Below are 72,089 nucleotides of genomic sequence, written 5' to 3'. Positions count from 1 at the left end.
CTTGTTCTTCCAAAATTTCAAGCCGCGCCTTGTTATGCCAAAAATTCAAGCGAGCGTATCTATCTATCGTGCTGCGAAACTCCCGCCTCTTCAACCCGCGCCTTGTTAGCCCGAAATATTTAAGATATATCTTTGTCTCGTTGTGCTCCGACTACTCCCTCCATGTCAACCCGCGCCTTGCTATTCTGAAATTACAACGCGCGCGAAAACTCCCACCTCCTGTGAAATCCAGACACGCGAAATGCCTGTGGTACCCCTGAACCGAAAGAACTGCCTCAAATCGGTGGGGGTACTTTCGCAACTTACCCCACATTTCGGACAAGCGCGTCTCTAAGCCATGGTTCCCCACTGCCATCCCATACGCCCACCCATTCGTACACCGAGGCCACGAAAACCCGCGATGAAACCCCACACCCTGCTCCGTCTGCCACCCAGCCGGAGCCTCTTCCCCGATGACGTCGTCCACAGCAACACCTCGACGGCCCTCATCCACCGTACTAGATGAGGATCCATCGTCGATCTCATCGTCCCGCTGGTTCAGCCACCCCATCCTCCACCTCCAAGGAGTTGCCCCGACGTTCCCCTCGTCTTTCGCGCCACCTCCATTCCCACACCGCCGTCTTCACCTGCACCACAGGAAGAGCATCATCATCACCATTTCCTCGGATGAAGCTGCGGCCCAATCGGTGCCACCAAAGAGGTTGTACACTAATCGCCGCATTTTCTTCTTGATTCGATCTCACGGTGCTGCCAGCGCTCGGTCCCGAGCCGACATTGCGCGGCTCCATCCACGGCGGCATCGCCAGCCACTTCCTCCACGGTGTCGCTCCCTCGGCGGCGACGTCCACATTAGTAGGACCTGCTGCTGCTTTAGCTCTCGCTCGCGTTGCTGCTCTGCTCTTGCTCTCGGTCCCCTGCCTGGTCTGCTCTTGCTATTGCTCTTGCTCGCGCTGCTGCTCTCGCTCTTGCTCTTGCTTGCGATGCTGCTCTGATTTAGCTACACTTCAGTCGACTGAATCGACTTTTGGGTCAGTCGATTTTCAGGTGGTGGGGGGGCTCGCCGGGGTGAAGGAAGAACCAGCCGCAGCAGGGAGGGGGGTCGCCGGAGAGATACCCCACTATCTATCTTAGGGTTCAGGATGGGGGCGGTGGTCATCGGCGGTGGCGGGGCGTTGGCGGGGCGGTGGTGTGGGGATCGCCGGAGAAAAAGCTCGGCACGGGGTGGCCTAGAGGGATGGCCGGGGCGGCGGCGGACCGGCGGTGGGGAGTGTTTTCGGGGCAGGCGGGGCGGCGGGGGGCTGTTGTTTGGTCGGCTCAGGGGGGTGAAGGTTGAAGATGAATCTTAGGCCCTTGATTTTGTATCCAACGGCTGCAAAATCGACTGACTAGAGATGAAAAAGTCAGTCGACCGACGTGTAGCCTCACCTTGCTAGTGCGTTCAGTTTTGACAGCAAAATTCAGTTTTGACAGCAAAATTCAGTTTCGACAGTTAAGTTCAGTTTCGATAGTTAAGTTCAGAGATGAGCGGCTGATGTATTTTACATCTAGCACTTTGTGGTTATGTATTTTACGTCATGTATTGGAGATTCTATTAGAATTCCACTCAGGTTAACGTTGTTCGTTGTCTCTCTTGTCCTGCTTCAGCCTCGGCGTCGTACAACTCACCGAAGCTGCTCCAACGACGAAACCCTCCATCACAGCGGAGCAGTACCTCAGGCTCCATCTCCAGACGCCTAAGATCTTCTTCCCCTCCTCCGACAGCCAAGTCAGCCGGAGCATCCTCACCGGCCAACCCAGTCACGCTGAGATCGACATGGCTTCGCCAAAGAGGTTCTACAGTTGTTGCATCTCTTTTTTACTCTACATGTTATATATATTGTCCACTGAGCACTCGTAGTAACGGGAAATACGATTATTTTATCCTACTATATGACAAGCAGTGAGGTACTAGGTAACTTAGCTATCCGTGATGGACTCTCTTGAATGCCATCATTATTTATCTCTGCGCGTTTCAGCTGTGCATTTGTCGATGGGCCTGGGAGTTGAGCTAGTATGGCAGTGGCTTGGGTCCAAAGTAATAGAAGTAGCATAAAAACATTTTTTTAGTGTAGGATTTTCCTTGCTCAAGCCTGCCTACTAGAATTGCCAGTGCATGAAAGGAAAAGTGAATGAAAAACATCGGAATTGGAAAGTTTCCTATGGCACTACTTTTCATGAATTTGGTGCAAAGGAATGGAGCAAAGCTAAACTGTAGGATTTGTTCCTTTAGTGTCTCCTTGAAAGAAAAACCATAGGAATTCTAATTTCCACTTCTCCTCCTTTTCATATTCCTATTCATCAAGCACAAGACTAAGAGATAGTAGCATAATAGCATTATAATCGTACATTTTCTTGTGGTTTGACTTAATCTCACCATGCTTTTTTTTGCATCCTGTGATCTTCCAATTGTTGTGAATCAAACACCTAGATTGGCAGAAATCCTATCTTTTTAAATTCTCTGTTTTGCACGTGCATTCCTATCCTATTCCTGTCTATTTCCTATCCCTACATTGTTAGAATCCTCAAATTCAAACAAGCCCTTACTCAATTACTTCTGTTACAGATATGTGTCAAAGAAAACCTTGTGTGGTTTGTCCTGCTCCTGCGGCGCTGTGTTCCACCCTAGCTCAGCTGCTCCAACGATGGAAGGGTTCACTACAACAGGGATCCGCTCTCCAGATTGTCTTTCGCCGCCTCAGATCTTCTTCCCTGCCGCCGGCAGCCACGGCAACTGCATTACCATCATCAACTGAGCAGATGACCTTGAGGACTACACGGGTCCGCAAGAGAGGTCGCACTCTTCTGTGTCTGCTTACGTTATGCGTTGCTTAATATGATGACATGCTACATTATCGTCGTGTTCACCTATTAGACTCCGAGTCAGTTCCAAACTAATGTTGAAACTTGAGTTTTTAAATGGTTGTGGGGTACATGTTGGGGCAGCAATCAGTACTATCTGTCTACTATCTGGTTAATCTCCGGTGTCTACTATGAGTTTCATGTTGGGTGCAAACAAACATTAAAGGAGCCATTATCTGTATTTTTTAACTAAAGCTATTATCTGCCTGCTATCATTGGTTTTGGGTCTATCCACAGTTTGCTACCATCACTCTGGATTTGTGCATGCACTCCTTACATAATCTCACTATGTTTTATTCCTATGCATGCCAGTTATTGTACACAATGGAACTGATCATGTAGAGCAAAAGAGACGAGCCTTGCGTGGCAATAAAATTTCATGCAGACATCGTTCCATGGTGGGCGCAAAGGCAGCCCCCCCTCCACCCATTTCGGATCGTAATCAAGAGGAAGATAACTGTTATGAGGGGGATTCAGAAGGAGAAGATCACTCCTATTTACCCCATGAGGTCTTCACTCTAACTTGGCATGCAGATGTTGGTAATATCATGCATATGGTGCCTTGCATTGCTTACTGTATACATTAAAGATGTCATCTACTTAGTTTACATATGCTTTGTGTCAATGCCATCTGTTTAGTTTCTTTATCGTATATGTAAATCATGCAATGCCATCTTGTCTAGCCAGGCATCATATATGTGAATTTTGCAATGCCACCCTGGTTAGCCAGTCATCTTATATGTGAATTATATCATGCCATCATTTTTTTATTACATGTTAAATTTGTCAACAATTTTGGTACATTCAATTACTATTCCTGTGCATCAGCCATTTGGCACGGTCATGGGAAAATCTGGAGTGGAAACAAGGTCTTCAGAGCAGACAATGCTATCTGACGAAGCGCATGTCTTGCTGGTTACCAATAGCTCCTCAGAGGAGGATTCAGAGACAGATGACCAGTCATATTCCCCCCCCCCCCCGAGGTGCATGCCCTAACTTGGAAGGGTTATGTTGCTCATATCGTGCGTATGGCATCTTGCATTGCTATGTCATTTGCTTAGTTTAGACATGCTTTGTGTGAATGCCACCTGTTTAGTGTCTAATTACCATATATGTGAATTATGCAATGCCATCTTGTTGCAAGACATTATATATGTGAATTATGCAATGTTATCTTTTTGCAAGGCATTATGTATGTGAATTATGCAATGCCATGCTGTTTAGGCAAGCGTCATATATGTGAATTATATCATGCCGTCCTTTTTTTGTATTTCTCATTGCTTTTGTCGACAATGTTTGTATATTCAACTGCTCTTCCTGTGCATCAACCATTTGAATTGGTGATGGAGAAATATGGAGTGAAAACAAGGTCTTCAGAGCAGACAATGCTACTTGCTAAAGAAGATATCTTGCTGGTTACAGATAGCTCTTCAGAGGAGCATTCAGAGGCAGATGACCAGTCCTATTATCCCCCTGAGGTGTATGCTCAAACTTGGTAGGGTTATATTACTCATATAATGCATATGTTGTATTGCAATGCTTAGTATTTACATCATATACACAATATTGAATGTCATCTCCTTAGTTGACACATCATATATGCTATTGCCCTCTGCTCACTTCCTTAGTATATAAATCATATATTTGAATTATGTCATGCTATGATGTTTACATAGACAGCATGTATCTGAATTATGGCATGCCAACCCATTTTCTAAAGACATAATATAGTTATATCATCTCATCCTGTTTACATAGTCATCATATTTAAATTATGTCATTCTATCTGTGAATTATATCGTGCCATCATGTTTCCATCGACGGCATGTTTGTGATTTATGGCATGCCATCCACTTTAATAGACACATCGTATAGTTATATCATGTCATCCTGTTTACATAGTCATCATATTTTGAAGTATGTCATTCTATCCTGTTTAGTTAGCCATCATACATGTGAAATTGTGTCATGCTATCCTGTTTAATTAGCCATCATATATGTGAAATTATGTCCTGCTATTCTGTTTGCTTAGACAACATAAATGTGAATTATTTCATGCCCTGTTTTCTTCCCTACTATCCATTGCACCTGTCTATCTTACAATGTCTGTACATTCAATTACTTTTCTTGTTTATCAGCCATTTCAATTGGAGGGAGTGATGGCAATATCTGTGGGAGTAAAAACACGGTCTTCAGAAAAGATCGTGCTACCTGTCGATGCAGGTAGAACCACGGTTGTACTTGCCCAAGAACCAGCCCCACCACACATAACCCACACTCATGCAGATTGTACCCCTACCCAGTTGGACAGAGAACCAGCTACACCCCTTCTAACCCCAACCCCAGCAGATAGACACCCAGTTCCCGTTGACACAGCACCATCTCCACCACAGAGCACCCAAACACGAGCAGTTAGTAAGGCAACTGCAGTGCCCAAATCACGACGACCACCACTCCGAACCCGAAGTCAACGTTTAAAGCAGAAGAAGAATTGTTCTCAGGTCAGGTTCCGTAGCTATGGTTCATAATACTTTGCTCTTGCATCACTGTATTTACTGATACCAACTAATTTCAAATTTGAAGGATGCAATTGAAACTACAATGGCGCAACAGGTATGTTTTAAACCTGTTTCTTCAACGTGTTTGGTTGTTTGCTGTTGTAACTTGCTCTATGTTGATTTCAGTTTCAATTGAATAAATAGTTATGTTCTCATGCCATGCACATTACAAGTGTTGTTATTGCTGTGTAGTTTCCCACACTTATATTCTGTCTATGCTGCTTTGTCTTAAATAGATATGATTCGAACTGTATCTATCTTGATTTGGCAACATAAACTAGAATGATATAGACCATAAAGTGACCATACTACATAGATATATGTTTGTTTCATGTTGTTATCCTGTCCACCTTACTACTGAACTGGTAAACCTGAGATGTGTTTGTTTGTTTCTCTTTTAGAACGTGGATAAAATATTGGAGAAGAGTACCCTGTTATGCAATGGTAAAGGATGTAATGCAGATAAGGTTCAAGATAGTGAGACATCCCTGTTGGTCTCCAAGAAAGCTGATAAAAACTATATTGAAGACACTGAGACAACCCGAAAGTCATGTCTTGATGTAGTGTTCGAGTTACTGGCTACCACTGCTGGCACCAGCTCTTCGAACTTGTTGCCTGAATCAGTTCGTCTTCTTGAGTTTCAACTTCAAGTTGAAAGACATCGATCAGATGTTATGCGACAGGAAGCCGAAGGACTGAGGAAGTCCCTACAGAATTCAGATGCATACTTTCTAGTGCAATAGCAAGCGCTGGAGGACTTAAGCGCCAAACAAGAGAAAGTTAATAAGCTTGCTAAGCATCTTGCCAGCATTATGGGTACCCAGGATATTGTTTCTTGAGCTCTTCTCAAGTGGTTTTAGTTCTGGACTTGTTTTGCTGCGGCGTTTATATGCTGTTGTGTTCCCTATATTTGCACTGGTGGCGAACTTTGATGCCCAGTGGATGTAATATGTGTAATAGCCGTGATAGCCTAGTGTAAGTTGCTTGCTTATTTATTTCCTTGTTGTCTTGTTTATTTATTTGCTTGTAGTCAGTGCAGTTCTTTTTCTGCGGTTTGCTAGTGGCTGCAATAACCTATTTTTTAAAACTAGGCCACAATAACCATGGGCTAATATTTACTGTAGTGACACTGGGCCTCCTACGGGCCGTAGAAACTGTGGGCCTTCTATGGGCCGTATAAACAGTGGGCCTTCTACGGGGCCGTAGAAACAATGGGCCTTCTACGGGTCGTATCATCAATGGGCCTTCTACAGGCCGTATCATCAATGGGCCTTATACGGGCCATATGATCGATTGGCCAAACATGGGCCGAACAGACCGCATTCTGGCCGTAAATGGGCTAGAGTTGGAATCGTCCGTTCATGGGCCGACCATAATGGACCATCGTTAATAGGCCGTATTTGATGACGCTATGAAAACGGCCCAACGTATTAACGGACCACAAACGGGCCGACTGTAACCACGGGCTGAATTTGGCCCACAAGCAGAAAATGACAGTAACGGGCCGTAAGTAAACGAATGTTGGAAATGAGCCCAAGAATAAATGGGCTCTGAAGAAGGCCGGAAGATAACATGGGCTGGAAACGGCCCAACGGTATAACGGGCCGTTAATGGGTATAAAGTGATACACTGTTCATCACGGGCCAGTTTCACCACGGGCCGTTAACGGGTGTAAAGTGATACATTGTTCATTACGGGCCAGTTTCACCACGGGCCGTTAATAGGCCAAGAGTTACATAGGGCCTCATATGGGCCGAAAGACGTCATGGGCCATACATGGGCCAGAAGTGAAAACAGGCTGGAATCATATTGGATGGCCCAGATGACGCTACTGTGCCTAATTCGGATAGGGCGTAACGGGCCTTGGGTTAGCGGGCTGTAAATGGGCTATATTCGAGCAGGCCGTTAACAGGCTTTCCATGGGCCGGCCCGCCAGCTTTTGACCAAGTCAAACGTGCCGGCCTTTACACAGGAATGGGCCTCTGTTGGGCCGTGCCACGTGTCGATGTATCATAGGCGCCTATCTGACCCACTGACGAGCTGACACGTGTTTTGCCCGGCCAATAAGAATTTTACACGTGGAAATTTCCCATTGGTCGGGGCTGTTAACGGGTTATCGGATCCAAAACCCGACCCGATAGCTTAACGGCGTTCCGTTACGGTGGATGCCACGTGTCGGTCACCCTTGACGAAAGCACTTCTATGACGCGCGATTTATCGTCATGGAAGTGGACACTTCCGTGATGATAATTTTGGTAATGTCATGGAACACTTCTACGACAACACAGGTATGACTATCTTGATTCTGTCATAAATTTGTCATGGATGTACATGCATGACAAAAAAACGACCTACTGTGACAAACACGTATCATCACGGAAGTGTATTTTTTTTTGTAGTGTCACATGTGGCTCGACTGACCACTATTCGAGTTCTACTTTCACTAGCTGCCTCACATGGTCTTTTCGTTCATCAAATGGATGTTAAGACTGCTTTCCTAAATGGAGAGTTGGACGAGGAAATTTATATGGAACAACCAGATGGGTTTGTACTAGATGGTCAGGAAGGAAAAGTGTGCAAGTTGCTGAAGTCTTTGTATGGACTCAAGCAAGCACCCAAACAGTGGCATGAGAAGTTTGAAAGAACTTTAACAGCTACATGCTTTGTTGTAAACGAAGCTGACAAATGTGTGTACTATCGCCATGGTGGGGGCGAGGGAGTTATCCTTTGCTTGTATGTTGATGACATACTGATTTTTGGAACAAATCTGAATGTTGTTAAGGAGGTCAAGGATTTCCTATCTCGTTGTTTTGAGATGAAGGATTTAGGAGTGGCTGATGTCATTCTGAACATCAAGTTGTTGAGAGACGATGATGGTGGGATTACATTGCTTCAATCTCACTGTGTGGACAAGATCTTGAGTCGCTTTGGCTATAGTGACTGCAAGCCCTCTCCAACACCATATGATGTGAGTGTGTTACTTCGAAAGAATTGAAGAATTGCTAGAGATCAATTGAAATATTCTCATATTATTGGCTCGCTTATGTACTTAGCAAGTGCTACAAGACCTGACATCTCTTTTGCTGTTAGCAAACTGAGTCGGTTTGTCTCAAAACCAGGAGATGTGCATTGGAAAGCTCTAGAGAGAGTTTTGCGTTATTTGAAAGGCACTGCAAATTATGGAATTCACTACACCGGGCACCCAAATGTGCTTGAAGGGTATAGTGACTCAAACTGGATCTCAGATGCTGATGAGATAAAGGCCACGACCGGTTATGTATTACCTCATGGAGGTGGCGCTGTTTCTTGGAAGTCTTGCAAGCAGACCATCTTAACGAGGTCAACAATGGAAGCAGAACTCACAGCACTAGATACAGCTACGGTTGAAGCAGATTGGCTTCGCCGGCTCTTGAATGACTTGCTGGTCGTTGAGAAACTTGTACCGGGTGTCCTTATGAACTGCGACAATCAAACTGTGATCACGAAAGTGAGCATCTCAAAGGATAACATGAAGTCATCAAGACATGTTCAGAGAAGGTTAAAGTCTGTCAGGAAAATGAAAAACTCCGAAGTTATTGCATTGGATTATATCCAAACGTCTAAAAATCTGGCAGATCCTTTTACTAAGGGTCTATCACGTAATGTGATAGATAATGCATCGAGGGAGATGGGTATGAGACCCACAATATGAGTTGTTCACAGTGGTAACCTATTCTTTGTGATCGGAGATCCCATGAATTAGATGTGGAAGACAATCTGTTGGTCAACTAAGAGGAGAGTATCCTTACTATTCACAATACCACTCCATGAAGATGCAATACTCTCCTAATCTGCATGGCAGGTTGATATATATCTTAATGTGTTCTAAGTGGCTCATTAAAGCAGAGATGTTATCCTGCAGAACATCTTTTGAAGAACACACCTATATGAGTCTCATTGTCAAACGTCGCAATCTATGAGAGTAGGGTTCTCTCTAGTAAACTCATGAAAGGTCACGGAGTATGACGCATAAGCTCCACCCATGGGGAAGACCCACGGTAGCCACGTATCGGTCAAGGCTTTATGTGAAGCTAGATTCGCAGAAAACTTGCAGTTCAAGGCCCAGTCCACTGTTCAAGTTGCTTACTAGTGTAGCATAGAGTTCTAGGTGGAAGTTCAACTTAACAGTTTCCACTACAGTACCGGTATATAAAACAGTGTTTTGGAACCAAAGGCAAATTTCTGTGTGCCTCTGGGATCTGGTGGGGGATTGCTAGAATTTAGTCTATTTTGGGCGGCCTAATAACTATTTCAGAAATTTCTAATAAATCCTAGAGGCCCACTTAGCCCATTTGTGCAAGGCAAGGGATACTACAAAAGTTTAGTTCCACATTGCTAGTTTAGTGGGAGTTGGACCTCCTTATAAGGGAGGTTCTTTCCCCACTTGTATGAGCATGAGAACAAGAGGGATATCCACACGCGCTCCTCCTCCGCCGCCTGCCTCGCCACGCCACGCCACGCCTTGTCACGACGCGTCGCGGGTTGCGGGAATGAGCCGAGCCGATATCTAAATTTTTGCCACGCACTACGGGTATACGAAAGGTCACACGGAAGCTGAAAAGATTTTTGCGAAAGTGGAGTTCGAATGCGAACGGTGCAGCCCTTCAGCTGCTGGATGTTCGCTTCGCCTCTGTCTCTTCGTTTCGCCTCCCGTCGCTGCCCTCTCGCCTCCTTCTCTTTCGCCTATAAAAGGGAGGTCGCTCCTCCCAGAGAGATGCACCAGAACCTCTTCCTCCTCTCCCCACAAGTTCCTGAGCACTGCGCTGCTGCTACGATCTTCCCCATCCCGGCTTGCGGCGTGCACCGCAGGTCGGGACAGTAGGCCACTGAAGCCACACCTTTTGAGTCCTGTATGGGAGAAGGGTGATAAGGTTTTTGGGGAGCGCTCAGCGCGACTACTGGCTACTTCATCACGGACGATTCGGTCGCCGACGACTACTTCCCCGACAACGACTTCTTCCCCGACGTCCACGACCTCCTCGACGACATGGCAGGCGAGGACACCGACCCCAAGTCCAGCACTTCTAATGCTGCTGTCCCGTACGTGTTCTTTCTCTTTCTGTTAGATGTCATGACACAGTTCTTTGCTCTACTTTCCGTCCTACATGTGTTAGGTTCTACTTCATATATGCAACTTCATCTAGTGTATGTTCTAGATGTGTTTAGTTCAAGTTCATATATGCAGATGCTCTTTACCTTCTCTCTGTCCGAACGCATGACTTGTTTTACCTCTACTATATTAGTCATGCTTTATCTAGTATTTCTGTTAATAAAATCATTCGGTAAATTGCTCATATTTCCAACAATCCAAAAACCTTATTATAGGCAATTTACACCAAGTGGTTTTGCTGCTTCCATGAGACCTCTTATGTTTGAGGGTATCCACTATAAGAGGTGGCGCATGAGAGCAGTCTTATGGTTTCAAACCATGAGTTGCTATGACGCCACTCTTGGCAAACCTGAAGGGGAGCTTGATGCTCAACAGGCACAAGCCTTTCAGAAAATGGATACTATGTTTAAAGCTACTCCCTTGAGTGTTCTTGGTGAGAACATAGTTGATGCTTATGCGTCAATTGATAATGGAAAAGATATGTGGGATGCACTCGAGGCCATGTTTGGGGTCTCGGATGCTGGCACTGAGCTGTACATCATGGAGCAATTCTATGATTATAGGATGACTGAAGAGCGCTCCGTGGTTGAGCAAGCTCATAAGATACAGTCATTTGCTAGAGAACTTGAGCACTTCAGTTGTATGCTACCGGACAAGTTTGTCGCCGGAGGTATCATCACTAAGCTTCCTCCTTCGTGGAGGAACTTTGCTACCTTGCTGAAGCATAAGAGGCAGGAGTTTTCCGTTCCGGAACTCATTGGCACTCTTGATGTGGAAGAAAAGGCGAGAGCAAAGGACACACGTGCTCGAGGTATTGAGGGAGGATCTAGTGCCAATCTGGTACAGAAGAAGAACTTCCAGCCCCACAAGTTCAAGAACAAGGGCAAGTTTGATGGGAAGAACAAGGCTGTGCAACACACGAACTTCAAGAAGAAGAATGATAAGAAGAAAGGTGCTTGTCATGTGTGTGGGGATCCTGATCATTGGGCTCCTAGTTTCCCTAATCACTATGACAAGCGTCATCCTGGGAAAGGCGGCAAGACCGCTAATGTTGTCATTGGAGACACTGACATGAAGGATGCTGGGTATGGTATATTTCCCACTATTCTTTCAGTATGTCATTCTCCTGACTGGTTGATTGACACGGGTGCTAATGTGCATGTATGCGGTGATATTTCTATGTTTTCGTCTTATCAGACCGTAGGGACTTCAACCGTGCTGATGGGCAACAGTTCAAGTGCTTCTGTTCGTGGTGTTGGCACGGTCGATCTGAAGTTTACTTCGGGGAAGATCGTGCGGCTGAAGAACGTGCATTATGTCCCCTCCGTCAATAAAAATCTTATTAGCGGATCTCTTCTGTGTAGAGATGGCTACAAGTTTGTCTTTGAGTCGAATAAATTTGTAATATCCAAGTATGGAACCTTTGTTGGTAAAGGCTATGAGTCAGGAGGTCTGTTTCGTTTATCCTTATCAGACGTTTGCAATAAAGTTGTTAATCATATTTGCAACAATAGTGAATCCAATGTGTGGCATTCACGTCTTTGTCATGTTAATTTTGGTTGCATGTCACGACTAGCAAAGTTGAACTTAATCCCTAGCTTCACCACTGTCAAGGGATCTAAGTGTCAGGTGTGTGTGCAAGCTAAGAAACCTCGTAAGTCTCACACGACTGCGGAAATGAGAAATCTTGCACCACTAGAGCTCATACATTCAGATCTATGTGAAATAAATGGTGTGTTGACAAAAGGTGGAAAGAAATATTTCATGATGTTAATTGATGATTCCACTAGATATTGCCGTGTGTATCTTCTGAAATCTAAGGATGAGGCTTTGAACTTTTTCAAGATCTATAAAGTTGAAGTGGAAAACAAACTTGATCGAAAAATCAAGAGGCTTAGGTCCGACCGTGGTGGAGAGTATATTTCCAATGAATTTGATGCTTTTTGTGCGGAACATGGTATAATCCATGAGAGGACGCCTCGCTATTTGTTGGGGAACGTCGCAGGATTTTAAAATTTTCTACGCATCACCAAGATCAATCTATGGAGTCATCTAGCAACGAGGGAGAGGGGAGTGCATCTACATACCCTTGTAGATCACGAGCGGAAGCGTTCAAGAGAACGGGGTTGATGGAGTCGTACTCGTCGTGATCCAAATCACCGATGATCTAGCGCCGAACGGACGACACCTCCGCGTTCAACACACGTACGGTTGGGAAGATGTCTCCTCCTTCTTGATCCAGCAAGGGGAAGGAGAGGTTGATGGAGATCCAGCAGCATCTCGGCAGGGCTTCGCCAAGCTCCAACGAGAGAGAGAGAGAGAGAGAGGTGTTACGTGGGGAGAGGGAGGCGCCAGAGACTTGGTGCAGCTACCCTCCCTCCCCCCCACTATATATAGGGCCCCTAGGGGGGCGCCGGCCCTAGGAGATGGGATCTCCAAGGGGGGCGGCGGCCAAGGGGGGGACTTGCCCCCCAAGCCAAGTGGGGCGCCCCCCACCCCTAGGGTTTCCAACCCTAGGCGTAGGGGAAGGCCCATGGGGGGTGCACCAGCCCACCAGGGGCTGGTTCCCCTACCACTTCAGCCCATGGGGCCCTCCGGGATATGTGGCCCCACCCGGTGGACCCCTGGGACCCTTCCGGTGGTCCCGGTACAATACGGATTACCCCCGAAACTTTCCCGATGGCCGAAACTGGACTTCCTATATATAAATCTTCACCTCCGGATCATTCCGGACCTCCTCGTGACGTCCGGGATCTCATCCGGGACTCCGAACAACTTTCGGGTTACCGCATACTAATATCTCTACAACCCTAGCGTCACCGAACCTTAAGTGTGTAGACCCTACGGGTTCGGGAGACACGTAGACATGACCGAGACGACTCTCCGGTCAATAATCAACAGCGGGATCTAGATACCCATGTTGGCTCCCACATGTTCCACGATGATCTCATCGGATGAACCACGATGTCGAGGATTCAATCAATCCCGTATACAATTCCCTTTGTCAATCGGTACGTTACTTGCCCGAGATTCGATCGTCGGTATCCCAATACCTCGTTCAATCTCGTTACCGGCAAGTCACTTTACTCGTACTGTAATGCATGATCCCGTGAACAAACACTTGGTCACATTGAGCTCATTATGATGATGCATTACCGAGTGGGCCCAGAGATACCTCTCCGTCATACGGAGTGACAAATTCCAGTCTCGATCCATGTCAACCCAACAGATACTTTCGAAGATACCTGTAGTATACCTTTATAGTCACCCAGTTACGTTGTGACGTTTGGTACACCCAAAGCACTCCTACGGCATCCGGGAGTTACACGATCTCATGGTCTAAGGAAATGATACTTGACACTGGAAAAGCTCTAGCAAACGAACTACACGATCTTGTGCTACGCTTAGGATTGGGTCTTGTCCATCACATCATTCTCCTAATGATGTGATCCTGTTATCAATGACATCCAATGTCCATAGTCAGGAAACCATGACTATCTATTGATCAACGAGCTAGTTAACTAGAGGCTTAATAGGGACATGTTATGGTCTATGTATTCACACATGTATTATGATTTCCGGATAACACAATTATAGCATGAACAATAGACAATTATCATGAACAAGGAAATATAATAATAATCATTTTATTATTGCCTCTAGGGCATATTTCCAACAGTCTCCCACTTGCACTAGAGTCAATAATCTAGTTACATTGTGATGAATCCAACACCCATAGAGTTCTGGTGTTGATCATGTTTTGCTCGAGGAAGAGGTTTAGTCAACGGATCTGCGACATTCAGGTCCGTATGCACTTTGCAAATATCTATGTCTCCATTTTGAACATTTTCACGAATGGAGTTGAAGCGACGCTTGATATGCCTGGTCTTCCTGTGAAACCTGGGCTCCTTGTCAAGGGCAATAGCTCCAGTGTTGTCACAGAAGAGAGTCATCGGGCCCGACACATTGGGAATAACTCCTAGGTCGGTAATGAACTCCTTCACCCAGATTGCTTCTTGTGCTGCCTCTGAGGCTGCCATGTACTCTGCTTCACATGTAGATCCCGCCACGACGCTTTGCTTGCAACTGCACCAGCTGATTGTCCACCATTCAAAATATACACGTATCCGGTTTGTGACTTAGAGTCATCCAGATCTGTGTCGAAGCTAGCATCGACGTAACCCTTTACGACGAGCTCTTTGTCACCTCCATACACGAGAAACATATCCTTAGTCCTTTTTCAAGTACTTCAGGATATTCTTGACCGATGTCCAGTGTTCCATGCCGGGATTACTTTGGTACCTTCCTACCAAACTTACGGCAAGGTTTACATCAGGTCTGGTACACAGCATGGCATACATGATAGACCCTATGGCCGAGGCATAGGGGACGACACTCATCTTTTCTCTATCTTCTGCCGTGGTCAGGCATTGAGCTGTGCTCAATCTCACACCTTGCAATACAGGAAAGAACCCCTTCTTGGACTGATCCATATTGAACTTCTTCAATATCTTGTCAAGGTATGTACTTTGTGAAAGACCAATGAGGCGTCTCGATCTATCTCTATAGATCTTGATGCCTAATATATAGGCAGCTTCTGCAAGGTCCTTCATTGAAAAACACTTGTTCAAGTAGGCCTTTATGCTTTCCAAGAATTATATATCATTTCCCATCAATAGTATGTCATCCACATACAATATGAGAAATGCTACGGAGCTCCCACTCACTTTCTTGTAAACGCAGGCTTCTCCATAAGTCTGTGTAAACCCAAACGCTTTGATCATCTCATCAAAACGAATGTTCCAACTCTGAGATGCTTGCACCAGCCCATAGATTGAGCGTTGGAGCTTGCACACCTTGTTAGCATTCTTAGGATCGACAAAACCTTCCGGCTGCATCATATACAACTCTTCCTTAAGGAAACCATTAAGGAATGCCGTTTTGATGTCCATTTGCCATATCTCATAATCATAGAATGCGGCAATTGCTAACATGATTTGGACGGGCTTCAGCTTCGCTACGGGTGAGAAAGTCTCATCGTAGTCAACCCCTTGAACTTGTCGATAACCCTTAGCGACAAGCCGAGCTTTATAGATGGTCACATTACCATCCGCGTCTGTCTTCTTCTTAAAGATCCATTTATTTTCTATGGCTCGCCGATCAACGGGCAAGTCAGTCAAAGTCCATACTTCGTTTTCATACATGGATCCTATCTCGGATTTCATGGCTTCCAGCCATTTGTCGGAATCTGGGCCCGCCATCGCTTCTTCATAGTTCGAAGGTTCACCATTGTCCAACAACATGATTTCCAGGACAGGGTTGCCGTACCACTCTGGTGCGGAACTTGTCCTTGTGGACCTTCGAAGTTCAGTAGCAACTTGATCTGAAGTTTCATGATCATCATCATTAACTTCCTCCCTAGTCGGTGCAGACACCTCAGGAACAATTTCTTGAGCTGCGCCACTCTCCGGTTCAAGAGGCAATACTTCATCAAGTTCTACTTTCCTCCCACTTACTTCTTTCGAGAGAAACTCTTTCCCTAGAAAGGATCCATTCTTGGCAACAAATGTCTTGCCTTCAGATCTAAGATATAAGGTATACCCAATAGTTTCTTTAGGGTATCCTATGAAGACGCATTTTTCCGATTTGGGTTCGAGCTTTTCAGGTTGAAGTTTCTTGACATAAGCATCGCATCCCCAAACTTTCAGAAACGACAGCTTAGGTTTCTTGCCAAACCACAATTCATACGGTGTCGTCTCAACGGATTTCGACGGAGCCCTATTTAAAGTGAATGTGGCAGTCTCTATAGCATAACCCCAAAAAGATAGCGGTAGATCGGTAAGAGACATCATAGATCGTACCATATCCAATAGGGTGCGATTACGATGTTCGGACACACCATTACGCTGTGGTGTTCTAGGCGGCGTGAGTTGTGAAACTATTCCACATTTCCTTAAGTGCGTGCCAAATTCGTGACTCAAATATTCTCCCCCACGATCTGATCGTAAGAACTTGATTTTCATGTCACGTTGATTCTCAACCTCACTCTGAAATTCCTTGAACTCTTCAAAGGTCTCAGACTTGTGTTTCATTAAGTAGACATACCCATATCTACTTAAGTCATTAGTGAGGGTGAGGACATAACGATAGCCACCATGAGCCTCAACGCTCATTGGACCGCACACATCAGTATGTATGATTTCCAATAAGTTGGCTGCTCGCTCCATTGTTCCGGAGAATGGAGTCTTGGTCATTTTACCCATGAGGCATGGTTCGCACGTGTCAAATGATTCATAATCAAGAGACTCCAAAAGTCCATCTACATGGAGTTTCTTCATGCATTTGACACCAATGTGACCAAGCGGCGGTGCCACAAGTATGTGGGACTATCATTATCAACCTTACATCTTTTGGCATTCACACTATGAATGTGTGTAACATCACGTTCGAGATTAAATAAGAATAAACCATTGACCAGCGGGGCATGACCATAAAACATGTCTCTCATATAAATAGAACAACCATTATTCTCAGATTTAAATCAGTAGCCATCTCGCATTAAATGAGATCCAAATACAATTTTCATGCTCAAAGCTGGTACTAAATAACAATTATTGAGGTTTAAAACTAATCCCGTAGGTAAATGCAGAGGTAGCGTGCCGTCGGCGATCACATCGACCTTGGAACCATTCTTGACGCGCATCGTCACCTCGTCCTTCGCCAGTCTCCGTTTATTCCGCAGTTCCTGTTTTGAGTTACAAATATGAGCAACTGCACCGGTATCAAATACCCAGGAGCTACTACGAGCGCTGGTAAGGTACACATCAATAACATGTATATCACATATACCTTTGGTATTGCCGGCCTTCTTTTCCGCTAAGTACTTGGGGCAATTCCGCTTCCAGTGACCATTTCCCTTGCAATAAAAGCACTCAGTCTCAGGCTTGGGTCCATTCTTTGACTTCTTCCCGGCAGCTTGCTTACCGGGCGCGACAACTCCCTTGTCGTCCTTCTTGAAGTTCTTTTTACCCTTGCCTTTCTTGAACTTAGTGGTTTTATTCACCATCAACACTTGATGCTCCTTTTTGATTTCCACCTCCGCTGATTTCAGCATTGAATATACCTCGGGAATGGTCTTTTCCATCCCCTGCATATTGAAGTTCATTGCAAAGCTCTTGTAGCTAGGTGGGAGTGACTGAAGGATTCTGTCAACGACTGCATCATCCGGAAGATTAACTCCTAGCTGAGACAAGCGGTTATGCAGCCCAGACATTTTGAGTATGTGCTCGCTGACAGAACTTTTCTCCTCCATCTTACAACTGTAGAACTTGTCGGAGACTTCATATCTCTCGACCCGGGAGTGAGCTTGGAAAACCATTTTCAGCTCTTGGAACATCTCATATGCTCCGTGTTGCTCAAAACGCTTTTGGAGCCCCGGTTCTAAGCTGTAAAGCATGCCGCACTGAACCAGGGAGTAATCATCACTGCGTGTCTGCCAAGCGTTCATAACGTCTTGTTCTGCAGGGAAAACAGGTGCTTCACCTAGCGGTGCATCAAGAACATATGCTTTCCTGGCAGCTATGAGGATAATCCTCAGGTTACGGACCCAGTCCGTGTAGTTGTTGCCATCGTCTTTCAGCTTGGTTTTCTCTAGGAACGCGTTGAAGTTGAGGGCAACATTAGCGTGGGCCATTTGATCTACAAGACATATTGCAAAGATTTTAGACTAAGTTCATGATAATTAAGTTCATATAATCAAATTATTTAATGAACTCTCACTCAGATAGACATCCCTCTAGTCATCTAAGTGATACATGATCCGATTCAACTAGGCCATGTCCGATCATCACGTGAGACGGACTAGTCATCATCGGTGAACATCTTCATGTTGATCGTATCTTCTATACGACTCATGTTCGACCTTTCGGTCTTCCGTGTTCCGAGGCCATGTATGTACATGCTAGGCTCGTCAAGTCAACCTAAGTGTATTGCGTGTGTAAATCTGGCTTACACCCGTTGTATGCGAACGTTAGAGCCTATCACACCCGATCATCACGTGGTGCTTCGGAACAACGAACCTTAGCAACGGTGCACAGTTAGGGGGAACACTTTCTTGAAATTATTGTGAGGGATCATCTTATTTACTACCGTCATTCTAAGCAAATAAGAAGCAAAAACATGATAAACATCACATGCAATCAAATAGTGACATGATATGGCCAATATCATTTGCTCCTTTTGATCTCCATCTTCGGGGCGCCATGATCATCATCGTCACCGGCATGACACCATGATCTCCATCATCGTGTCTTCATGAAGTTATCTCGTCATCTATTACTTCTACTACTATGGCTAACGGTTTAGCAATAAAGTAAAGTAATTACATGACGTTTATGTTGACACGCAGGTCATAAATAAATTAAGACAACTCCTATGGCTCCTGCCAGTTGTCATACTCATCGACATGCAAGTCGTGATTCCTATTACAAGAACATGATCAATCTCATACATCACATATATCATTCATCACATCCTTTTGGCCATATCACATCACATGGCACATGCTGCAAAAACAAGTTAGACGTCCTCTAATTGTTGTTACAAGTTTTTACGTGGCTGCTATAGGTTTCTAGCAATAATGTTTCTTACCTACGCCAAAACCACAACGTGATATGCCAATTTCTATTTACCCTTCATAAGGACCCTTTTCATCGAATCCGATCCGACTAAAGTGGGAGAGACAGACACCCGCTAGCCACCTTATGCAACTAGTGCATGTCAGTCGGTGGAACCAGTCTCACGTAAGCGTACGTGTAAGGTCGGTCCGGGCCACTTCATCCCACGATGCCTCCGAATCAAGATAAGACTAGTAACGGCAAGTAAATTGACAAAATCAACGCCCACAACAACTTGTGTTCTACTCGTGCAAAGAAACTACGCATAGACCTAGCTCAGGATGCCACTGTTGGGGAATGTAGCAGAATTTTAAAATTTTCTACGCATCACCAAGATCAATCTATGGAGTCATCTAGCAACGACGGAGAGGGGAGTGCATCTACATACCCTTGTAGATCGTGAGCGGAAGCGTTCAAGAGAACGGGGTTGATGGAGTCGTACTCCTCGTGATCCAAATCACCGATGATCTAGCGCCGAACGGACGGCACCTCCGCGTTCAACACACGTACGGTTGGGAAGACGTCTCCTCCTTCTTGATCCAGCAAGGGGAAGGAGAGGTTGATGGAGATCCAGCAGCACGATGGCGTGGTGTTGGAAGCAACGGTGATCTCGGCAGGGCTTCGCCAAGCTCCAACGAGAGAGAGAGAGAGGTGTTACATGGGGAGAGGGAGGCGCCAGAGACTTGGTGCGGCTGCCCTCCCTCCCCCCCACTATATATAGGGCCCCTAGGGGGGCTCCGGCCCTAGGAGATGGGATCTCCAAGGGGGGCGGCGGCCAAGGGGGGGACTTGCCCCCCAAGCCAAGTGGGGCGCCCCCCCCCCCCCACCCCTAGAGTTTCCAACCCTAGGCGCGGGGGGAGGCCCATGGGGGTGCACCAGCCCACCAGGGGCTGGTTCCCCTCCCACTTCAGCCCATGGGGCCCTCCGGGATAGGTGGCCCCACCCGGTGGACCCCCGGGACCCTTCCGGTGGTCCCGGTACAATACCAATTACCCCCGAAACTTTCCCGATGGCCGAAACTGGACTTCCTATATATAAATCTTCACCTCGGACCATTTCGGAACTCCTCGTGACATCCGGGATCTCATCCGGGACTCCGAATAACTTTCGGGTTACCGCATACTAATATCTCTACAACCCTAGCGTCACCAAACCTTAAGTGTGTAGACCCTACGGGTTCGGGAGACACGTAGACATGACCGAGATGACTCTCCGGTCAATAACCAACAGCGGGATCTGGATACCCATGTTGGCTCCCACATGTTCCATGATGATCTCATCAGATGAACCACGATGTCGAGGATTCAATCAATCCTGTATACAATTCCCTTTGTCAATCGGTACGTTACTTGCCCGAGATTCGATCGTCGGTATCCCAATACCTCATTCAATCTCGTTACCGGCAAGTCACTTTACTCATACCGTAATGCATGATCCCGTGAACAAACACTTGGTCACATTGAGCTCATTATGATGATGCATTACTGAGTGGGCCCAGAGATACCTCTCCGTCATACGGAGTGACAAATTCCAGTCTCGATCCGTGTCAACCCAATAGATACTTCTGGGGATACCTGTAGTATACCTTTATAGTCACCCAGTTATGTTGTGACGTTTGGTACACCCAAAGCACTCCTACGGCATCCGGGAGTTACACGATCTCATGGTCTAAGGAAATGATACTTGACACTGGAAAAGCTCTAGCAAACGAACTACACGATCTTGTGCTATGCTTAGGATTGGGTCTTGTCCATCACATCATTCTCCTAATGATGTGATCCCGTTATCAATGACATCCAATGTCCATAGTCAGGAAACCATGACTATCTATTGATCAACGAGCTAGTTAACTAGAGGCTTACTAGGGACATGTTATGGTCTATGTATTCACACATGTATTATGATTTCTGGATAACACAATTATAGCATGAACAATAGACAATTATCATGAACAAGGAAATATAATAATAATCATTTTATTATTGCCTCTAGGGCATATTTCCAACACTATTCGCCTCAGTCAAATGGGGTGGCCGAAAGAAAGAACCGTACTCTAACTGATTTGGTTAACGCCATGTTAGACACATCGGGTCTCTCCAAGGCATGGTGGGGGGAGGCGATATTGACGGCATGTCATGTCCTAAACCGAGTTCCCACAAAGAACAAAGAGATAACTCCATTCGAGGAATGGGAGAAGAAAAGGTTAAAACTCTCTTATCTACGAACATGGGGTTGTTTGGCGAAAATCAATGTTCCAATTCCAAAGAAGAGGAAGCTTGGACCAAAGACTGTGGATTGTGTCTTCCTGGGATATGCTTTTCATAGCATTGGCTATAGCCTATAGATTCTTGGTTGTAAAATCTAAGGTACCTGACATGCATGTCAGTACGATCATGGAGTCGAATGATGCGACTTTCTTTGAAGATATCTTTCCCATGAAGGATATGGCTACCTCATCTAATCAGGAGATGCCTAATTCATCGAATCAGGAACCAGTTACAATTACCAAACCTGCCATTTCGATGGAAAACTTTGAAAGTCCTGTGGAGGAAAACAATGAAGTTCCTACTGGGAGCAAGAGACAGAGGACTGCAAAGTCCTTTGGTGATGATTTTCTTGTGTATCTCATAGATGACACTCCCAGTTCTATTTCAGAGGCTTATGCATCTGAAGATGCTGACTACTGGAAGGAAGCAGTTCGTAGCGAGATGGATTCCGTCTTAGCGAATGAAACTTGGGAGATAACTGATCATCCTTATATGTGCAAACCTATAGGATGTAAATGGGTATTCAAGAAGAAGCTTAGGTCTGATGGTACTATTGAAAAGTACAAGGCTCGGCTCGTGGCTAAGGGTTATACCCAAAAGGAAGGTGAAGACTTCTTTGATACTTACTCACATGTGGCTCGGCTGACCACTATTCGAGTTCTACTTTCACTAGCTGCCTTGCATGGTCTTTTCGTTCATCAAATGGATGTTAAGACTGCTTTCCTAAATGGAGAGTTGGACGAGGAAATTTATATGGAACAACCAGATGGGTTTGTACTAGATGGTCAACTGAGAGGAGAGTATCCTTACTATTCACAATACCACTCCATGAAGATGCAATACTTTCCTAATCTGCATGGCAGGTTGATATATATCTTAATGTGTTCTAAGTGGCTCATTAAAGCAGAGATGTTATCCTGCAGAACATCTTTTGAAGAACACACCTATATGAGTCTCATTGTCAAACGTCGCAATCTATGAGAGTAGGGTTCTCTCTAGTAAACTCATGAAAGGTCACGGAGTATGACGCATAAGCTCCACCCACGGGGAAGACCCACGGTAGCCATGTATCGGTCAAGGATTTATGTGAAGCTAGATTCGCAGAAAACTTGCAGTTCAAGGCCCAGTCCACTGTTCAAGTTGCTTACTAGTGTAGCATAGAGTTCTAGGTGGAAGTTCAACTTAACAGTCTCCACTGCAGTACCGGTATATAAAACAGTGTTTTGGAACCAAAGGCAAATTTTTGTGTGCCTCTGGGATCTGGTGGGGGATTGCTGGAATTTAGTCTATTTTGGGCAGCCCAATAACTATTTCAGAAATTCCTAATAAATCCTAGAGGCCCACTTAGCCCATTTGTGCAAGGCAAGGGATACTACTAAAGTTTAGTCTCACATTGCTAGTTTAGTGGGAGTTGGACCTCCTTATAAGGGAGGTTCTTTCCCCACTTGTATGAGCATGAGAACAAGAGGGATATCCACGCGCGCTCCTCCTCCGCCGCCCGCCTCGCCACGCCACGCCTCGTCACGACGCGCCGCGCCGCGGGTTACGGGAATGAGCTGAGCCGATATCTAAATTTTTGCCACGCACTACGGGTATACGAAAGGTCACACGGAAGCTGAAAAGATTTTTTGCGAAAGTGGAGTTCGAATGCGAACGGTGCAGCCCTTCGGCTGCTGGCTGTTCGCTTCGCCTCCGTCTCTTCATTTCGCCTCCCGTCGCTGCCCTCTCACCTCCTTCTCTTTCGCCTATAAAAGGGAGGTCGCTCCTGCCAGAGAGATGCACCAGAACCTCTTCCTCCTCTCGCCACAAGTTCCTGAGCACTGCATTGCTGCTACGATCTTCCCCATCCCGGCTTGCGGCGTGCACCGCAGGTCGGGACAGTAGGCCTCCGAAGCCGCACCTTTTGAGTCCTGTACGGGAGAAGGGTGATAAGGTTTTTGGGGAGCGCTCAGCGCGACTACTGGCTGCTTCATCACGGACGATCCGGTCGCCGATGACTACTTCCCCGACGACGACTTCTTCCCCGACATCCACGACCTCCTCGACGACATGGCAGACGAGGACACTGACCCCAAGTCCAGCACTTCTACTGCTACTGTCCCGTACGTGTTCTTCCTCTTTCTGTTAGATGTCATGACACAGTTCTTTTCTCTCCTTTCCGTCCTACATGTGTTAGGTTCTACTTCATATATGCAACTTCATCTAGTGTCTGTTCTAAATGTGTTTAGTTCAAGTTCATATATGCAGATACTCTTTACCTTCTCTCTGTCCGAATGCATGACTTGTTTTACCTTTACTATATTAGTCATGCTTTATCTAGTATTTCTGTTAATAAAATCATTCGGTAAATTGCTCATATTTCCAACAGAACTATGCTCCAACCCAGAGGTACCACGGCACCTAAGCTCTGGAGCAATTCCTCTCGCTTTGGAGTACACTTCAAACCTTCCACTTCACCCCTCTGACCCAGGCTTCATATTATGGAAAGTAATATCATCTACTATGGTAGCTCAACTCCCTCTTACAAATTGTAGGTTTATTTCACCGCACATTCCTAGAGATTAGTAGGAGATTAAAAATCCTCCGACATGCCAATTCTTTCCATGGCTTGTTATCTAGGAGAAATGCTTGGCAATACAGCTAAGCAAGGCTTGGCGTCGTAATCCATCTGCCCCTATTGCCACGTTTATCAAGAGTCTTCTTGCCACCTCATGGTTAACTGGTCCTACTCCATTGATATGTATTGTCCAATCATCACAACCTCTCACATGTCAGCCTCTCCTTTAACCTATTCCTACTAATCATATTTTCCTCTCCTTGTGGATTCATGGTACTGCGCTACTCTCCAACTCCATGAAAGAGAAGTGGTGTGTCTTGGTTATGATAATCTCTAATTGAAAGAGCACAACTCTTGAATCTTCCAACTCTAAAGCGGCTTCAGTGGCTATGACTTTCGAGGCCATCTCCGCTAAACTCATTTCATGGCGTTATGCCGGATGAAGGTAACTATATGCTTCCACCGCCACCCACCCCACCATTATTCATAGCTCTGTGGCCGCAACTTAGTCTTAGTTGTTGCATCTTTGTATAGATTTTCTGTTAGCTTAATTAGTAGGTATTTTTTCCACTCGACTCGGTCATCGTAAAAAAAGCATTTTAATGAATGAGTGCATTGTTGTCTTTCATAATTAAAAAAAAAGGTGCAAAAACTACCATTGTTTAGCCGCAGAAGTACAATGAAACAAATTTGATTCACCCATAAAAAGAAAAAGAAAAACTTCCGTTTCTTACCTCTTTGTGGTTGGATGCATCACTTGCAGGTTCCTTTTAAGAAATGACAGCATTGGGAGAACGTCCTTTTGGAGCTCGGCCTCCATGGAGGCCGGATTTTTTGAAAAAAAAATCAAAATCCATACTTTTTGGCTTTAAAAAATTGAAAACAATTATACAAGTATACAAGGATGTGATTTGTATGTATGTAAAATTTTAGAATGAAATATCTTGAGATGTGATTTATGCAAAAAGAACACACTCATGGACTTTTGGGATGAATAATATCATGTGTTGAAAAGCCACCGATTTTTCTTTTTTGCACAGTTCTCGTTTCAAGGTATTTCGTAAAAATTTACACACATGTGTGTTATGCCTTCATGTATATCTGTATTTATTTTCAGATTTTTTAAATGTAAAATTATAAATTTTAATGAATTGTGAAAATTTTAAAAACCAGCCCCCGTGGAGGCCGAGCTCCAAAAGGAATTTTCGCAAGATTGATTCTTGTAAGAAGAAAACAATTTAACAGCCCTCTCTGTATCCAAACTTATGAAGCCCGGCGGAATGTGCAGCCACCTTTGGAGAAATGGAGCCCGCCGGAGCTAGGCTGGACCCTTGCTAATGTGGACGGGGTTGTATCAAAAGGCTCGGACAATGGAGGCGGAGGCGTGGTCTTGCGGGATCACGAGGGTGCCTTTCGGGGCGCGGCTTCCCACTTCTTTCCAAACTGCTCTAGCCCTGAAATGGCTGAACTGAAAGCGTCGTAAAGCACTTCTCTTTGGACGGGAGATGGGGGTGCAACGTATTCAGGTTGAAATGGACTGCAGTGAAGCAGTTAGCATGATCAATAGCTCGTCCAGGAACCTCCGCTAGTAGAAGAAATCAAAAGCTTCATGCATGGCTGGCAAGGATGCAGAGTGACATGGAAACGTCGATCGGCTAATCGGGCTGCTCACATTTTGGCTAAGCTAGCTGTTGGACAGGAGGTTTTTTTTGCGGGGAATTAAGGAGCTTTTTATTCATATGATGATCCACCGGACACATCAGCCATAAGGCTAGTAACCAGGAACCCCGGAGGGAGTCCATCCAACACTCTGTCATCTCCAATGTGCATGCATGTTTTGCACAAAGGTGGGCAGGGACATTGGCATGTCTCCTTACATGAAGAATGTCAAAATAATTAAACTGAGCAACAAGCTCCTTAATATCTAAAAGTAACGGCGCTATTACAGAGCGCGAATTCCGGCGCGATTTTCAGAGGTTGACCACTTCCAAACAGTCTGTTTCAATTTCGACCCGTGCAAAACCACGAAGCATTGCCACCACTACACCCTCACGCACCGCAGTTGCCTCTGCAACAAGAGGATCTGTGATACCTAGGCACGGTTTGCACCAAGCTGTGATAAAAGCCGAAGATGATCGAGCCACACCCCCAATACCTCCTCTATGCTCGAGCATAGCAACACCGGCATCTGTGTTAATTTTGATGCATTCTCCATCCGGCGGTCTCCATCCGTGCCCTGGCAGCACGATTGCATGTTTGATCGGGAGCTCTAGCACTGCTAACGCATCTCTGATCATTTTTAGTGACTGGACAGGTTCCATACTAGCTTTGTCATGCGTGATATTGTTTCTAGATGTCCATATTGCCCACATCACCGTAATGATCTTTGCCCTGTCTGACCCATCAAATCGATCATCACAGAGAACATCTCTAGACCATGTCATCATATGCAGCTCCGGCAGCTTTACGTCCCACCACTGACGAGCTTCTCTCCAGAAATTTTGTGCATGGCTGCAATTGATGCATGGTACATATCCTCCTCAGCTGCAAGGCAAACCTTGCACCTTGTTGTTGTCGTAATATGCCTGTAGTGGAGCATGCCCTCTACGGGAAGAATCCCTCGCAGCACTCGCCATCAGAACACACGAACCTTTGGTAACACGTTCAACTTCCAAAGCCTCGTCCATAGTTGTTTATTTGTCTCGGAAGATTTCGGTGACCGACCCTTCTTCTAGAGCACGATGCTCGTTGCAAATCATAAGAGTGTGGTACGCTGACTTGACAGTATAGACTCCTGCTTTTTCTGCCGACCATGCCCATATATCATCTCCTCCAAACCGCCTCAAAGGTATATTGAGAATAGCTTCTGCTTCAGACGGAATGAAATTTGCATGTACCTCATTACGTTTCCATGACCCCGAATCAGCATCGATCAGATCTGAGACCCTGACAAGATCGGCGGCCCCAATCTGCACCGATGGCTTCATGGAAATAAGACCTGGGATCCAAGGATCATTCCATATCGACACCGTCGTCCCATCCCCAATCCGCTTAATCATCCCAACCTCCAAAGCTTCCCTCCCCGCCAAGATTGCACGCCAGGTGGAAGACGCGTGGGATGGCGAAGTAGCTTTGAGGAAATTTGTCGTCGGGAAATACTTCCCTTTGAGCACCCGTGCACAGAGCGACTCCGGGCTCGTGACGAGTCTCTAGCCATGTTTTCCCAGGAGGGCAAGATTAAATAGTTGAAGATCTCTGAAACCCATCCCTCCTTTCACTTTCGGAGAAGTAAGCGTGTCCCAATCCGTCCAATGTAAAGACCGACGATCAAGGGAGCTACTCCACCAGTAACGGGCCATGCATGATCTGAGACCCTTACAAACTTTCTTTGGTAACTTAAAACAGCTCATCGAAAAGGCCAGGATAGCTTGCGCCACAGATTTCAGGCGAACCTCGCGACCCGCACATGAAATCATGCGTTCCATCCCACCCTGCAGCTTGCTTCAAAGTCTCTCCGTCAGATGCTCAAAGGTACCGCTAGTGATACGCCCCGTCGCAGTAGGTAATCCAAGATACCTCTCATTGAGCGCTTCAACTGTTATGCCAAGGAGATCCTTCAAATTTTGTCTAACGGGTTCCAGCGTGTTCGGACTGAAATAGATGGAGCTTTTCTCTCTGTTCACACACTGTCCCGAACTGTCGATGTATATCCTCAGAACTTGGTTCAACCTTTGGGCGCTTGATTCCTTGGCATTCATGAATATCAGGCTATCATCTGCAAAGAGGAGATGATTTACCCAAGGTGAATTGGTACTCACTCTAATCCCCTTGTCCACCTGTGCACCACCCAGATTTTTCAAGAGTGTAGTGAAGCCCTCAGCACATAGGAGGAAGAGATAAGGCGAATAAGGATCTCCTTGCCGTAGACCCCGAGAAGGGGTAAAGTAGGGCAGCAGCTCCCCATTCACCCGAACGGTAAACCTGACAGAAGTCACGCACTTCATTGTCAGTCTAACAAATCTCGAAATAAACCCCATCTTTAACATGATAGCTTCCAAATAGTGCCATTCAACTCTGTCGTACGCTTTCATCATGTCAAGTTTGACGGCACAGACATGATTTTTCCCTTTCTTCCGACGCCGCATCGCATGGATGCTCTCATAGGCGATAAAGACATTGTCAGTGATAAGGCGCCCCGGGATAAAGGCACTCTGTTCTTCGCTAATAATCTCATCCATAAACTCACTTGCCCTGATCGTGATACACTTGGAAGCAATCTTATATAAAACAGGACATAAAGAAATTGGCCTATATTGTGATATGAGTTGCGGGTATCTTACTTTAGGTATAAGAGTTATTGAAGTGTCATTCATTCCCACCGGCAACTCACCACCATTTAGGAAATCCAAAACAGCCAGCACAATGTCCTCCTGAAGGAGATCCCAGTGCCGCTGAAAAAACCCTGTTGTGAAACCATCAACACCTGGAGCTTTGGATGGGGCCATTTGAAATAAAGCTTCCTTGACCTCCTAGGTTGTGAATGGTTTATCTAGATGCTCGTTCATAAGCGGAGTCACCTTTTGCGGGATAAGATTGAGCAGCTCTTCCATAGGCCTGAATCCCTGGGAAGTATATAACGCTTCATAAAAACCTTGGACTTCTGCATGATTCTCATCCATAGTCTGACATGTCGAGCCATCTGCTCTTGTTAGAAACTCAATTTTATTTATACATTTCTGTTGAACTGCCTGGGCATGAAAATATTATGTATTCCGGTCACCCCGACGCAACCAAAGAACTCTGGATCTTTGACGCATCCAGATTTCCTCTTGTCGGAGGGCTTCACGCAGTTCCTTTCCGACTGCACGCTCTTCGTCAGTTGGGCCCCGCCCCATAGAGCGGCCCCGAGGGCGTTCAAGTTTAGTGCGCAGCTTCTGAACCTTGCGTGCTAAGTCTCCGAACTCCTTGGCTCCCCAACTTGCAAGTTTCTGCTGCATATTGTTGAGAGCACCAACCACACCAGCCAACCCATGCCGTCCCGCACCTTTTTGCCATTGCTGAAGTACTAGCTGGTCGTAATCGACGTGAGTCTGCCAAACGTCCTCGTAACGAAACTGTCTAGCCGTTCGTATTCTTGTTCCTGACAAACTTTCCCGTGGATCAACTAGTACAAAACAATGGTCCGACTCCATGGTTGCAATATGTCGAACATGCGTATCAGGGAACATATGGATATACTGAGGGTTTCCAAAACCTCTGTCCAGTCTGGCCTTTACGTTTGCGCCTCCTTGCTGTCCATTGTCCCAAGTATACTCTGTCCTAGACCAACCAAGATCCTAAAAAGAGCAATCATCAACTGCCTCTCTAAACGCCCTCATTTGATATTCAGGTCGGGCCGCTCTCAAGAAGTGTTCGGAGGCAGTAAGTGTCTCGTTGAAATCACCAACACACAACCACGCTTCATGCTGGATTGCATGAAGTGTACGTAGGAACCTCCAACTATGTGGCCGGTCTTCCACTTTCGGGGCTCCATAAAAACCGGTGACCCTCCACTCCTTCGAGCCTTGGGTCTTCTTCCTCACTAGAACGTCGATGTGGCAAGAACTATAATTTTTCAGCTCCACTTCCACCACATCCGTCCAGAACAGACCAATACCGCCACTAAGGCCCGTACTGTCCACGGCATAACATCCTGAAAAACCAAACAAAGTCTTCATGCTCTCCATCCTTTTGGCTGAGATTTTAGTTTCCATCACAAAAAGGAGAGCGGGCCCTTCCTGCTTCACCACACAGCGAAGCTCTCGAACTGTCGATGGATTCCCAAGCCCTCGACAGTTCCAACTCAAGCAACTCATTGGCTCGGGCAGGGCTGCACCGCAGCCTCTGCCGACTTTTCCGAATTGCTCGAGGTAGGTTTCTTCTTCTTAGGTTCTCTTTCAGAAACAGAATCCTCAACAGAATCACTTTGAACAACATTCTCAGTAGCTCTCTCTCCCTCATCCTGGTGAGGAGAATTCGTAAGAAGGGGTCGATCCACCTTCCTATAAACTTGGTTCTGACTATGAGGTCCCCCCTTTCTTTTTTGCTGAAACCTTGTGTCCTTTGCAGGGGATGTCACCTCAGTTGTACCATTGGCCGCGGTACTCGAGTTTTTGGTGTCAGCCTTTCTTTTCGGGGGGGGGGGGGGGGGCGAGCCCTCCCGTGTCGAACTCTCGCTTGAAGCAGACTTTCTCCAATCATCTTGCGCTCTCAGACCTTTGCCGAAGGGGAGATCGTCGTTCTCATCCCTCGTTCCAGGTGTCATACAAACCAAATCCGAGTGGCCCAACTTGCCACATGAGAAACAGAAGTGTGGCACGTTCTCATAGACAATATCATAAGGACCCATGCACTTCCTCCTCTTAGATTCAATCAGTATCCACCTTCTCAAGGGTTTATTAACATCCACAGATACTCTCGCCCTTAGATACCCCGCATTATGATCAAACTGCACTGATGATGCCTCTTTGTCAATCTGATGAGCAATCGCCGTACTCCATGGTTCCGCCCGTAGGTTGAACGGGAGGTTTAGCACTCTAGCCCAGATCTGCAGTTTATCAAACTTCAACTCGGAGGGCCGCATGCAGTCTTCAAACGCCGAGAGGATCACCGCGTTCTTGCTGACGTGCCATGGCGAACCCTCCCACACGCGATCACGATCTCGCTGGCCCGCGAATTCTGCCACAAACGTATTCTCCCCCGCCGGCCTGAAGTGAAGTCCTTTAGGGTTTCCCCACGCCGGCCGGAGCGCGCTGGATATCGTCTGGATGTGAAGGATGTGTCGATTCAGAACTTTCCCAGCCAGCATCCACTTCTCCTGCGCCTCTTCCTCTAGATCATCAAGCACCAAAGGAGTCGCTTCTTCATCAGTTATGTCCATCTTCCCCAGCGCCTCCGCTAGTTTCTCCCTCGCCGCCCTGGGCGAGAGCGCCTCCTTCGCCTTCCCCCGATCAGCAGATGAAGCCATCGCCAACCAGGAGATCAGAAACCAGCCCTGCGCCCCGCCGATCAGATCGAGCGGGCGCCGCCACAGGTCCTCCCGAAAACCCTAGTCGCCTCCCGAGAGGGCTCCTGTTTTTCGGAGGAAAAATAACGTTTGTCTCAGCGGTTACTTTGTGGTTGGACAGGAGGTTTGTGAGGAGTGGTATGATGTGCCCCTGATTGTACTCCCTCCGGTCCTTTTTACTCTGCATATTAGATTTGACCGAAGTCAATCTCATCCAACTTTGACCAAGTTTATACAAAAAATTATAGACATTCACATAACAACACCAATATCATTAGATTCATCTTGGAATATATTTTCATATTATATTTATTACATATTATAGATGCTAATAATTTTTAATATAAATTTGGTCAAACTTAGCAAAGTTTGACTTTCGGCAAATCCAATGTGCAGAGTAAAAAAGACCGGAGGGAGTATTTTACATGTAGGCGTTACATGTAATAGCGGAGTCAAACGCGCTACCATTGCGCCAAGGATCCGGTTCGTGTTGGAGTGAGTACCATAAGCGACACTTTACTTACGTAAACATGGCGGAAACAGAAAAGATCGATGATGGCGCAGAAGAAGCTAGTAGTACCTACGTAGTGATCCATCTGCTGGCCAGCGGAGGACCAAGAGATCCATCTCGCTGGGTCCAAGGGAGAAGAGGTAGGCGTTCAGAGCCGCGCCGAGTAATGCTCACACCCATCAGGTGAGCTGCACTTTTATCTTGCTATTTCTTGATAGTTGATCCCCAGGGCGGAGTCGGTTCCATCCCCGAAGACCGGATCAGGGGAATGGATCACATTTTCTTCTCGGGTGAGTTGTAACCCGGCAAATTTCTGCCCGCCCGTGCCGCTGGGACGTCAATTCCATGCACCAAGGTGACCACTTGCAAAAAGAAAAAGTACCACGAATTTAAAAAAAGCTAACGATTTGAAAGAAGTTTGCGAATCGAAAATTTTCCATCAATTTGAAATTTTTTTATGACTGTGACAAAAAAAATCATGAATTTGATAAAATTTTACGAAATTGATAAACATTCATTCATTTGGAAAAAGATCATGGATTCAAAAAATAAGTTCACGGATTTGAAAAAAAGTTCATAAATTGAAGGAAATGATCACGAATTTAAGAAAATGAAAATAAAAGAGAAAAGGAAGAAGAAATAAAGAAAATTAAAAAGGAATAAAACTGGGGAAAAAAGGCCAACCAAAATCAAAGAAGAAGAAAACTGGACTGAGAAGATGCACAACAAGAAGAATAAAAGAAGTAACTAGGCACAACAAATGAGATGTCCCAGTTGGTTACAATGGTTGGAGGTAAACTAATAGGTTGGGAGTTTGAATCATGCACTTATTATTTGAAGGTTAAAAAAAGAAAAAAATGTTCCAAGCCCAGAACGAAGGTTTGGGTGCCCGGCGGGCGGATCGGCTATATATGTTTACATATAGCTCGTACACGGGATCCGGACAATCACAAGCCTACTTTGTTTATAGAAAAGAGAGTATAATCTTGATCCCTACCTGTTGTGGAACCTATCATGGGCCTCCTCTTCTGTGTCATTTGCCACCTAGTAATGCACTATTTCAGTATATTGTTGTTTGATTCTTTCTATTTTTAGGAAGAAACTTTCAATCTAGTTGTAATCAATTATGGTAGTACAAAGAACAACAGAGGTAGCTAAATTTCAAGGCCAATGGATGAAATTTAGTCTTCTAAATCCAAATAAACATCATTTTATTTGTTTACCAAGTGTCTGTTAAAAAACACTTGGCAAAGACATATTTCCGAGTGTTATAAAACACTCGGCAAAGTCCCTACTTTGTCGAGTACAGTACTCAACAAAGTTTCTATTTGCCGAGTACCCTTGCTTGCCAAGTGTTTTGTATGAGATACTCAGCAAAGGACTTGTTTGCCAAGAACCACGTGAAAAATCGCAAACAGCCCGACACTCTACATATAATATTTTTCCATAGTGTATAAATAATTCACATGAGTAACAATCTATGGAAAGAAATGATATATTTTGTAAATTCAAATTTAATTATGCCCATTGAACCTTGGTCAGAACTATTTGACTCGGCCGGCCAACTAATCCCCTCTTGATTGTAAATATGTGTGTTGCGACAAACGCTGATGATGAAAGCTTCCCCAATTCGAGTTCACATTGCCCTGCTCCAGAAGGAAACGTTCACAGTGCGCCCCAAACCAGTATGCCCCCTTCGGATTCTTCTGGATGATTATTGCTTCGAGTTGGTTCTTGTCCCGGTAGCTAGCATACACACATGATTTTGTTTTATTTCTTCGAATTATCCCGCTTCTGGTTTCGTTCAAATGAAACCGTCCAGAGAACCTCAGGCCTGGCGCAGATTATTACAGCATCCTTAAACGTCTAGTCTAGAGGGAAAAAGAGAGACCAGCAACTGCAGCTCAATGGTTGACGCTTCAAGTACTACGTCTGTTCATTTTTATAAGCCGTTTTAGATATTCAGACACTGTTCAAAATAGTACAAAACAAGTTGTCTGAAACGTCTTATAAAAACAAACAGAGGGAGTACTAAATTTTTCTCATCAATTTTAGAAAGATTACTTCACCTTTCTTCAGTAACACCCTGACCACATGTTTTTTTGACCACATGTTCAATCATGCACAGCCAGTCTTCTCCATTGTTGACAAGATACTGTCTGCCCCTTCCAGGTTGAGACACAGGTTGACCAGAAGGTCACAAGACTAACAAAATAATCAACTCCTGCGATTTCCACAACAGAAAGCCAGAGAATAATGCAGTATTTATTTGGTTTCAGAGACAAGCATTGTGTTTCAACCAAAGGAGCTACAGACTATGTGTAATGTGTGCATCCATTGGAGGCCTCCAGATTGCACAACTTTTTATCTAAAAAATTTCTTCAAGGTAATTGCAAAACACCCTAGAATGCACCATGACAAATATTGGAGATGAGAATCCCGATGGCAGTATAGCACTGATCCTTCACGCTCTGTTCGTGATCAGTCAGTCAGTCAAAACAATGAATAAAGGTAAATATTTCTTACCGGAGAGACCTAAGACATCTACAATGTATTTTTACAGTCAGCAGTTCCTGGGAGTAGCTTAACGCTTCTCATCTTCAAAACATGTTTAGCACATAACACCAGAATACTAACTAAAGTGCACTAGCTAGCGGAGACAACTAGATTTTAGATGAAAACAACCCACTTAACACTAAACAGAAAAAAATAGCACTACTGTTGAGAGAGGTATAACTGAAAGTAACCAGGATATCACTGGTGGCAAATTAGGTTTACATGCAATGGTTGCTGAAATTTAAAAATGCAAGCATTTAATCTAGAGCAACCTAGCTTTCTGTAACATTATGAAGAGAGAGATCACAGCTTAGTTGGAGTTTCAAGAGTGAACATAATAGTAACTATCATCAACAGAGGGCAAAAGCAGTGCATCAACCATCTCACAATTATTAAACAGACTATTTTATATCTGGGTTGTGTTGCACTCCTTGATCATGCCTTCTTGTTGCATGAATCCATAAACGCCGAGATGAGGTATTCCCAGAGGCAAGTAGGCAAGTACTTTGCCACAAACTTGGATGCTGATAAATATGTAATGTGTGACAGATATCCAAACATTCCAGATCAGAGTTACACTTTCTTCATCACAAAAAGGGGGAAATTCATATGACCCTCAGGAGTCAGGCTTGTTATTTTAATTTACCACCTTGTTTTTCAGTAGGAAGTTTCAAGTATACTCTTTCAATTGTCAGCCGAACTCTCAGGAGGCTGGTACTTTACTGGAAGCAACTCTACATGCTCCCTTAGTTTCCCTTCCCCTGAGAAGAGAGATACTATTAACGAAATCGTTGAAGCTTCAACTGACAGCTGTTTAGCATCAAGTTTAGCGAGATAAGTTGCAGCCTTTACAACTGCACCTTTTTCCAGCAACGCCCTGACCACTTGATTTAGCAGACTGGAGTTGGGAGCACAGCTAGCCTTCTCCATTGCTAAAAACATATCATCAGCCTCTGCCAACAACCCTTCTTTTATGAAATTCGTCATCATTACACTGTAAGTCACAACAGAAGGCACCAACCCAATGGCTGATATAGTAGCAAACAAATCCTTGGCTTCTTCAATTCTCCTAGTTTTAAACATTGCAGAAATCATGGTATTGAGTATTATGACATTAATCTTCACGTTCATAGCACGTAATTTCTTGAACAGCTCTATTGCTTCATCAGTGCAATTATTTTTACAAAGTCCACTAAGAACTATGTTGTATGTGTCAACGCCCACTGGTATGCCACTTTCATTCATCGTATGGAATATTTCCTTTGCAGAAACTGTTCTCCCGGAGAAAAACAACCCATGGAGTATAATGTTGTACATAATAGTCGTGGGCTTAACCCCGTTGAGTGACATTTCCCTGAAAAGACTCAATCCATCGGCGATCTTGCCAATTTTACAGTAGCCATTAAGAAGTATACCGTACGTAAAAGCATCAGGTTGGAGGCCAGCAGACTTCATAGCATCAAGTACTCTCAGTGCTTCCTCCACTTTGCCAACAAGGCAATATCCATCCATCAGTGAATTGTACATAATCACATCAGGCCGCTGACCAATACCTACAATGAAGTCAAACATATCCTGTGCCTCCTTCACCTTTCCTTCTTTGCACAGGTCGTTTATTACAGGATAGAAGAACACACTGTTAGAACACAGACCTTTATTAACTGCTTCAGAAATCAATTCCTTGGCTTTCTCAAAATCACCATGAGAGCAAGAACCCAGAACTAGGCATCGGTAAACAACTATGTCAGGTGAAACTCCTTGATTGACCATCTGATTAAATTTGTCCAGAGCAGCATCCATCCTACCCATTTTGCAAAGTGAATCCATTACAATTTGATAGCTAAATACATCTGGGTTTACTCCTTGTTGCCTCATTACTTCGAACATGTGCATAGCCGCATCCATCAGTCCACGTTTAGCATATGCATTGATCAGTATGTTGAAAATACGGTGGTTAGGTACAACACCATTCTGTAGCATCGAATTAAAGAGACAAGTCATATCATCGAAGCATCCTTCTTTCACATACCCGCTAAGCATAGTAGAGTAGGAGACGACATCAGGTTTTTGGCCCTTTGCAGCCATGGAGTCAAAAATAACTCTAGCTTCCTTTGTCCTTCTATGCTTGCAAAGTGAATCCATAAATGAGTTCAAAGTGACAGCATTTGGTAGAACACCAACACTTGCCATTTCCTTGAATACTCTAACTGCCGCCTTCCACTGACCCGAAGCGGAATATCCATGTATCAGGGTAGTATATGTCCTGATGTTGGGTTCAATGCCTTGATCAACCATTTGCTGAAGGACCACTTCTGCCTTGTCCATGGCTCTGCACTTGCTTAGTGCATCGATAATTGAGGTGTAGATGGCCACATTAGGTTGAACTCCCAGTTGGATCATCCCATGGAAGAGATTGCACGCTTTGTCTACTTCACCTTCTTTAAAACAGCCGTTGATTACGATGCTGTACGAGAAGACATTAGGCACACAGTCCAGTTCAGGTGTCCCGTGGAGCAGCAAGGCCACCGCCTCATTTGTACGCTTGGCCTGGCAGAGCCCCTTGAGGAGATTGCTGAAGGAGATGACCTCCAAGCGCAGCCCCAACCTGATGAGGCGACCGAAGAAGGCAACCACCAAGTCCGGGCGGCCTGCGCGGCAGCAGCAGTCCATGAGGATGGAATAGGTACAGAGCGTGGGCGACACCACCCGTGCACCAGCGCCTCGGGACATGCGGTTGAAGAGGGCGATGGCAAGGCCGGGGCCATCGCTGCAGGCAGGTGAGGGTGGAGCACGGGCGAGTGTGGCAAGAAAGTTGTTCAACCCGCGTTCCGGGACGGCGGCGGCTTGGCCTAGCAATTCGCCGAACAGGTGGTGCGCGTCCTCCCGGGTTAGCGTTCCAGCGCGCACGCGTTCCGTGGCGGCAGCCAAGGCGGCGAGGGGGGCTCGTGAAGGATCCCTGAAGGAGGAGGTGAAGATGGAGGACAGGCGGGCGGTTGGCATTGCTGGCCGATTCCAGCCGAGCTCGACTCGCCCTCTGGGGAGGTGCGTGCGTCCGCTGAAGAGGTGCACTGCGATCGAGTGGCGTCACCTGCGACGCTCGGCGCGCGCGCGTAGCAATCGGCGCCGCCGCCGAGGAAGGGAACGCAGGAGGCAGGACCGGTGGACTTGCCCGCCGGCGAGCGGCCTCGTACGCGGCTGACGAATCTGGCCGCGCCGGGGGCGTGTGCTTGGGGTGTCGGGTGGGCCGTACAACGGCACTTTTGCTCCCTTTCAAGCACAAAAAAGGTGATTCAATCTCATACACATTTTTACCCCATCACAGATTTATTATTTTCCGAGTCTTTTCCATGGCTGCTCACACCCATCACGTGAGCTGCACTCTTATCATGCTATTTCTTGATCCCCATGGCGGAGTCGGTTCCATCCCCGGAGATCGGATCAGAGGGATACATCACATTTTCTTCTCCGGTGAGTTGCAACTCGGGCAAATTTTTGCCACATGTAGCGACCAGCGCGCGTGCGGCAGGGACGTCAATTCCATGCACCAAGCTGATCACTTGCCAAAAGAATAAAAAAATCCATGGATTTAACAAGAAGTTTGCGTAATTGAAAAGATTCATCGATTTGAAAAAAGTTTACGAATTTGACAAAAAAAGTTCATGAATTTGATAGAAGTTTGCGAAATTGATAAACATTCATTCATTTGAAAAAACGTTCATAAATGTAAGGAAATGATCACGAATTTAAGCAAATGACAATAAAAGAGAAAAGGAAGAAGAAATAAAGAAAAATAGAAAAGAATAAAACTGAAAAAAGGGCCAACCAAAACCAAAGAAGAAGAAAACTGGACTGAGAAGATGCACAACAAGAAAAATAAAAGAAGTAACTAGGCACAAGAAATGAGGAAAACTAATAGGTTGGGAGTTTGAATCCTATGACATGCACCTATTAGTGTGAGCACTAATAGGTTGGGAGTTTGACGTCATGTATTTCGGTACGTGCGTGCTTACGTGTTTTCTAGGCGATGACAGAATAAACCAGGGTAATTAAGGTTGATCGCACTTGGCATGCTAGCACCTGATAAATAAAGAGCTCAGGGGGATCAGGATGTGTAAATACGTACATGTTTTGGTGTGATGATGTTGATGGCGTAGCGATGAAATTGCTATAAGAAAGCAGGGATAAATTGTAGCGATGGTGATCCGGTATATATCATGTAATTGTTTGTGATTGGTGTTGATCGTATTGTATATAGAGGAAATGTTTTGCTAAAGCACATCTAGATTTGCTCTAAATATTGCACAGCTAAGTTCATGTATCACCTCGCATCACTTGTGTTACTTGAAGGTACCTTCAAGTCTATTACCAAATTGCAATGAGCTGTCCTCTGGGTCAGATCCAATAAGGGTTAGGAGCAAAATGTAAGTGGGACTTTGTAAATAAGTGCATGAATGAACCTCGGTATATATGAACCCACTCTAGAAAACACATTTTGCAATGTCAAAAAATTCTGAAAAAAAAAGTGCATGGACATCTTCTATGTGTGTGCAGAAAGTTTCATAGAAAAACAACTTTTTTTGGAGCCTGTGCAAAAAAGATAAAATTTTGTGCCGTGAAACGCTATTTAGAAGCAGTAAAATTTTTCTTTTTTACTGAGACAAAATAAAAATACCTTTTTACACAAAACTTTGTGTCGTGGACATACCTTTGCCAACATGTATGCATAATTTTTTTTAGAATTTTTGAACATTACAAAACGCGTAAAAAGTACATTTTTGAAAAACGGGTGCAGATGCCTCCATATGCAGATCGTCCACTCTCAGACTTTGTATGTCCATAGACGGCTATTGGTGGTCTCAACATCCTGGACATGGAAAAATTTGAGCGAGCATTGCGACTTCGACGGTCGTGGCTTGCTTGGGGAATAAGGGGGTATGAGTAGAGCTTGGGTTGGTCCAGGTCACCCTTGCAGCGTGAAAGACATGGATTTATTTTTTGACATGACCATAGTCACCACCGGCAATAGAAAAATTGCTTCCTTCTTGCACTCACCTTGGCTTGGGGGCTGCAAATCAAAAAATGCAGCTCGGTCCATCTTTGTTATATCCAAGCGCAAAAAACATAACGGTGCAAAAAGCTTCAAAGCATGAGCATTGGGTTGCGAACCTAAATCTAAATCTTGGCTTCACAATTAAATGCATCGTTGAAAATTTTGAGCTATGGGTCCCTATCAACGAAACACACTTTCATGAGGAGGCTAATGATGCCATTGCGTGGAACTCACCTCGGGTACCTGGGGAAACTCCTTAGGGCTCATTTGGTTGCGTGGGTTCTCCCCCGGGATCCCCACGTTTTTCCAGGACCCAAAATCCACATGGAGACCCTTGCCTGGGAAAACAGCCTCGTCATTTGGACGACCCATTCGACGGGGTGTGCCTGCCCGAACTCTGCCCTTTCCCCGGGAAAAGGTCCCACACCTCCACACTCGTGGAAAATCCTCCCGTCGTTCCCCTCGTGCGATCTGAGCTCCGTTGCCTCGCTCTCCCTCCCTCGCCCGTGCCTTCCATCCCTCTCTTCCCCTCCTCTGTACCAACAAATGAGGAGAAGATCTCTCCCGTGGAAAAGGAAGGGAATTACGTGTGCTCCTGAAATTCCCCCGACAGGATGTAGTACCCTGGGCGTTCTTCCCTGAGTCACCAAACAAAGCCTTAATGTAGCTTACATTTTGGAATAATTGGACGCCCCTGAAGCTCAAGTTCTTAGCATGGCTCAACTTGCAAGAGCGGTGTGGAGGAAGCATGGTCTCCAATGTAAATGATGGCCTTACTATGGCTTGTGTTAATTGTGCTAAAGGGAGCCGGAAATGGTGGCACGGATTCTCTTCATGTACTACTACATACACACGATGCATTTGGAGCAATATTAAGGTGTGGTTTAGGCTTGTTGAGTTGCACACTGATTTTTGAGTGAGGCATCAGTTGCAGTGTTGCAGGTAATGACAGGATTGCTGCTTGTGAGAAGAAAACAATTTAAGGGTGGCTGAAGTAAAAAAATAAAAATAAAAATCCGGATTTGTTCAGGGATTGAACCCTACGTGAATCGAACACGCAACCTTCTGATCTGGAGTCAGACGCGCTACCATTGCGCCAAGGATCCGATTGTTATTGGAGTGAGTCCCATCATCTCCTTATAGAATGTTCAAAGCGTTCTTCAGTTGTACTACATGACACGCCAAGCCGACGGTACTCTTGCACGAAAAAACACTAATAATCTACAGTAGTTTGGGGCTCTGGGCATACACATGTATAGTAGGAACCATTAGTTGGGGGTAGTGCCGTCTGTTAGATGCGTGGGAAATGACGAAACGTGAGATGCATCCATTTCCGCTCCCGTCTATGCCATGAACTGAACCTGAGCACTCCCTTGCTTTTCTCATAAAAATTTAGCTGTTGGTTGGTTCGTCACCGTCCACGGGACCACCCCCCGCCGGCCAACTTCCACAGCTCAGTCGTCCAGTGAAGCAACTCTCTCTAGGATAACAATTAACTAATCATAGACATGTCACTCTTGATGGTATTCCTTGTCATTTACCCAGTTCACGCATCAAACATAGGTAGAACTATGCTCCAACCCAGAGTAATATCCCTAAGGTTTAGTTCACCGCTCATTCCCAGAGATTAGTGGGAGATAAAAAATCATGTGACAAGCCAATTCTTTCCATGGCTTGTTATTTGGGAGAAATCCTTGCAATATAGCTAAGCGAAGCTGGCGTCATGATTCATCTGCCCCATTTTGCCACATTTATGAAGAGTCTTCTTGCCATCTCATCGTTAACTGACCATTGGTATCTAGTGTCCAATCATCACAACCTCTCACATGTCGGCCTCTCCGTTAACCTATTCCTACCAATCATACCTTCCACTCCTTCCGGATTCATGGTAGTGTGCTACTCTCCAACTCCATGAAAGAGAAGTGGTGTGTCTTGGTTATGATAATCTACTGCTTCTAACTGAAAGAGCACAACTCTTGAATACTCTAAAGCGGCTTCAGTGGCTATGACCTTCATGGCGTTATGCCGGATGATGGTGACTAAATGCTTCCACCGCCACCCACCCCACCATTATTAGTAGCTCTTTGGCCGCAACTTAGTCTTAGTTGTTGCATCTTTGTATAGATTTTATGTTAGCTTAATTAGTAGGTATTTTTCCCTCTCGACCGGTCATCGTAAAAAAAACACTTTAATGAATGAGTGCAGTGTTGTCTTTCATAATTTAAAAAAAAGGTGAAAAAAACTACCATCGTTTAGCCACAGAAGTACAATGAAACAAATTTGATTCATTGATAAAAAGAAAAAGAAAAATTGTCGTTTATTACCTCTTTGTGGTTGGATGCATCACTTGCAGGTTCCTTTTAAGAAATGACAGGATTGAGAGAACGGCCTTTTGGAGCTCGGCCTTCATGGAGGCCTTTTTTTTGGAAAAAAATAATCAAAATTCATACTTTTCAGTTTCAAAAAGATATGAAGAAAATTGTACAGGTATTCAAGGGCGTGATGTGTATGTGTGAAATTTCAGGATGAAATAACTTGACATGCGATCTGTGCAAAAAGAACAAATTCATGGACTTTTGAGATGAATAGTATCATGTGTATTATACCTCCATGTATATCTGTATATATTTTCAGAATGTTTTGAAATGCAAAACTATAGATTTTGATGAACTTTGAAATTTTCGAAAACCTGCCTCCGTGGAGGCCGAGCTCCAAAAGGACTTTTTGCAGGATTGATGCTTGTAAGAAGAAAACAATTTAGTACTAGATTGCTGAAGTGAAAAATCAAAAAAGGAATCCGGATTTGTTCAGGGATTGAACCCTACGTATATCTGTATATATTTTCAGAATGTTTTGAAATGCAAAACTATAAATTTTGATGAACTTTGAAATTTTCGAAAACCTGCCTCCGTGGAGGCCGAGCTCCAAAAGGACTTTTTGCAGGATTGATGCTTGTAAGAAGAAAACAATTTAGTACTAGATTGCTGAAGTGAAAAATCAAAAAAGGAATCCGGATTTGTTCAGGAATTGAACCCTACGTGAATCGAACACGCAACCTTCTGATCTGGAGTCAGACGCGCTACCATTGCGCCAAGGATCCGGTTGGTGTAGAATTGCGTACCATAAGCTAAACGTTACTTACGTAAACATGGGGGAAGCAGAAAAGATCGATGATGGCGCAGAAGAAGCTAGTACGTACGTAGTGATCCATCTGCTGGCCAGCGGAGGACGAAGACTCGAAGAGATCCATGTCGCTGGGTTGAAAGGAGAAAAGGTAGCTAGGTACGTGCGTGCTTGCATGTTTTCCAGCGGAGGACGAAGAGATCCATGTCGCATTCAGAGCCGCGCCGTAGGTATGTGCGTGATTGCATGTTTTCCAGACGATGACAGAGTAAAGCAGGGTAATTAAGGTCGATCAGGTGGCCGGATCAAGGGGATCAGGATGTGTAAAAACATGTTTTGGTGTGATGATGATGATGATGATGATGTAGCGATGAAATTGCTATAAGAAAACAAAGAGGAATTGTAGCGCTCGTGATTCGGTATATATCATGTGTAATTGTTTGTGATTAGTGTTGATCTTATTGTATATGGAGGAAATGGTTTGTTAAAGCTCATCTAGATTTGCTCTAAGTATTGCACATCTAAGTCCATGTATCATCTAGCATTGTTTGTGTTACTTAGGTACCTTCAAGGCTTCGAGTCTATTACCAAATTGCAATGAGCTCTCCTCTCGGTCGGATCCAATAAGGGCATTTTTAACCGATCCCCAATAATTAGTTAGAGGAGTAAAAACCCGGTTTTACTTCTCTAACCGGCACCTAGCTGATCCACCTGCCCCCTTTGCTGTTGGGGAACGTAGCAGAAATTCAAAATTTTCTACGCATCACCAAGATCAATCTATGGAGTAATCTAGCAACGAGGGGAAGGAGAGTGCATCTACATACTCTTGTAGATCGCTAAGCGGAAGCGTTCAAGTGAACGGGGTTGATGGAGTCGTACTCGTCGTGATCCAAATCACCGATGATCCTAGTGCCGAACGGACGGCACCTCCGTGTTCAACACACGTACAGCCCGGTGACGTCTCCTACGCCTTGATCCAGCAAGGGAAGAAGGAGAGGTTGGGGAAGACTCCATCCAGCAGCAGCACGACGGCGTGGTGGTGGTGGAGGAGCGCGGGACTCCAGCAGGGCTTCGCCAAGCACTGCGAGAGACGAGGAGGAAGAGGGGTAGGGCTGCGCCAACAGGGAGATTGAATCGTGTGTATGGCAGCCCAAAACCCCCACTATATATAGGGGAAAGGGAGGGGCTGCGCCCCCACCTAGGTTTCCACCCCTAGGGGTGGCGGCCAGCCCTAGATCCCATCTAGGGGGCGGCCAAGGGGGGAGAGAGGGGGGGGGGGGCGCACCACTAGGTGGGCCTTAGGCCCATCTGAGCCTAGGGTTTCCCCCTTTTCCCTTCTCTCTTCGCCTTGGGCCCTGGTGGGGGGCGCACCAGCCCACCTGGGGCTGGTCCCCTCTCACACTTGGCCCACGCAACCCTCTGGGGCAGGTAGCCCCACCTGGTGGACCCCTGGGACCCTCCCGGTGGTCCCGGTACGTTACCGATAGCACCCGAAACTTTTCCGGTGACCAAAACAGGACTTCCCATATATAAATCTTTACCTCCGGACCATTCCGGAACTCCTCGTGATGTCCGGGATCTCATCCGGGACTCCGAACAATATTCGGTAACCACGTATATCTATTCCCTATAACCCTAGCATCATCGAACCTTAAGTGTGTAGACCCTACGGGTTCGGGAGTCATGCAGACATGGCCGAGACAACTCTCCGGTCAATAACCAACAGCGGGATATGGATACCCATGTTGGCTCCCACATGTTCCATGATGATCTCATCGGATGAACCACGATGTCAAGGATTTAATCAATCCCGTATACAATTCCCTTTGTCCATCGGTACGATACTTGCCCGAGATTCGATCGTCGGTATCCCGATACCTTATTCAATCTCGTTACCGACAAGTCTCTTTACTCGTTCCGTAACACATCATCCCGTGATCAACTCCTTGATCACATTGTTCACATTATGATGATGTCCTACCGAGTGGGCCCAGAGATACCTCTCCATTTACACGGAGTGACAAATCCCAGTCTCAATTCGTGCCAACCCAACAGACACTTTCGGAGATACCTGTAGTGTACCTTTATAGCCACCCAGTTACTTGTGACATTTGGCACACCCAAAGCACTCCTACGGTATCCGGGAGTTGCACAATCTCATGGTCTAAGGAAATGATACTTGACATTAGAAAAGCTTTAGCAAACGAACTACACGATCTTTGTGCTAGGCTTAGGATTGGGTCTCGTCCATCACATCATTCTCCTAATGATGTGATCCCGTTATCAACGACATCCAATGTCCATGGTCAGGAAACCGTAACCATCTATTGATCAACGAGCTAGTCAACTAGAGGCTTACTAGGGACATGGTGTTGTCTATGTATCCACACATGTATCTGAGTTTCCTATCAATACAATTCTAGCATGGATAATAAACGATTATCATGAACAAGGAAATATAATAATAATCAATTTATTATTGCCTCTAGGGCATATTTCCAACAGTCTCCCACTTGCACTAGAGTCAATAATCTAGTTCACATCGCCATGTGATTAACACTCACAGGTCACATCGCCATGTGACCAACATCCAAGAGTCTACTAGACTCAATGATCTAGTTCACATCACTATGTGATAAACACTCAAAGAGTTCTGGGTTTGATCATGTTATGCTTGTGAGAGAGGTTGTAGTCAACGGGTCTTGCCATATTCAGATCCCTATGTATTTCGCAAAACTTTATGTCATATCGTAGATGCTGCTACCATGTTCCACTTGGAGCTATTCCAAATTGTTGCTCCATTATACGTATCTGGTATCTCTACTCAGAGCTATCCGGATAGGTGTCAAGCTTGCATCGACGTAACTCTTTACGTCGAACTCTTTATCACCTCCATAACCGAGAAACATTTCCTTATTCCTCTAAGGATAATTTTGACCGCTATCTGGTGATCTACTCCTAGATCACCTTTGTACCCTCTTGCCAGACATGTGGCAAGGCACACATCAGGTGCGGTACTTCAGCATGGCATACCGTATAGAGCCTATGTCAAAAGCATAGGGGACGACCTTCGTCCTTTCTCTTTCTTCTGCCGTGGTCAAGCTTTGAGTCTTACTCAACTTCACACCTTACAACTCAGGTAAGAACCCCTTCTTTGACTGATATATTTTGAACTCCTTCAAAAACATGTCAAGGTGTGCGTTCTTTCTTTTTGAAAGTACCATCAGGCGTCTTGATCTATCTCTATAGATCTCGATGCCTAATATGTAAGCAGCTTTATCCAGGTCTTCCTTTGAAAAACACTCTTCAAACAATCGTTTATGCTTTCCAGAAATTCTACATTATTTCGGATCAACAATATGTCATCCACATATACTTATCAGAAATGTTGTAGTGCTCCCACTCACTTTCTTGTAAATACAAGTTTCTAACAAACATTGTATAAACCTAAAAGCTTTGATTACTCCATCAAAGCATATATTCCGACTCCGAGATGCTTGCTCTAGTCCATAGAAGGATTGCTGGAGCCAGCATACCTTTTAGCATCCTTAGGATTGTCAAAACCTTTTATTGTATCACATACAACTTTTCTTACAAAAACTGGTAAGAAAATTTGTTTTGACATCCATCTGTAAGATTTCATAATCGAAAAATACAGCTAATGCTAACATGATTCCGACGGACTTAAGCATCGCTACGGGTGAGAAATTCTCATCGTAGTCAACTCCTTGAACTTGTGAAAAGACTCTTTCTCACAAGTCGAGCTTCATAGACGGTAACATTACCGCCCACGTCCGTCTTCTTCTTAAAGATCCATTTATCTCAATGGCTTGCCGATCATCGGGCAAGTCCACCAAAGTCCATACTTTGTTCTGATATATGGATCCTATTTCGGATTTCATGGCTTCTAACCATTTGTCGGAATACGGGCCCACCATCGCTTCTCCATAGCTCGTAGGTTCATTGTTGTCTAACAACATGATATCTAAGACAGGATTACCGTACCACTCAGGAGTAGTACATATCCTTGTCGACCTACGAGGTTCGATAGGAACTTGATCCGAAGCTTCATGATCACTATCATTAACTTCCTATTCAACAGACGTAGGCGCCACAGAAAACATCTTTTTGTGTTGCGTCACTCTCTGGTTGAAGTAAAGGTTCGACAACCCCATCAAGTTCTATCTTCCTCCCACTCAATTCTTTCGAGAGAAACTCCTTCTCAAGAAAGGACCCGTTCTTAGCGACAAACAATTTGCCCTCGGATCTGAGATAGAAGGTATACCCTACTGTCACCTTTGGGTATCCTATGAAGATGTTGTTGGGGAACGTAGTAATTTCAAAAAAATTCCTACGCACACGCAAGATCATGGTGATGCATAGCAACGAGAGGGGAGAGTGTGATCTACGTACCCTTGTAGATCGACAACGGAAGCGTTTGGTTGATGTAGTCGTATGTCTCCACGGCCCGACCGATCAAGCACCGAAACTACGGCACCTCCGAGTTCTAGCACACGTTCAGCTCGATGACTATCCCCGGACTCCGATCCAGCAAAGTGTCGGGGAAGAGTTCCGTCAGCACGACGGCGTGGTGACGATCTTGATGTACTACCGTCGCAGGGCTTCGCCTAAGCACCGCTACAATATTATCGAGGATTATGGTGGAAGGGGGCACCGCACACGGTTAAGAATATGATCACGTGGATCAACTTGTGTCTCTAGGGGTGCCCCTGCCTCCGTATATAAAGGTTCAAGAGGGGGAGGCCGGCCGGCCATCATAGGGCGCGCCAGGAGGAGTCCTACTCCCTTCGGGAGTAGGACTCCCCCCCCCCAATCCTAGTTGGAATAGGATTCGCGAGGTGGGAACAGAGAGAGAGAAGGAGGGGGGGCGCCGGCCCCCTCTCTCCTTGTCCTATTCGGACTAGGGGGGAGGGGCGCGCGGCCCAGCCCTGGCCGCCTCTCCTCTTCTTCCACTAAGGCCCATTAAGGCCCATGTACCTCCCGGGGGGTTCCGGTAACCTCCCGGTTTTCCGGTAAAATCCTGATTTCACCCAGAACACTTCCGATATCCAAATATAGGCTTCCAATATATCAATCCTTATGTCTCGACCATTTCGAGACTCCTCGTCATGTCCGTGATCACATCCGGGACTCCGAACAAACTTCGGTACATCAAAATGCATAAACTCATAATACGACTGTCATCGTAACCTTAAGCGTGCGGACCCTACGGGTTAGAGAACAATGTAGACATGACCGAGACACGTCTCCGGTCAATAACCAATAGCGGGACTTGGATGCCCATATTGGCTCCTACATATTCTACGAAGATCTTTATCGGTCAGATCGCATAACAACATACGTTGTTCCCTTTGTCATCGGTATGTTACTTGCCCGAGATTCGATCGTCGGTATCCAATACCTAGTTCAATCTCGTTACCGGCAAGTCTCTTTACTCATTTCATAATACATCATCTCGCAACTAACTCATTAGTTGCAATGCTTGCAAGGCTTATGTGATGTGCATTACCGAGAGGGCCCAGAGATACCTCTCCGACATTCGGAGTGACAAATCCTAATCTCGAAATACGCCAACCCAACATGTACCTTTGGAGACACCTGTAGAGCTCCTTTATAATCACCCAGTTACGTTGTGACGTTTGGTAGCACACAAAGTGTTCCTCCGGCAAACGGGAGTTGCATAATCTCATAGTCATAGGAACATGTATAAGTCATGAAGAAAGCAATAGCAACATACTAAACGATCGGGTGCTAAGCTAATGGAATGGGTCATGTCAATCAGATCATTCAACTAATGATGTGATCCCGTTAATCAAATAACAACTCTTTGTCCATGGTTAGGAAACATAACCATCTTTGATTAACGAGCTAGTCAAGTAGAGGCATACTAGTGACACTCTGTTTGTCTATGTATTCACACATGTATTATGTTTCCGGTTAATACAATTCTAGCATGAATAATAAAAATTTATCATGATATAAGGAAATAAATAATAACTTTATTATTGCCTCTAGGGCATATTTCCTTCAGTCTCCCACTTGCACTAGAGTCAATAATCTAGATCACATTGCCATGTGATTTAACATCAATAGTTCACATCTTTATGTGATTGGTTCACATCTCCATGTGACTAACACCCAAATGGTTTACTAGATTCAATAATCTAGTTCACATCGCTATGTGATTAAGACCCAAAAAGTGATCATGTTTTGCTTGTGAGAGAAGTTTAGTCAACGGGTCTGCCACATTCAGATCCGCATGTATTTTGCAAATTTCTATGTCAACAATGCTCTGCATGGAACTACTCTAGCAAGTTGCTTCCACTTTAAATATGTATCCAGATTGAGACTTTAGAGTCATCTGGATCAGTGTCAAAACTTGTATCGACGTAACCCTTTACGACGAATCTTTTTTCACCTCCGTAATCGAGAAACATATCCTTATTCCAGTAAGGATAATTTTGACCGTTGTCCATTGATCTACTCCTAGATCACTATTGTACTCCCTCTCTTAACACAATGTATGGTATACAATAGATCTGGTACACAGCATGGCATACTTTATAGAACCTATGACTGAGGCATAGGGAATGACTTTCATTCTCTTTCTATCTTCTGCCGTGGTCGGGCTTTGATTCTTACTCAACTTCACACCTTGTAACACAGGCAAGAAACTTTTTCTTTGACTGTTCCATTTTGAACTACTTCAAAATCTTGTCAAGCTATGTACTCATTGAAAAAACTTATCAAGCATCTTGATCTATCTCTATAGATCTTGATACTCAATATGTAGGCAGCTTCACCGAGGTCTTTGTTTGAAAAACTCCTTTCAAACACTCCTTTATGCTTTGCAGAATAATTCTACATTATTTCCAATCAACAATATGTCATTCACATATACTTATCAGAAATGTTGTAGTGCTCCCACTCACTTTCTTGTAAATACAGGCTTCACCGCAAGTCTGTATAAAACTATATGCTTTGATCAACTTATCAAAGCGTATATTCCAACTCCGAGATGCTTGCACCAGTCCATAAATGGATCGCTGGAGCTTGCATATTTTGTTAGCACCTTTAGGATTGACAAAACCATCTTGTTGCATCACATACAACTCTTCTTTAATAAATCCATTAAGGAATGCAGTTTTGTTTATCCATTTGCCAGATTTCATAAAATGCGGCAATTGCTAACATGATTCGGGCAGACTTAAGCATAGATACGAGTGAGAAACTCTCATCGTAGTCAACACCTTGAACTTGTCGAAAACCTTTTGCAACAATTCTAGCTTTGTAGATAGTAACACTACTATCCGTGTCCGTCTTCCTCTTGAAGATCCATTTATTATCAATGGTTTGCCGATCCTCGGGCAAGTCCAACAAAGTCCACACTTTGTTCTCATACATGGATCCTATCTCAGATTTCATGGCCTCAAGCCATTTATCGGAATCTGGGCTCATCATCGCTTCCTCATAGTTCGTAGGTTCGTCATGGTCAAGTAACATGACCTCCAGAATAGGATTACCGTACCACTCTGGTGCGGATCACACTCTGGTTTACCTACGAGATTTGGTAGTAACTTGATCTGAAGTTACATGATCATCATCATTAGCTTCCTCACTAATTAGTGTAGTAGTCACAGGAACAGATTTCTGTGATGAACTATTTTCCAATAAGGGAGAAGGTACAATTACCTTATCAAGTTTTCTACTTTCCTCCCACTCACTTCTTTCGAGAGAAACTCCTTCTCTAGAAAGGATCCATTCTTAGCAACGAATGTCTTGCCTTCGGATCTGTGATAGAAGGTGTACCTAACTGTCTCCTTTGGGTATCCTATGAAGACATATTTCTTCGATTTGAGTTTGAGCTTATCGAGATGAAACTTTTTCACATAAGCATCGCAACTCCAAACTTTAAGAAACGACAGCTTAGGTTTCTTGCCAAACCATAGTTCACATGGTGTCGTCTCAACGGATTTAGATGGTGCCCTATTTAACGTGAATGTAGTTGTCTCTAATGCATAACCCCAAAACGATAGTGGTAGATCGGTAAGAGACATCATAGATCGCACTATATCTAATAAAGTACGGTTATGACGTTCGGACACACCATTACACTATGGTGTTCCAGGTGGCGTGAGTAGTGAAACTATTTCACATTGTTTTAATTGAAGGCCAAACTCGTAACTCAAATATTTCACCTCTGCGATCATATCGTAGAAACTTTTATTTTCTTGTCACGATGATTTTCCACTTCACTCTGAAATTCTTTGAATTTTTCAACTGTTTTAGACTTGTGTTTCATTAAGTAGATATACCCATATCTGCTCAAATCATCTGTGAAGATCAGAAAATAATGATACCTGCCACGAGCCTTAATATTCATCGGACCACATACATCAGTATGTATGATTTCCAACAAATTTGTCGCTCGCTCCATTGTTCCGGAGAACGGAGTCTTAGTCATCTTGCCCATGAGGCATGGTTCGCAAGCATCAACTGATTCATAATCAAGTGATTCCAAAAGCCCATCGGCATGGAGTTTCTTCATGCGCTTTACACCAATATGACCTAAACGGCAGTGCCACAAATAAGTTGCACTATCATTATTAACTTTGCATCTTTTGGCTTCAATATCATGAATATGTGTATCACTACGATCGAGATCCAACGAACCATTTTCATTGGGTGTGTAACCATATAAGGTTTTATTCATGTAAACAGAACAACAATTTATTCTCTTACTTAAATGAATAACCGTATTGCAATAAACATGATCAAATCATATTTATGCTCAACGCAAACACCAAATAACACTTATTTAGGTTCAACACTAATCCCGAAAGTATAGGGAGTGTGCGATGATGATCATATCAATCTTGGAGCCACTTCCAACACACATCGTCACTTCACCCTTAACTAGTCTCTGTTCATTCTGCAACTCCCGTTTCGAGTTACTACTCTTAGCAACTGAACTAGTATCAAATACTGAGGGGTTGCTATAAACACTAGTAAAGTACACATCAATAACATGTATATCAAATATACTTATGTTCACTTTGCCATCCTTCTTATCCGCCAATCACTTGGGGTAGTTCCGCTTCTAGTGACCAGTCCCTTTGAAGTAGAAGCACTTAGTGTCAGGCTTAGGACCAGACTTGGGCTTCTTCACTTGAGCAGCAACTTGCTTGCCGTTTTTCTTGAAGTTCCCCTTCTTCCCTTTGCCCTTTTATTGAAACTAGTGGTCTTGTCTACCATCAACACTTGATGCTCTTTCTTGATTTCTACCTTCATCGATTTCATCATCATGAAAAGCTCGGGAGTCATTTTCGTCATCCCTTGCATACTATAGTTCATCATGAAGTTCTACTAACTTGGTGATGGTGACTAGAGAATTCTGTCAATCACTATCTTATCTGGAAGATTAACTCCCACTTGATTCAAGCGATTGTAGTACCCAGACAATCTGAGCACATGCTCATTAGTTGAGCGATTCTCCTCCATCTTTTGGCTATAGAACTTGTTGGAGACTTCATATCTCTCAACTCGGGTATTTGCTTGAAATATTAACTTCAACTCCTGGAACATCTCATTTGGTCCATGACGTTCTAAACGTCTTTGAAGTCCCGATTCTAAGCCGTTAAGCATGGTGCACTAAACTATTAAGTAGTCATCATATTGAGCTAGCCAAACGTTCATAACGTCTGCATCTGGTCCTGCAATAGGTCTGTCACCTAGCGGTGCATCAAGGACATAATTCTTCTGTGCAGCAATGAGGATAAACCTCAGATCACGGATCCAATCCGCATTATTGCTACTAACATCTTTCAACACAATTTTCTCTAGGAACATATCAAAATAATCACAGGGAAGCAACAACACGAGCTATTGATCTACAACATGATTTGCAAAATACTACCAGGACTAAGTTCATGATAAATTTAAGTTCAATTAATCATATTACTTAAGAACTCCCACTTAGATAGACATCCCTCTAATCCTCTAAGTGATCACGTGATCCAAATCAACTAAACCATAACCGATCATCACGTGAAATGGAGTAGTTTTCAATGGTGAACATCGCTATGTTGATCATATCTACTATATGATTTACGCTCGATCTTTCGATCTCAGTGTTCCGAGGCCATATCTGCATATGCTAGGCTCGTCAAGTTTAACCTGAGTATTCTGCGTGTGCAAAACTGGCTTGCACCCGTTGTAGATGGACGTAGAGCTTATCACACCCGATCATCACGTGGTGTCTGGGCACGACGAACTTTGGCAACGGTGCATACTCAGGGAGAACACTTTTATCTTGATAATTTAGTGAGAGATCATCTTATAATGCTACCGCCAATCAAAGCAAGATAAGATGCATAAAAGATAAACATCACATGCAATCAATATAAGTGATATGATATGGCCATCATCATCTTGTGCCTGTGATCTCCATCTCCGAAGCACCGTCATGATCACCATCGTCACCGGCACGACACCTTGATCTCCATCGTAGCATCGTTTTCGTCTCGCCAATCTTATGCTTCCACGACTATCGCTACCGCTTAGTGATAAAGTAAAGCATTACAGCACGATTGCATTGCATACAATAAAGCGACAACCATATGGCTCCTGCCAGTTGCCGATAACTCGGTTACAAAACATGATCATCTCATACAATAAAATTTAGCATCATGTCTTGACCATATCACATCACAACATGCCCTGCAAAAACAAGTTAGACGTCCTCTACTTTGTTGTTGCAAGTTTTACGTGGCTGCTACGGGCTTAAGCAAGAACCAATCTTACCTACGCATCAAAATCACAATGATAGTTTGTCAAGTTAGTGCTGTTTTAACCTTCGCAAGGACCGGGCATAGCCACACTCGGTTCAACTAAAGTTAGAGAAACTGTCACCCGCAAGCCACCTATGTGCAAAGCACGTCGGGAGAACCGGTCTCGCGTAAGCGTATGCGTAAAGTCGGTCCAGGCCGCTTCGTCCAACAATACCGCCGAACCAACGTATGACATGTTGGTAAGCAGTATGACTTATATTGCCCTCAACTCACTTGTGTTCTACTCGTGCATATAACATCAACACATAAAACCTAGGCTCGGATGCCACTGTTGGGGAACGTAGTAATTTCAAAAAATTTCCTACGCACACGCAAGATCATGGTGATGCATAGCAATGAGAGGGGAGAGTGTGATCTACGTACCCTTGTAGATCGACAACGGAAGCGTTTGGTTGATGTAGTCGTACGTCTCCACGGCCCGACCGATCAAGCACCGAAACTACGGCACCTCCGAGTTCTAGCACACGTTCAGCTCGATGACGATCCCCGGACTCCGATCCAGCAAAGTGTCGGGGAAGAGTTCCGTCAGCACGATGGCGTGGTGACGATCTTGATGTACTACCGTCGCAGGGCTTCGCCTAAGCACCGCTACAATATTATCGAGGATTATGGTGGAAGGGGGCACCGCACACGGTTAAGAATATGATCACGTGGATCAACTTGTGTCTCTAGGGGTGCCCCTGCCTCCGTATATAAAGGTTCAAGAGGGGGAGGCCGGCCGGCCATCATAGGGCGCGCCAGGAGGAGTCCTACTCCCCCGGGAGTAGGACTTCCCCCCCAATCCTAGTTGGAATAGGATTCGCGAGGTGGGAACAGAGAGAGAGAAGGAGGGGGGGTGCCGGCCCCCTCTCTCCTTGTCCTATTCGGACTAGGGGGGGAGGGGCGCGTGGCCCAGCCCTGGTCGCCTCTCCTCTTCTTCCACTAAGGCCCATTAAGGCCCATGTACCTCCCGGGGGGTTCCGGTAACCTCCCGGTTTTCCGGTAAAATCCTAATTTCACCCGGAACACTTCCGATATCCAAATATAGGCTTCCAATATATCAATCTTTATGTCTCGACCATTTCGAGACTCGTCGTCATGTCCGTGATCACATCCGGGACTCCGAACAAACTTCGGTACATCAAAATGCATAAACTCATAATACAACTGTCATCGTAACCTTAAGCGTGCGGACCCTACGGGTTCGAGAACAATGTAGACATGACCGAGACACGTCTCCGGTCAATAACCAATAGCGGGACCTGGATGCCCATATTGGCTCCTACATATTCTACGAAGATCTTTATCGGTCAGACCGCATAACAACATACGTTGTTCCCTTTGTCATCGGTATGTTACTTGCCCGAGATTCGATCGTCGGTATCCAATACCTAGTTCAATCTCGTTACCGGCAAGTCTCTTTACTCGTTTCGTAATACATCATCTCGCAACTAACTCATTAGTTGCAATGCTTGCAAGGCTTATGTGATGTGCATTACCGAGAGGGCCCAGAGATACCTCTCCGACATTCGGAGTGACAAATCCTAATCTCGAAATACGCCAACCCAACATGTACCTTTGGAGACACCTGTAGAGCTCCTTTATAATCACCCAGTTACGTTGTGACGTTTGGTAGCACACGAAGTGTTCCTCCGGCAAACGGGAGTTGCATAATCTCATAGTCATAGGAACATGTATAAGTCATGAAGAAAGCAATAGCAACATACTAAACGATCGGGTGCTAAGCTAATGGAATGGGTCATGTCAATCAGATCATTCAACTAATGATGTGATCCCGTTAATCAAATAATAACTCTTTGTCCATGGTTAGGAAACATAACCATCTTTGATTAACGAGCTAGTCAAGTAGAGGCATACTAGTGACACTCTGTTTGTCTATGTATTCACACATGTATTATGTTTCCGGTTAATACAATTCTAGCATGAATAATAAACATTTATCATGATATAAGGAAATAAATAATAACTTTATTATTGCCTCTAGGGCATATTTCCTTCAGATGTTTTTGTCCGCTTTGGGTTCGAGCTTCTCTGGCTGAAGCCTTAAGCATCGCAGCCCCAAACATTAAGAAACGACAACTTTGGTTTCTTGCCAAACCAATGTTCATACAATGTCGCAGACTTAGATGGTGTCCTATCTAAAGTGAATGCAGTTGTCTCTAACGCATAACCTCAAAATGAAAACGGTAGATCGGTAAGAGACATCATAGATCGCACCATATCTCATAAGGTTCGATTACGATGTCCGGACACACCATTACTCTGCGGTGTTCCAGGTGGCTTCAACTGTGAAACAATTCCACGATGTCTTAAGTGATTGCCAAACTCATAACTCAGAAAATCCCCTTTTGATCAGATCGTAGGAACATGATCTTTTTGTTATGATGATTCTTAACTTCACTCTGAAATCGCTTGAACTTTTCAAACGTTTCAGACTTGTGCTTCATTAAGTAAATGTACCTATATCTACTCAAATCGTCAGTGAAGATGAGAAAATAGCGATATCCACCGCACGCTTCAATTCTCATTGGATCACACGCATCAGCATGTATGATTTCCAACAAGTCACTTGCCCGTTTCATTGTACCTGAAAACGGGGTCTTAGTCATCCTGCCCATGAGGCATGGCTCGCATGTGTCAAGCGATTCAAAATCAAGTGACTCCAAACATCCATCGACATGGAGTTTCTTCATGCATCTTACGCCAATATGACCTAAGCGGCAGTGCCACAAGAAAGTGGTACCATCATTATTAACTCTACATCCTTTGGCGTGAACATGTGTATCACCACGACCGAGATTCAATGAACCATTCACATAGGGTGCATGACCATGAAAGGTATCATTCATGTAAACAGAATAACCATTATTCTCTAACTTAAATGAATGACCGTATTGCAATGAACATGATCAAATCATATTCATGCTCAACATAGACACCTGATAACATTTATCTAGGTTCAATACTAATCCCGAAGGCAGATGGAGCGTGCGATGGTGATCTCATCAACTTTGGAAACACTTCCAACACACATCGTCACCTCGCCCTCAGCCAGTCTCCGTTTAGTCTGTAGCTTTTGCTTCAAGTTACCAATAATAGTAACTGAACCGGTATCCAATACCCAGGTGCTACTGGGAGTACTAGTGAGGTACACATTAATGACACGTATAAATTTTGTTGAAGTTGCCAGCCTTCTTATCTACCATGCATTTGGGGTAATCCCGCTACTAGTGACCGTTCCCTTTACAATAGAAGCACTTAGTCTCGGGTTTGGGTTCAACCTTGGGTTCCTTTACTGGAGCGGCAACTGGTTTGCCATCCATGAAGTTTCCCTTCTAGCCCTTGCCCTTCTTGAAACCAGTGGTCTTGTTAAACCATCAACACTTGATGCTCCTTCTTGATTTCTACCTTTTGCGGTCTTAAGCACCGCGAACAGCTCCGGGATCAACTTCATCCCTTGCATGTCATAGTTCATCACGAAGATCTAGTAGCTTAGTGATAGTGGCCAGAGAACTCTATCAATCACTATCTTATCTGGAAGTTTAACTCCCACTCGATTTAAGTGATTGTAGCACCCAGACATTCTGAGCACATACTCACTAGCTGAGCTATTCTCCTCCATCTTGTTGGCAAAAGAACTTGTCAGAGGTCTCACACCTCTTAACACGGGCATGAGCCTGAAATCCCAATTTCAGCTCTTGGAACATCTCATATGTTCTATGGCGTTTAAAACGTCATTGGAATCCCGATTCTAAGTCGTAAAGTATGGTGCACTAAACTATCAAGTAGTCATGAGGACGTGTCTGTCAGGTGTTCACAACATCCACAGACGACGTTGTAGGGGTTTGCACATCGAGCGGTGCATCAAAGACGTAAGCCTTCTGTGTAGCAGTGAGGACACTCCTCGGACTACGGACCTAGTCCGCATCATTGCTTACAATATCTTTCAACTTAATCTTTCTCTAGGAACGTATTGAAACAGGGAGTTACAACGTGAGCTATTTATCTACAACATATTTGCAAAGACAATTTACACTATGTTCATGATAATTGAGTTCATCTAATGAACTCCCACTCAGATAGACATCCCTCTAGTCATCTAAGTGAAACATGATTTGAGTCAACTAGGCCGTGTCCGATCATCACGTGAGACGGACTAGTCAATATCGGTGAACATCTTCATGTTGATCGTATCTTCTATACGACTCATGCTCGACCTTTCGGTCTTCCGTGTTTCGAGGCCATGTCTGTACATGCTAGGCTCGTCAAGTCAACCTAAGTGTTTTTGTTGTGTAAATCTGGCTTACACCCGTTGTATTCGAACGTTAGAATCTATCACACCCGATCATCACGTGGTGCTTCGAAACAACGAACCTTCGCAACGGTGCACAGTTAGGGGGAACACCTTTCTTGAAATTTTAGTGAGGGATCATCTTATTTAAGCTACCGTCGTTCTAAGCAAATAAGATGTAAAACATGATAAACATCACATGCAATCAAATAGTGACATGATATGGCCAATATCATTTTGCACCTTTTGATCTCCATCTTCGGGGCTCCATGATCATCGTTGTCACCGGCATGACACCATGATCTCCATCATCATGATCTCCATCATCGTGTCTTCTTGAAGTTGTGTCGTCATCTATTACTTCTACTACTATGGCTAACACTTTAGCAATAAAGTAAAGTAATTACATGACGTTTATGTTGACACGCAGGTCATACATAAATTAAGACAACTCCTATGGCTCCTGCCGGTTGTCATACTCATCGACATGCAAGTCGTGATTCCTATTACAAGAACATGATCAATCTCATACATCACATATATCATTCATCACATCCTTTTGGCCATATCACATCACAAGGCATAAGCTGCAAAAACAAGTTAGACGTCCTCTAATTGTTGTTGCAAGTTTTTACGTGGCTGCTATAGGTTTCTAGCAAGAACGTTTCTTACCTACGCGAAAACCACAACGTGATATGCCAATTTCTATTTACCCTTCATAAGGACCCTTTTCATCGAATCTGATCCGACTAAAGTGGGAGAGACAGACACCCGCTAGCCACCTTATGCAACTAGTGCATGTCAGTCGGTGGAACCAGTCTCATGTAAGAGTACGTGTAAGGTTGGTCCAGGCTGCTTCATCCCACGATGCTGCCGAATCAAGATAAGACTAGTAACGGCAAGCAAATTGACAAAATCGACACCCACAACAACTTGTGTTCTACTCGTGCATAGAAACTACACATAAACCTGGCTCTGATACCACTATTGGGGAACGTAGCAGAAATTCAAAATTTTCTACGCATCACCAAGATCAATCTATGAAGTAATCTAGCAACGAGGGGAAGGAGAGTGCATCTACATACCCTTGTAGATCGCTAAGCGGAAGCGTTCAAGTGAACGGGGTTGATGGAGTCGTACTTGTCGTGATCCAAATCACCGATGATCCTAGTGCCGAACGGACGGCACCTCCGTGTTCAACACACGTACAGCCCGGTGGCGTCTCCTGCGCCTTGATCCAGCAAGGGGAGAAGGAGAGGTTGGGGAAGACTCCATCCAACAGCGGCACGACGGCGTGGTGATGGTGGAGGAGCGCGGGACTCCAGCAGGGCTTCGCCAAGCACTACGAGAGACGAGGAGGAAGAGGGGTAGGGCTGCGCCAACAGGGAGATTGAATCGTGTGTATGGCAGCCCAAAACCCCCACTATATATAGGGGAAAGGGAGGGGCTGTGCCCCCATCTAGGTTTCCACCCCTAGGGGTGGCGGCCAGCCCTAGATCCCATCTAGGGGCGGCCAAGGGGGGAGAGAGGGGGGCGCACCACTAGGTGGGCCTTAGGCCCATCTGAGCCTAGGGTTTCCCCCTTTTCCCTTCTCTCTTCGCCTTGGGCCCTGGTGGGGGGGCGCACCAGCCCACCTGGGGCTAGTCCCCTCTCACACTTGGCCCACGCAACCCTCTGGGGCAGGTAGCCCCACCTGGTGGATCCCCGGGACCCTCCCGGTGGTCCCGGTACGTTACCGATAGCACCCGAAACTTTTCCGGTGACCAAAACAGGACTTCCCATATATAAATCTTTACCTCCGAACCATTCCGGAACTCCTCGTGATGTCTGGGATCTCATCCGGGACTCTGAACAACATTTGGTAACCACGTATATCTATTCCCTATAACCCTAGCGTCATCGAACCTTAAGTGTGTAGACCCTACGGGTTCGGGAGTCATGCAGACATGGCCGAGACAACTCTCCGGTCAATAACCAACAACGGGATCTGGATACCCATGTTGGCTCCCACATGTTCCACGATGATCTCATCGGATGAACCACGATGTCAAGGATTTAATCAATCCCGTATACAATTCCCTTTGTCCATCGGTACGATACTTGCCCGAGATTCGATCGTCGGTATCCCGATACTTTGTTCAATCTCGTTACCGGCAAGTCTCTTTACTCGTTCCGTAACACATCATCCCGTGATCAACTCCTTGATCACATTGTGCACATTATGATGATGTCCTACCGAGTGGGCCCAGAGATACCTCTGCGTTTACACGGAGTGACAAATCCCAGTCTCGATTCGTGCCAACCCAACAGACACTTTCGGAGATACCTGTAGTGTACCTTTATAGCCACCCAGTTATGTTGTGACGTTTGGCACACCCAAAGCACTCCTACGGTATCCGGGAGTTGCACAATCTCATGGTCTAAGGAAATGATACTTGACATTAGAAAAGCTTTAGCAAACGAACTACACGATCTTTGTGCTAGGCTTAGGATTGGGTCTCGTCCATCAAATCATTCTCCTAATGATGTGATCCCGTTATCAACGACATCCAATGTCCATGGTCAGGAAACCGTAACCATCTATTGATCAACGAGCTAGTCAACTAGAGGCTTACTAGGGACATGGTGTTGTCTATGTATCCACACATGTATCTGGGTTTCCTATCAATACAATTCTAGCATGGATAATAAACGATTATCATGAACAAGGAAATATAATAATAACCAATTTATTATTGCCTCTAGGGCATATTTCCAACATTTGCCACATCTATCAAGAGTCTTCGCCACCTCATAATTAACTGATCCTACTCCATTGATATCTAGTGTCCAATCATCGCAACCTCTCACATATCGGCCTCTATGTTAACCTATTCCTATCAATCATACTCTCGTCTCCTTGTGGATTCATGGTACAACGCTACTCTCCAACTCCATGAAAGAGAAGTGGTGTGTTTTGGTTATGATAATCTCTTGCTTCTAATTGAAAGAGCACAACTATTGAATCTTCCAACTCTAAAACAGCTTCAGTGGCTATGACCTTCGAGGCCATCCCCGCTGAACTCATTTCATGGCATTATGCCGGATGAAGGTGACTAAATGCTTCCACCGCCACCCACCCCACCATCATACGTAGCTCTTTGGCCGCAACTTAGTCTTGGCAATTGCATTTTTGTATAGATTTTTTGTTAGCTTAATTAGTAGGTATTTTTCCCTCTCAACCCGGTCATCGTAAAAAACAACACTTTATTGAATGAGCGCAGTGTTATCCTTCATAATAAAAAAATATGTGCAAAAACTACCACCGTTTAGCTACAGAAGTACAATAAAACAAATTTGGTTATGCCGGATGATGGTGACTGAATGCTTCCACTGAATTCTCACAGGATTGATGCATGAAGAAAATAATTTAGTTTCATGGCGTTATGCCGGATGAAAGTGACTAAATGCTTCCACCGCCACCCACCCACCATCATACGTAGCTCTTTGTCCGCAACTTAGTCTTAGCAATTGCTTTTTTGTATAGATTTTCCATTAGCTTAATTAGTAGGTATTTTTCCTTCTCAACCCGGTCATTGTAAAAAACAACACTAAAATGAATTAGAGCAGTGTTATCCTTCATAATAAAAAATACGTGCAAAAACTACCACCGTTTAGCTGCAGAAGTACAATAAAACAAATTTGGTTCACCCATAAAAAGAAAAAGGAAAGCTATCGTTTCTTACCTCTTTGTGGTTGGATGCATCACTTGCAAGTTCCTTTTAAGAAATGACGGGATTGTGAGAACGGCCTTTTGGAGCTCAGCCTCCATGGAGGCTGAATTATTTGAAAAAAATAATCAAAACTCATACTTTTCGGTTTTAAAAAGAACTGAAAAAAAAATTATACGAGTATACAAGGATGTGATGTGTGTAAAATTTCAAGATGAAATACCTTGAGATGCGATGTGTGCAAAAAGAACAAGTTCTTGGACTTTTGAGATGAAATAATATCATGTGTTGAAAAGCCACATATTTTTCTTTTTTGCACAACCCTCATTTCAACGTATTTAGTCCTAAAAATTTACACATGTGTGTGTTATGCCTTCATGTATATCTGTTTTTGTTTTCAGAATTGTTTTAAATGTAAAAATATAAATTTTGATGAATTTTGAAATTTTCAAAAAACCTGCAAACGTGGAGGCCGAGCTCCAAAATGAATTTTCGCGGGATTGATGCATGAAGAAAACAATTTAATAGATTGCTGAAGTTTTAAAAAGAAGGAAATCCGGACTTTGTTCAGGGATTGAACCCTACGTGAATCGAACACGCCTTCATGTATATCTGTTTTTGTTTTCAGAATTGTTTTAAATGTAAAAATATAAATTTTGATGAATTTTGAAATTTTCAAAAAACCTGCAAACGTGGAGGCCAAGCTCCAAAATGAATTTTCGCAGGATTGATGCATGAAGAAAACAATTTAATAGATTGCTGAAGTTTTAAAAAAAGGAAATCCGGACTTTGTTCAGGGATTGAACCCTACGTGAATCGAACACGCCTTCATGTATATCTGTTTTTGTTTTCAGAATTGTTTTAAATGTAAAAATATAAATTTTGATGAATTTTGAAATTTTCAAAAAACCTGCAAACGTGGAGGCCAAGCTCCAAAATGAATTTTCGCAGGATTGATGCATGAAGAAAACAATTTAATAGATTGCTGAAGTTTAAAAAAAAGGAAATCCGGACTTTGTTCAGGGATTGAACCCTACGTGAATCGAACACGCCTTCATGTATATCTGTTTTTGTTTTCAGAATTGTTTTAAATGTAAAAATATAAATTTTGATGAATTTTGAAATTTTCAAAAAACCTGCAAACGTGGAGGCCAAGCTCCAAAATGAATTTTCGCAGGATTGATGCATGAAGAAAACAATTTAGTAGATTGCTGAAGTTTAAAAAAAAGGAAATCCGGACTTTGTTCAGGGATTGAACCCTACGTGAATCGAACACGCCTTCATGTATATCTGTTTTTGTTTTCAGAATTGTTTTAAATGTAAAAATATAAATTTTGATGAATTTTGAAATTTTCAAAAAACCTGCAAACGTGGAGGCCAAGCTCCAAAATGAATTTTCGCAGGATTGATGCATGAAGAAAACAATTTAGTAGATTGCTGAAGTTTAAAAAAAAGGAAATCTGGACTTTGTTCAGGGATTGAACCCTACGTGAATCGAACACGCAACCTTCTGATCTGGAGTCAGACGCGCTACCATTGCGCCAAGGATCCGATTGTTATTGGATTGAGTGCCATAACTTACTTATCATATTGAAAGCGTTCTTCAATCGTACTACAATGGCACGCGAAGCCGACTGGTACTCTTGCACGAAAATACTAGTAATGATAATTTACGGTGGCTTTGGGCATAAACATGTATACGAACCATTACTGTTAATGTTCATTTTTATGAAGTTGATAAATATAATATGCATAGTAAAAAAACAAGAATCTTTCAAGGAACCATGAAAGCCCATGCTCTAGGTCTGGATATAGTTTATTTCCACCTTGAGATAGGCTCCATTCATCTGCATTTGGTTAACCATCCTTAATCACTTATGCAAAAATATTTTAAATTTAAGGGAAGGTGAACTTTAGAGACTACAATGCAGAGGGAGACATATGCCCTCGCCTTGTCAAAAATAGTTAGCATATTTATTAGACTTGCTACTTGAGCTATTTTAATATTTCAAAGCTCTCATCATAGACATGTCACTCTTGATGGTATTCCTTTAGTTCACACATCAAATATAGATAGAACTATGCTTCAACCTAGAGGTACCACAATACCTAAGCTCTTGAGCAATTCCTCTCGCTTTGGAATACACTTCAAACCTTCCACTTCACCCCTTTGACCATGCTTCTTATCATGGAAAATAACATCTCTAAGGCACCTACTCTGGTAGCTCAGCTCCCTCTTACAAATTGTAAGTTTAGTTCACTGCTCAATCCCAAAGATCAATGGGAGACAGAAAATCATGTGACATGCCAATTCTCTTCATGGCTTGTGCTATTTGGGCATGTACAATGGTGGCATATGAATACAGATGCCTCATGACAAAAAGTAGATTGAGGCATCTATATTGAATTTTTCTCTCCAACACAAGCTACTATTAATGGACCTCATCAAAGAATAGAAAGTAGACCCTTACTACACATGCATCCCTACTCTTCACTTTAACTCTTTCAGCTTTTTATATCGGACCACACTTTTTCTCCCTAAGCACCTGCCTCTTGCAGAGGATCCCGCTTTCCTATCCGAACCTATTTTTCTAACATCACATCCTACATGGCACATGGGGCATCACCATGAGGCTATGCATTGTACATGCCCTTTGGGATAAATGCTTGACAACATAGCTAAGCGAGGCCCGAGTCATAATCCATCTGCCCCTTTTGCCACTTGCCACCTCATGGTTAACCGATCCTACTCCATTGATATCTAGTATCCAATCATCACAACCTCTCACATGTTGGCCTCTCCGATACCCTCTCACATGTCGGTCTCTCCATGTGGATTCATGGTAATGACCCACTACCCAACTCTACCTCTTTATAGTTGGATGCATCAGTTGCAGGTTTTAAGAAATGGCAGGATTGTTGCTTGTAAGAAAAAACAATTTAATAGATTGGTGACGTAAAATTTAAGAAATGGCAGGATTGTTGCTTGTAAGAAATGACCTACTACCCAACTCTATGAAAGAGAAGTGGTGTGTCCTGGTTATGATAATCCCCTGGTTCTCACTGAAAGAGCACGACTCTTGAATCTTCCAACTCTAAAGCGGTTTCCAACCCATTTTATGGTGTTATGCGAGATGAAGGTGACTAAATGGTTCGACCCCCCACCCACCACCGCCATTATTCATAGCTCTTTTGACCACTAAGTGTTAGCTGTTGCACATTTGTATAGGTTTTCTTGTAGCTTGGTTACTAGGTATTTTTTTTCTTTACCCGATCATCGTAAAAAGAACACTAATCCCCTAAAAAAAGTAAAAAGAACACTAATGAATGTGAGCACAATGTTGCATTTTCATAATAAAGAAAACATACGGAAAAACTACCATGGATTAGCATTAGAACTACAAAAGGAAACAAATTTGGTTCACTCATAAAAAGCAAAAAAAAAAATAGAACTGTAGTTTCTTACCTCTTTATAGTTGGATGCATCATTTGCAGGTTTTAAGAAATGGCAGGATTGTTGCTTGTAAGAAAAATAATAATTTAATAGATAGCTGACGTAAAATTTAAGAAAAGGCAGGATTGATGCTCGTAAGAAGAAAACAATTTAATAGATTGCTGAAGTAAAAAAAAAAGGAAACCGAATTTGTTCAGGGATTGAACCCTACGTGAATCGAACACGCAACCTTCTGATCTGGAGTCAGACGCGCTACCATTGCGCCAAGGATCCGGTTGGTGTAGAAGTGAGTACAAGCTTCCAAGTGTTCTTCAGCACTCTTTGCACGAAAATACTATACAATATACTAGTAGTATTTTATTCCTACTGATTACTAATGATCTACGGTGGTCTTTGGCATGGCCATGTATACGAGCCGATTAGTTGGGGCCGTCAGCTGGATTTCTGCGTGGGAAATCACGAAAACCTGAGATGCATCCATTTCCACTCTCGTCCTCCATGCCAAGAACTGAACCTGATTATTCCCTGCTTTTCTCATAACATACTCCAGTTAACTGTTGTGGATTCCACGGGACCATCGCCCGTCGGCCAACACTTCCCTCTCTCTACTCACTGATGGATAACCATTAACTAATCCGTCAGCAGGTCCTGTTCCACTCCAGTTGTAGCCAAAGCCTGTCCAGACGTACGCGCGCGCACAGTCTCTCTCAGAGCGCAGGGGACGGCAGGCAGAGCTCATGAGGGTCACGCGTGCGCGGTGCGTCGTCGACGGGGGCGCGGGCGAAAGCAGAGTAAATGAGCGCGGCTTCATTCAAGGCTCCCGCGCGATCACGACGACGGTGGGCCGGCCGTCGACGCAGGCTAGTTAGGCTCGCCGTGAAATGAAATTCAAACGAGCGAGCACGCGGCGGTTTTCCCGCCGCGCGCCGAGGCCGTGGCGGCGTGGCCATGCCCGTGCGCCATTAATGAAGGCCCTGCCTGCGCGTATCCGCGCCAGGAGGCGAACCGTTTAATGGCTTGTCTCTCTCTCCCTCTCTCTGACTGCCTCGCCCGCCTGCGAAATTGTCCCGGCGCAGCGGTGGCAGGCAGGGCAGCGGGTCACTGGATCCGTGTGATGGAGTTCGAGCCGCCGTGGGCGTGCCGGGGATCATGTGACGCACAATCAAAGATCCCCGCGGCTGCCGCTGCGTGCATCAATGGCCGCGCCCGACGCCGCCCCGGTATATATATGTGCGCGGGGCGCGTCCTCCGTGTACTCCCCCGCAGCCTGCTCCTGCTCTAGAGTACGTCGCGCTGCACCGTGCCCTCCAAAGCAGGCTGCTCTTGAGTGTCACCGTGCACTGGCACCGCCCGCGCGAGCTCTTGGTGTCGAGAAGATGATGATGAGGCATGGTCTTGTCGCCCGAGTTCACCGCGCTCATCCCCTTCTTCTGCTCCTCGCGGCCGTCTTGTTGCTCACGGCCACGGCTGATGGCATCAGACCGGGCCCCGGTAAGTTCAGCCGCATGATCTCTACGTGCAATGCCATCTTCTTCGCATGTGAATCTGACTCTAACTTGCATCTGGTGAGTGGCAGATGATGCTGATGCAAGACCGGCAGTGCAGCGTGCACGGCCGGGGCATGCGCCTGGTGCTGCGGCGACGGAGACGGAGGAGAAGAAGGATGTGTCGGGGTTCCTGCAGGAGGAGGTGTACGGGACGGGGTCGAGCCTGCCGGACTGCACGCACGCGTGCGGCGCCTGCAAGCCGTGCAACCGCGTGATGGTCAGCTTCAAGTGCTCCATCGCCGAGCCCTGCCCCATGGTCTACCGCTGCATGTGCAAGGGCAAGTGCTACCCCGTTCCCTCCAGCTAGCTCAGCCCAGCTCACATGATTTCCCCCGCGCACGCACACACGGCTGATGCAGATGCAGATGCAGATGGTGCAGAGTAATGTGCCGATCTAGTTATATGGGAATTTTTATGCTGGTGTTCGATCACCATGATGATATGATGACATTTTGTAAATTATGGCTCGGTGGCTAGCTAGCTGGCTAGTCCATGCACTGAGACGGTTTCTCAAACAGTGTCTTTGGAGCACATGAAACACTTGCTATATCTACCAAATCTTTTGTTCATTGTTGGTTTTAAGCTAGCTACCCCCCCCCCCCCCCCCCCCCTCATGCGAATCGGTTTATATCCACCAAATCTTTGGCGCACCTAAGTTGCACTTTTTGGAAATGTATATGAAAAAAAATATCAATCGACTCAGACAAAGATGAACCCTAAAAATAGTTGTCGTCTTCTATGTTTTTATGTAAGTCTTTTCTTTTTGCTAACTGTAAATATCTGCAGGATAATACCAAAAACACTTTATGTGGTGGGTTAAGCCCAAAACTTGCACCCAATGCAAAAGAAAAACTACGTTGGGCTATTTTTTCTTACAAAAAACTGCTGCAATTTGATCCATTTTAGGCCATCCCAATAATCATTTTCAGAATTCCTAATAATTTTTACAGACCCACTGAGCCCATTCATGCACGAGGAGGTGGGATTAATGTTTAGTCCCACATTGTTAATTAAGTATAAGTTGGACCTCCTTATAAGGAAGGTTATTTTCCACATGTATAAGCATGAGGATAAGAGAGACGTACACGCCCGCTCCCCGTTCACCGCCTGCCTATAAATGAGAGCCTGCTAGAGTTTCTTGTTTTAGATATGTTCAGTTTGAATTCACAACTTCAGAAGCACATACTCTATTAGATTGCACAACTTGTTCTTTCTCTGTTATTACAGTCATGCTTTATCTATCATTTTTGTGGATTAAATCATTTGGTAAATTGCTCATTTTACCAACAAAAACATTGTAGGGGTGAGGTGTGGACTCCAAACTTTAGCTAAGATAATTGTCGATTCATGTGTTGTGGAAAAATAGAGGATGCCCTTTCTAACATAAAACCATACTCTTCCCATGAAGTAATTTTTTCTTTCAAAACTTAGAATGTATGGATTTTGATGTGGGCTGTACATAAGCACATGACTATTTATAATCTGGCTTGATTCTATACATGAGAAGAAAAGGTACATTTTGGCCCTTAAAAATTGGCAAAGTCTAAGTTTGGTCTCTCAACTTCAACACTATAAATATTGGTCCCTCAAGTGTCAAACCATTTGGATTTGACCCCTTAAAGTAGTTTTGATAATGCCAGCTCCCCGATTTAACGTTTGCTAGTAATAAAGAAAATTGAAACAAAACAAAAACTACAAAACTCTAAAATTTAGGGAAAATATAAAATTCCAGTAAATTTATTATGAATTCTGTAAATTCATGACAATCATGAATACTCTAGAGACCACAAAATTGTACAAAACTACTAAGTATTTTTTTACAATAATCTCGTGTATGTTAGTTTTTTTTGTGGTTATTTTTCCTGTTATCCTTTACATTGCCCTTCATGTCTCATTATTCGCATTACACTATATATTTCCTTGTAAATATTCGTTTAAGTTTTTATATTTTTTCCTGTAAAATTCATTTTTGTATTCGTTTTCTTTGTTAGCTTTCATCCCCGTCAATGTTTTTATGTTGAACCGTCATTATGAAAACACTTTCAATTTGAAGAAAGGGAGTATATCGTTTTGACACCAAGCCAAGAGACCAAGTATGGTTGGACCAAAAATAATAATAACATATATCAGAATAAGGCCTGGCATTTTGTAGCGAAAGTGATGACCGTTTGGTGCTACTTATATGTCTACCAACATTGGTATGCCATTTCAAGTCATCGATGATGCATATACATTTTTCTCTAGTTATCATTTGTTGGTGTTGTTTCTTGATCTTACCAACCGATAATCCATTACCAGGAATTCTTCTCAGCTCCTTGAAAAATGGCCATGCAGTGCCTATATTTTGCCAGTGAGCCTCGTATCATCCAGATCAAGAAGCACAACCACCTAAAAGCCTCTAAAAAACCTCGACACACCCACTAAATCATTTAAAAAGGTAGAAATATTCCCAACAGCCAGAAATATTCTAGAAAACTATGGAAATCGATAGAGTTACTACTGTAGGGTATCGTAGTAATTTCAAAAAATTTCCTACGCACACGCAAGATCATGGTGATGCATAGCAACGAGGGGAGAGTATGATCTACGTACCCTTGTAAATCGCAACGGAAGCGTTGACACAACGTAGAGGAAGTAGTCGTACGTCTTCTTCCCGATCCGACCGATCCAAGCACCGTTACTCCGGCACCTCCGAGTTCTTAGCACACGTACAGCTCGATGACGATCCCCGGGCTCCGATCCAGCAAAGCGTCGGGGAAGAGTTCCGTCAGCACGACGGCGTGGTGACGATCTTGATGTTCTACCGACGCAGGGCTTCGCCTAAGCACTACAACGATATGATCGAGGTGGAATATGGTGGCAAGGGGCACCGCACACGGCTAAGGAACGATCTCAATGATCAACTTGTGTGTCTAGAGGTGCCCCCTGCCCCCGTATATAAAGGAACAAGGGGGAGGAGCCCGGCCATAGGAGAGGCGTGCCAGGTGTGGAGTCCTACTAGGACTCCAAGTCCTAGTAGGAGTCCACCAAGAGGGGAGGAAGGGAGAAGGAAGTGGAGGAGTAGGAAAGGTGGCCGGCCCCCTTTTCCCTAGTCCAATTCGGACTAGAGGGGAGGGGGGGGCGCAGCAGGCCCTTTCTCCTCTTTCCACTAAAGCCCATCAAGGCCCATTGCTTCTCCCGTAACTACCCGGTACTCCGAAAAATACCCGAATCACTCGGAACCTTTCCGATGTCCGAATATAGTCGTCCAATATATCGATCTTTACGTCTCGACCATTTCGAGACTCCTCGTCATGTCCCTGATCTCATCCGGGACTCCGAACTCCTTCCGTACATCAAAACTCATAAACTCATAATAACTGTCATCGAAACCTTAAGCGTGCGGACCCTACGGTTCGAGAACAATGTAGACATGACCGAGACACTGTTGGGGAACGTAGTAGAAATTCAAAATTTTCCTACGTATCACCAAGATCTATCTATGGAGAGACTAGCAACGAGGGGAAGGAGAGTGCATCTACATACCCTTGTAGATCGCTAAGCGGAAGCGTTCAAGTGAACGGGGTTGATGGAGTCGTACTCGTCGTGATTCAAATCACCGATGATCAAGTGCCGAACGCACGGCACCTCCGCGTTCAACACACGTATAGCCCGGTGACGTCTCCCATGCCTTGATCCAGCAAGGAGAGAGGGAGAGGTTGAGGAAGACTCCATCCAGCAGCAGCACAACGGCGTGGTGGTGATGGAGGAGCGTGGCAATCCTGCAGGGCTTCGCCAAGCACCACAGAAGAGGAGGGAGAGAGAGATGCAGGGCTGCACCAACGAGAGATCAAATCGCGTGTGTTATGGGCAGCCCTAGGCCTCATATATATAGGGAAGGGGAGGGGCTGCGCCCCCTCTAGGGTTCCCACCCCTAGGGGGGGCGGCAGCCCTAGATGGGGAGGCAAGGGGGCGGCCAAGAGGGGATGGGAGAGGGAGGCGCACCAATATGGGCCCTAAGGCCCATATCCCATTAGGGTTTGCCCCCTCTCTCTCTCTTAGGCGCATGGGCCTTAGTGGGGCTGGTGCCCTTGGCCCATGTAGGCCAAGGAACACTCCCTACAGCCCATGTGGCCCCCCGGGGCTGGTGGCCCCACTTGGTGGACCCCCGGGACCCTCCCGGTGGTCCCGGTACATTACCGATAAACCCCGAAACTCTTCCGGTGCCCAAAACAGGACTTCCCATATATAAATCTTTACCTCCGGACTATTCCGGAACTCCTCGTGACGTCCGGGATCTCATCCGGGACTCCGAACAACATTCGGTTACCACATACAAACTTCCTTTATTACCCTAGCGTCATCGAACCTTAAGTGTGTAGACCCTACGGGTTCGGGAGACATGTAGACATGACCGAGACGTTCTCCGGTCAATAACCAACAGCGGGATCTGGATACCCATGTTGGCTCCCACATGTTCCACGATGATCTCATCGGATGAACCACGATGTCAAGGACTTAATCAATCCCGTATACAATTCCCTTTGTCTAGCGGTACGATACTTGCCCGAGATTCGATCGTCAGTATCCCGATACCTTGTTCAATCTCGTTACCGGCAAGTCTCTTTACTCGTTCTGTAACACATCATCCCGTGATCAACTCCTTGATCACATTGTGCACATTATGATGATGTCCTACCGAGTGGGCCCAGAGATACCTCTCCGTTTACACGGAGTGACAAATCCCAGTCTCGATTCGTGCCAACCCAACAGACACTTTCGGAGATACCTGTAATGCACCTTTATAGTCACCCAGTTACGTTGTGACGTTTGGTACACCCAAAGCACTCCTACGGTATCCGGGAGTTGCACAATCTCATGGTCTAAGGAAATGATACTTGACATTAGAAAGCTATAGCATACGAACTACACGATCTAGTGCTATGCTTAGGATTGGGTCTTGTCCATCACATCATTCTCCTAATGATGTGATCCCGTTATCAACGACATCCAATGTCCATGGTCAGGAAACCGTAACCATCTATTGATCAACGAGCTAGTCAACTAGAGGCTCACTAGGGACATGGTGTTGTATATGTATCCACACATGTATCTGAGTTTCCTATCAATACAATTATAGCATGGATAATAAACTATTATCATGAACAAGGAAATATAATAATAAATTAATTTATTATTGCCTCTAGGGCATATTTCCAACAGTCTCCCACTTGCACTAGAGTCAATAATCTAGTTCACATCGCCATGTGATTAACACTCACAGGTCACATCGCCATGTGACTAACACCCAAGAGTTTACTAGAGTGAGTAGTCTAGCTCACATCACTATGTGATTAACACTCAATGAGTTCTAGGTTTGATCATGTTTCTTGTGAGAGAGGTTTTAGTCAACGGGTCTGAACCTTTCAGATCCGTGTGTACTTTACAAATCTCTATGTCATCTCCTAGATGCAGCTACCACGTTCTATTTGGAGCTATTCCAAATAACTGTTCTACTATACGAATCCAGTTTACTACTCAGAATAATCTGGTTTAGTGTCAAAGTTTGCATCGGCGTAACCCTTTACGACGAACTCTTTTACCACCTCCATAATCGAGAAAATTCCTTAGTCCACTAGTTACTAAGGATAACTTTGACCGCTGTCCTGTGATCCATTCATGGATCACTCTCGTACTCCTTGACTGACTCATGGCAAGGCACACTTCAGGTGCGGTACACAGCATAGCATACTGTAGAGCCTATGTCTTAAGCATAGGGGACGACCTTCGTCCTTTCTCTCTATTCTGCCGTGGTCGAGCTTTAAGTCTTAACTTCATACCTTACAAC

General features: G+C 44.7%; 3 protein-coding genes and 4 non-coding genes across 7 annotated transcripts; 1 reads left to right on the top strand and 6 right to left on the bottom strand.

Annotated features, from left to right (window-relative positions):
- Nucleotides 1-29,955: 29,955 nt before the first annotated feature.
- LOC147987286 (uncharacterized) lies at nucleotides 29,956-31,110 on the bottom strand. Its single transcript, XM_087542335.1, has one exon. It carries the CDS (start codon nucleotides 31,108-31,110, stop codon nucleotides 29,956-29,958), a length of 1,155 nt encoding a protein of 384 aa, XP_087398461.1.
- A 2,558-nt stretch (nucleotides 31,111-33,668) lies between these two features.
- Nucleotides 33,669-37,593, bottom strand: LOC125540144 (uncharacterized). Its single transcript, XM_048703734.2, has one exon. The coding sequence runs from the start codon at nucleotides 37,214-37,216 to the stop codon at nucleotides 34,901-34,903; it is 2,316 nt and encodes a 771-aa protein (XP_048559691.2). The 5' UTR covers nucleotides 37,217-37,593; the 3' UTR covers nucleotides 33,669-34,900.
- Nucleotides 37,594-40,300: 2,707 nt separating this feature from the next.
- TRNAW-CCA (transfer RNA tryptophan (anticodon CCA)) lies at nucleotides 40,301-40,372 on the bottom strand. Its single transcript has one exon. It is a non-coding gene; the product is annotated as a tRNA-Trp (tRNA).
- Nucleotides 40,373-42,294: 1,922 nt separating this feature from the next.
- On the bottom strand, nucleotides 42,295-42,366 carry TRNAW-CCA (transfer RNA tryptophan (anticodon CCA)). Its single transcript has one exon. It is a non-coding gene; the product is annotated as a tRNA-Trp (tRNA).
- A 20,374-nt stretch (nucleotides 42,367-62,740) lies between these two features.
- Nucleotides 62,741-62,812, bottom strand: TRNAW-CCA (transfer RNA tryptophan (anticodon CCA)). The gene has a single exon. It is a non-coding gene; the product is annotated as a tRNA-Trp (tRNA).
- Nucleotides 62,813-64,916: 2,104 nt separating this feature from the next.
- Nucleotides 64,917-64,988, bottom strand: TRNAW-CCA (transfer RNA tryptophan (anticodon CCA)). The gene has a single exon. It is a non-coding gene; the product is annotated as a tRNA-Trp (tRNA).
- Nucleotides 64,989-65,796: 808 nt separating this feature from the next.
- On the top strand, nucleotides 65,797-66,831 carry LOC147987283 (uncharacterized). The gene is made up of 2 exons (XM_087540288.1): nucleotides 65,797-66,206; nucleotides 66,292-66,831. Exons 1-2 carry the CDS (start codon nucleotides 65,912-65,914, stop codon nucleotides 66,567-66,569), a joined length of 573 nt encoding a protein of 190 aa, XP_087396414.1. The 5' UTR covers nucleotides 65,797-65,911; the 3' UTR covers nucleotides 66,570-66,831.
- The last annotated feature ends 5,258 nt before the right edge of the window (nucleotides 66,832-72,089 follow it).

The sequence above is a fragment of the Triticum urartu genome, chromosome 2A (genome assembly GCF_056163025.1).
Source record: "Triticum urartu cultivar PI428250 chromosome 2A, HENAU_Tu73, whole genome shotgun sequence".
NCBI lineage: Eukaryota > Viridiplantae > Streptophyta > Magnoliopsida > Poales > Poaceae > Triticum > Triticum urartu.
This window is presented reverse-complemented; position numbering and strand designations above follow the sequence as displayed.

Coding starts and splice junctions, on each gene's coding strand:
- LOC147987286 (XM_087542335.1), bottom strand. CDS start 31,110: ATGGCTTCATCTGCTGATCGGGGGAAGGCGAAGGAGGCGCTCTCGCCC.
- LOC125540144 (XM_048703734.2), bottom strand. CDS start 37,216: ATGCCAACCGCCCGCCTGTCCTCCATCTTCACCTCCTCCTTCAGGGAT.
- LOC147987283 (XM_087540288.1), top strand. CDS start 65,912: ATGGCCGCGCCCGACGCCGCCCCGGTATATATATGTGCGCGGGGCGCG. Junction 66,207..66,291: donor TGGCATCAGACCGGGCCCCG/GTAAGTTCAGCC, acceptor GGTGAGTGGCAG/ATGATGCTGATGCAAGACCG.